At 31.7% G+C, this 72,089-nt stretch overlaps 3 protein-coding genes and 1 long non-coding RNA gene across 4 annotated transcripts in view; all 4 read left to right on the forward strand.

Moving 5' to 3' along the window:
• The first annotated feature begins 16,567 nt into the window (after positions 1 to 16,567).
• Positions 16,568 to 46,663, forward strand: LOC123541318 (perlucin-like protein). The gene is made up of 5 exons (XM_045326741.2): positions 16,568 to 16,979; positions 20,039 to 20,127; positions 20,861 to 20,951; positions 43,306 to 43,516; positions 46,029 to 46,663. Exons 1-5 carry the CDS (start codon positions 16,640 to 16,642, stop codon positions 46,054 to 46,056), a joined length of 759 nt encoding a protein of 252 aa, XP_045182676.2. The 5' UTR covers positions 16,568 to 16,639; the 3' UTR covers positions 46,057 to 46,663.
• A 3,936-nt stretch (positions 46,664 to 50,599) lies between these two features.
• Positions 50,600 to 67,071, forward strand: LOC128549705 (C-type lectin mannose-binding isoform-like). Its single transcript, XM_053527058.1, has 5 exons — positions 50,600 to 50,735; positions 63,227 to 63,327; positions 65,781 to 65,871; positions 66,200 to 66,410; positions 66,967 to 67,071. Exons 1-5 carry the CDS (start codon positions 50,681 to 50,683, stop codon positions 66,998 to 67,000), a joined length of 492 nt encoding a protein of 163 aa, XP_053383033.1. The 5' UTR covers positions 50,600 to 50,680; the 3' UTR covers positions 67,001 to 67,071.
• A 2,028-nt stretch (positions 67,072 to 69,099) lies between these two features.
• The window catches only part of LOC123541415 (asialoglycoprotein receptor 2-like), an 11,325-nt gene continuing 8,335 nt past the window's right edge, over positions 69,100 to 72,089 (forward strand). The window contains exon 1 of the mRNA XM_045326876.1: positions 69,100 to 69,240. Coding sequence (XP_045182811.1) covers positions 69,186 to 69,240 — 55 coding nt within the window. The 5' untranslated portion in view covers positions 69,100 to 69,185. The remainder of the gene's footprint in view (positions 69,241 to 72,089) is intronic.
• Positions 69,264 to 71,491, forward strand: LOC123541416 (uncharacterized). Its single transcript, XR_006684512.2, has 2 exons — positions 69,264 to 70,798; positions 71,142 to 71,491. It is a non-coding gene; the product is annotated as an uncharacterized LOC123541416 (long non-coding RNA).

Below are 72,089 nucleotides of genomic sequence, written 5' to 3' on the forward strand. Positions count from 1 at the left end.
TCAGTTTTGAATTGGGATTTTGTGCCAACAGCCATAATGATTGCAAGGGAGATGGTGGGGGGGGGGGGGGGGGGGGGGGGGACGGGTTACCCCCTGTGCCCGGGCCGGCATTTAACAACACTGAATCCGGTTAAGGGGAGAATTTTACGGCTGCCACACGGCACTTACATTTTTCTGTTTTGATAACTAATAAATCTAGAAGAATATCCTTAGGTACATAGAAGGTAACCTAGCAAAATGATAGCAGACTGGGTTTGGTTCAGTTTGTTCAGGAAAGGTATTGGAAGGTGCAACTCCTGTCATGACTGTAAGCACCGGCTTAAGCTGGATTCTTTTACAGAAGAACTGATTTGACTCCATCAGTCCAAAGGAACAGAGTTAAATACAGAAACACCACAAGATGTGACGACGGGCCGACGGGAGGGTATGAGAGAAAATGCTTATTTAATTTGCTCCAAATCCTGATGCTAATCATGCACAAACTGTCTCGCACATGATAGTATCAAATAAAATACAGACATTATCTCGGAAAGACTGCAGAGTGGCTAGGTTCTGCATACTCAATATATTTCTTACTCGAGTCGCCCAATGGGGAATTTTGATAGTATTGTACCAAGTTTCTTACCTGTCGGATGTCAAAACACCACGATTATTTGTCAGCACACGTTTTAGCTCTCATCAACATAATGTACTTAAGGTACTTTTAAATGTTTGTAATTTTCTGAAGCCTAATAATCTATAAAAGCTAAAATGTCTCAATCACTGCATAATAAAGCTTAATATGTGCCATCTCGAAAACATATTGTATACATGCTGGTGTGTTTATTCAAATATACGTATCTTTAAGGTAAATATCAATGAATAAAAACGTTTTTTGTCTGTACAGGCTTAAAAATAAGATTTCCTTATAAATGAGCGTTGGCAGTGAAATCATTCCTAGATTGAATCGGCAATAGAAACCATCCTACGTTCTTAACCAATACACAATGACCGTTTGTACATGTATAAAGCTTGATACTTAATTAAGGCACTTACCTTGATACCTTGTTAAAAGCTTTAAAAGTTGTCTCACAATCAGAAGTTCAATCTCTTTTAAGACCCCAGGATATTTTCATTTAAAATGTTACCTAGTAAGATAATCTTGTCAAATTAACGTTCAACAAAATATACACAAAATTTACATCAGTTAGCCTGATTCCCAGCATTTCTGAGAATAATGTATAAAATTGAAAAACAACAACGGTTTAACTTAACAGTAATCACTTTATCGGGTTTTGTTTGCCGTTATCAGATAAGGTATTCGTGGTCAATTTCGTTTGTTTTGGTTGTGTTGCAAATGTTCTGGTTCAAATGTTGCGCTAACCAGCACTTTCATGCTGTTTACAAAGAGGGGTGTTCATCCGTTCTTGATGGTTGATAAATTGCACCTACATATTAGATGAATTTGATAATATAAAGTAAAATATTGCTAAAATACAAGTTGGCAATGTATACAATATAATATATTACTAATTACTGCCTTCAGTGAGGTTGGTATCTGGTGAAAGTGATGTTGACCGAGTGCATAGCCACTGCAAAGACTGCAGACCCTCATTATTTTTTTTTGGTGGATTTAACGTCGCGCCGACACGTGATAGGTCATATGGCGACTTTCCACCTTTAATAGGGGAGGAAGACCCCAGGTGCCCCTCCGTGCATTATTTCATCACGACCGGGCACCTGGGTAGAACCACCGACCTTCCGTAAGCCAGCTGGATGGCTTTCTCACATGAAGAATTCAATGCCCCGAGTAAAGCTCGAACCCACATCGATGAGGGACAGTCCCTGATTATTAAGCTTGATATTTTTGCCACAAGTCTTGTTAATTACTACTTACAGCAACAGTTAGTTAATAACGATACTGTAATGTAATTCTAAACTATATAAAACAGAACTTAAGCATAGATCTTATTTTGATTATAATATTAGCAAAACTCGTCATGCATAAGACGATAAATATGTGAACTATGAATTGAAGATTCAAACAAATACGTTTCTTTAATTAAATGGTAATCTATAGCGAGAAATAAAACAACATGAAAAAATTATCATATTCTTACACTGGAAAAATTTTGATGCAGCTTATAAGTGTTATATACATGATAATCGAGACTAACATTTATACACCGTTTTCAAAAAAGGGGAATAAAATGTTACAAACTTCCGTCAAAATACCATAACTGTTTGCATACTAACAATATGAATATGTACTACGTAAAAACTGTTACATAATCTTAGGCGTAACTAAATTTTTGTTTTTGTACACTCAAAGTATTTACTTTTAAGCACAGTCTATATAGTTTTAGTCATAATCGATATGAAAAAAAGAATTATGTACCAACCTTTTACAGAACTGATGGTTAAATAAATTCAGACATTTCCCGATGTTTGGTTATCATAACAAGTCTAATTCCATTTTTATCTTTGCGGTTTGATACAAACATAGGGCTTCTAGTTATTAGTGAATTCATCTTGGATTTTTTTTTTTTTTTGCTTTTCTTTTGTTACTTTATTTTTCAGAACATACTCGAACACAAGTTTGTAATAGTTCTTGTAATGACATGTAATAAACAAATTTACAAAATCGAAAATAAATGTTGATGTAAATTGATTCAATTAACAAACATAAATGTAGACTCCAAGGAAGTTTTTCAGGGTCGCACATCTCAAAAAGGGGGGCACACGTTTACCAGACGGGTTGCTTAAAATATGAGCCGCGCCATGAGAAAACCAACATAGTGCGTTTGCAATCAGCATGGATCCAGACCAGCCTGCGCTGGTGCTATAGCCCGGAACGTAGTTCTGATACTGCACCTCTTCTTTAGTCTCAAACGTAATAAAACATTAAAAAGAAATAATACCATATCCGACATGAAATGTATTTACTTTTTATCATGCTCGTCCGGTAAGCACCATATTCATATTCAGGAGCTCGGATCCCGGGCGAAACGTATCACGGCTCCCCGAGGTGATCGGCTAAAGATCGGTGGAGTACTGTTAAGAAACACTGTATGTAACTTAAGAACGTATGCTAGAATTTGGTGCGAAAATTTTCCCAATAACAGAATTTCTTCAAACTTTGGATATTGAAGGACAATCATCTAAGAAACAAAAAAATGCAATAAAAATCATAGGTCACCGCATTCGAAAAAGAGTTATCTGCCCTTGAAAACGGCATTTCCCCCAAAAATGATGGCAGATAACTCTTTTTCAATACCGGTGACCTATGATTTTTATTGCATATTTTTGTTTCTTAGATGATTGTCCTTCAATATCCAAAGTTTAAAGAACTTCTGTTATTGGGAAAATTTTCGCCCATCTCATATACAGGGAATTCTAGCATACGCCTTTAAATGCTGGTGAAAAAAATATCGGTAAAACCCGTAAAAAAACATCAACATATTTTTATTACACCATATGTAACTAGATTGCCTCTGAAAAATAGTATTGCATAAAGTCATTAAGATAGTTTTATTTTAGTTATTATTATTATTATTATCATTATACCAGATTTATATAGGGCCCTTTTCATGATCAATTTCACGTTCAAAGGCGCTTTACATAGTTCAAATGCAGCCACACAGGGCGCATAATTCATCCTCTACTAGCACAGACACAGAGCGATCTGACCAGAGGGACAGAGTGAGACAAAGCCCCCACGACAGAGAGATCAGAAATCAGATACAGGCTTGTCCGGCTAACTTAGCCTAGCTCTTTGCGAATAGACAACCTGGTTCTTTAACGTGCCCAGTGTATAGCACTGATACATGCAAGGATTGCCTGGGTTTCTGACCAGCACACCTCTAGTTAGGTGGGAAACACTGAAAAGCGTTTCTGAAAATTCCCGAGTAGCTGCCGGGGATCGAAACCCCGACCTCAGGATTGGAAGGCCAGTGTGCAAACCACTGAGCTATCCGTCCACCTATAAAATTCTATGTATGTTGAAATTACTACTGTTGTTGATATTTTTTCATGTTATATATAATATTATGTTGACAATGATTGTAATATGGAGCCTTTGTTCCTCATAACAATAACAATAATTGTATATTCAGAGATCGGCGTGAAGTTGGCAGTACAGCAGTAGCAGCAGTAGCAGCAGTTAACTGCTATAACTGTTGGCAGTAGGAGCAGTAGCAGTTTATTGTCTGTCGCAGTTTATTGTCTGTCGCAGTTAACTATCTCCAGTTACAGTAACTGATCGTGTTTGCTAACACCTTGCTACTACTGCCGGCAATTATAAAAGTTAATCAGACTGTATTGATGTATAAATGATGAGTCTGCTTTTTTATCAATACCAACCAAAATATCCATCACAACAGCACAAAAGGGTTTATTTTGGTTACAGATTTTATTATATACGTATTTGATATCATAGTCATATTTATAATTCTATATCATTACAATCATGGGTACAAGTGGAAAAAAGTCTTGTTTCATATGAACTTTTGTGAACTTTTTTCAACGAAAAATACCCATAGTGAAGAATAAATTTTTTAATTTTGAAAAAAAAAACTGTCAGATATTTTCCAGTTTTTCTTGTGTATAAATAATTGTATTGTGACCATAAAAATGGCTAAAAATATATGGGTCACCAGGCTAAATTTTATGTTAAGACCGCTTGAATACAACACCAGTCGGACGAAAAATGGCGCGAACCTGACCAAACTGATAACATGTATATCTGCTAGAAGGTAAACTGAAAAGTTTAAAGAAAAAACTTAATTATTTCTATAATTTAATACCAAAATAATATGAAAGGAGATACTGTCTTATCAATATAAAGTTAATTGTCTAACATTATATGAACAACACTGTCTTTAATTTGAACTGAAATGCCCTGTCAAAACACAGCCACAAAAATGGCAAGACACATGTCAGGCATGATTCATGTCAGTTCAACATAAACCAGTATCAGCATTTGATTACTGATAAAACTTATTAAAAAGGGTTATTTTATTCAAGATTCCTCATATTTAAGATTGTCTGTCACATGTTTCAACAAATGTTGACTTCACTTCAATTTTCCATAGATAGTGTCGGCTGCGCAGAAAGATGCACATAAAAAAACTATAGGAATTCCTTTTAAGACACAAATCAATCGGTTAAAAAATTTTGAAGCAGAACATTCAAACAAATTTAAGCATATCAAAAGTTCCTTCTAGGGCATATCTATATAAATATAAAATGATCATCTTGTAAATTTTGGTTTCAATGTCTGTTTTATACTGCCAGAAAATTTCAAGTAAGTATTTACGCTAGTTATTTAACATAAATTGTTAAATCCAACAACAAATTAAATCTGTTACCACTTTCAGTAGAGTAAGTACGGCAATAAGACATTGACCCGGTTAATCATTTACGATTCGATGCGTGAATTTGTTGCGCATAATTAGAGGGTCGCAATGGAGTTTGTTTTCATATATTAACTATGCATTTCAAGGTAACGATAATATTTAGTTGTTCACATTTAAATTTGCTGATATATATCTATCTGGTCGACTGAATGTATGTTATGTTCCTCAAGAATGGAGGAAATAACATCCTCGGGTTAAGTAATATGTAATCCGCAGAAAGCGTTCAGTCAGAGTCGCCTCAATTAGGAAAGAATAGTCTAACGTCAGAGGTTATTTCTAAGGTCACGGAGTTTTATTGGCCAGCTTGAAAAAGAGTTATCTGCCCTTGAAAACGTCATTTTTTGGGGAAATGCCATTTTCAAGGGCAGATAACTCTTTTTCGAATCTGGTGACCTATGATTTTTATTGCATTTTTTTGTTTCTTAGATGATTGTCCTTCAATATCCAAAGTTTGAAGAAATTCTGTTATTGGGAAAATGTTCGCACCAAATTCTTGCATACGTCCTTACTTATGGGTTATTAAATCCTAATACTACATCTCGTATTTAGGACTTAGTAACCCCTAATCATTAGATAAAAATATTTCAGACGTGGCACTAGGACGCTTCCATACTTTAACATAAAGAGATATCTTTATATCGTAAAAATGCATCTCACTGTGTTAAAGAGATATCACTATAATTTACAGAGATGTCCCTTATAAATGTCTTGATATTTTCTTTGTGGAAGTCTCGATGTGCCCGTCGAAGTCTGACCGAACCACACCCGATTGTCGAAAGCAATTGTGGAAAACAGTTCCCTGTCCAACACTTAGATCTTTAAATTTCTTGCCGGCGTTTTTCTGTCATCCAAAAAGGAATTTTAAATAGTTTGGGGCTAAATATTTTAACCAATGAACGCCCTTTAAAAGGAAACCCCAAACCCCCCTTTTCTAAAAGGGTCAAGGTCCCCTTTTAAAGTCAAACATTTTTTTTGTGTCCGATCGAAACTTTGCCTACACAAGAGGTTTTAAAAGTACTTAGCATAAAGTTTTCAAAAAAAACCCTACTCCAATTAAAGTGTTAACCCGGGTTTTTTTTTTCCGACCAATTTCCTATCCATAGGATTTTAAAATATTTTGGGCAAAAATGGAACTAAAAGGGGAATTCCAAAAAATTGAAATTAAAAATTCAGGGAAAAATCAATCCTCGAAACGCTTTTCAAAAGCGGGGACCAAAAAATATTTTAAAAAATTTAAAAAGATATACTTGGGTAAACTTGCGAGCATAAACCACCTGAACCTATCTCCACAGTGCTTTGGGAAAAAAATATGAAGATTTTTGTAAAAATTTTGGGTACTATTTAACCAAATTTGCTATAAAATATTTATTTTTCAACAAAGAAATCCAAAATAGTCATACACGTTACTTTTCAAAAAAATTCGAAAACACTAACCAAAAAACACTGCACATTTTTCAAAAAAATTTTTTCCGCCGCCTGTTTTTTTAAAAGGTTTTAAATATATGATGTTTTTTCCCCCTCAATTCCTTACTGAATAAATCCTCCTTATTAACTTTAAGATATCCATTTAGTAAGTTTAAACCCCTGCCCGTCTCCAAATCTGTTACCACCCTTTTACTTTTAAAAAATAAACGAAATGTGTAATGATGTTTTTCGCTTACACCCCCCTTTTGACAAAAAAGGGCTTTCACTTAAATTTTAACATCCCGGCAAAATAATTAAAGATCGGAATTTTTTCAAAAAATAAAGTTCAATTTCAATTTTTTTCAAAACGGGAAATATTGCCATTGGTTTATATAAAATAAATAAAAACCCCCAAAAAAAAAACCTTTAAATTTTTTTCCCGGGAAACTAAAAGTTTCACCGAAAAAACGCTTTCGGGATGACACAAAACTGGTTTCCTTTGTAAAAAATGTCAAAGTTCACCTGGGGGACTTCTGAAAAAGTAAAATCTTACGTTTCTTTTTACACCCTTTAGAAAAATCAATTTTTCACTTTAAAGCATTAGTTCAAAAATTTTTCCCAAATAAAAAAACCGTCCGATTTTTTCCTGAGAAAAAAAAACGAAGCAAATTTAACTATTTTTTTCACTTTAACCAGTAAATTAAAGCTGTACTACACGGACCCCGTGCATTTTGAACTTCGGGGGAAAAACTAATTATTTTAAAGTATGGTGTCCAGTTAGCCATTATTTTTTAAATTTCAGAAAAAAATACATGTAAAAAAAAACGACAAAAAAACAATGTGCACCGCAAATAGCAATCTATTATTTTCAGTGTTACGAACACTGACTTATTTTTTGTACTCGTTACCCTTGGGTTTCGTAGACAGTCAATACGACCGCTGCCCCGCTCAACACCGCAGTAATTAAAGTCATGCCCATTTCTATCCGAATTTTCAATACACATTTAATCATTTATATCTATGAAAGGTGAAAAAAGTATTTTTGTTTAACGAAGAACAGTCTTTTAACTTTCTGTTTTTAATCATCTTTTTTCGCCTAAAATTTTCAACTGATTCATTTTTTTTGTTTTGTTTTATCTACAATTTATAAAACTAAAATTTACCCCTAACATATTTGCTGTACATTTTGTCTGCGTTTTATTCACACTGCGTTTTAAAAAAAACCTGCATAAAATCCATAGTGTATAGAAAGTAATAGATCAAAACGGGTTATTTACGACCAAAAAAACTAAAAAGGGAATCTCTATGGGCCTAAAAAATCAACTTGTCCCCCATATGGGAAACTGGGCCCAATGTTTCAAGATTGTCTAAAATTTTTGCATAACGTGATAAAGCAAATTTTTGGGTTTGTTTTAAAATTAATAAATAAAAATCACAAATGGGGAAAATTACGTAAGTAATTTGGGTATTTACCGCAAAATTTCGAAAATTCCAGTGCCTCCAAATTTTCCTTAGATAACACGTTAAGCGGAAATTCCCAAAATAAAAAAAACCTTTTTTTAACTTGCACCCTTTTAAACAATTTTTTATCTTCCCAAATTTTGGCCTTTAAAGTCGGAACTTTTTTTCAATTTTACATTTGGACACCATACAAAAAAAAAACATGTGTGAACATTGCACTCTTTAAATTTTTTGAAAATAGAAATTTTACAAAGTATTTTCGTTTTAATACTGAAAGGGTCAGTTTTGAAAACAATTTGTACTAATTAAATTCTATCAAAAGAAAATTTCTCCTGGCACTAATTGAAATTTAAACTAACTTTTTGCCATCATGAATTTTAATAAAGTATTTAAAAATTTTAAAAATCTAACCAAAAATTTGGAAAAAACGGGTAAATATCCTTTTTTTTTTCCAAATTTTAGTATCTTTTTTTTTTGTACAGCATTTTTAGTTCGGGTCTTGCAAACTGACTGTTTTTGTGTGCAAAACACTGCATTTGAAACGGTCACGTATTTTAAACCTCAAAGAATTCATTAAAAATCAAAGGGGGAAGACCAAATCGACAATGGTCACGCGCAAACCCCAATCCCTTGCCCCAAAGGGTCAGTTCATTTTTAAATCATATCAAAAATCAAAGGCCTATATAACCGTTACCCATGGGGTTTTTTTGAAACAACTTCCATAAATTTTCCCAAAAAAAGGGGGCTATGTGTTACTTTTAAAAACCCAGACCCCACTCCAAGTAAATTTTACACTTAGAATCAAGTAAAATTAAAACTTTTTCATATCCGATTCTTAACATGTCAAAATCAGTTACAATCTAAATTTTTAATTTTTTTGTACCAATTGCAATTCTCAGTGTAAAGCTACAGCCATGTTAAACAGATCTTTTACCTGGGGGTTCAAAACTCACCATCACTTATATTTTTCTCTAAATTAGATTCCTTCATGAAGATGGGGCAACACAACAAAAAGTATCATAACCCGATAGAATCAACAATTACCATTATATAAAAAATGATATTGACTAAATGCATGTTTTTTAAGCCAAGAAAATATTAAACATAATTGTTTTATAAAGGCTACTCAAATAAAAACCATAAAAAAGAAACAAAATAGGGGAAAAAAATAAACGAAAAAAAAAAAAAAACCCAAACACACAAAAAAACGAAAAAAAAAACTCACGTAATTGGGGCCCCCCACAAAATGATTACGCGCAAGACCCGACCCCTACTCCAAATCAATTTACACTTAGAAGTCAATAAAGGGGTTAAATCTTTTTTCAACCCTTTTCGTCCTGTCATTAATCAAGAAATTTCAATTAATTACAAAAATTTTCCCCAAACGAGAAACGGTTTTCATAACAACCAACCACAGCTCCACGATCGTTTCACTTAAGGGGTTAACTTTTTGCATGTGTGTTTGTCATTTTCCATAACATTCCTCGAAAAGACTTTAAAAATTACAGGGCAAAACGTTCCCTATTTTAAAATGACGTGTCAAACCAAGTCCAAAATCCTATTTCAAAGTCAAATCAAATTTAGATTAAAAACTAAAACTATTTTTTTTCCTCTTAACCTCCACACAAACTTTTTTGTCCCAATTTTCCCTATGATGATTAGTTGTCAGTTCAAGCCCCAACCCTAAGCCAAGGTCAAGGTCCCTTCGGAAAATTTTTTTTTATTTTGTCAAAAAATTAGTCACCCTTAACTTTTCGGCTTTTTTGCTCATCGAACTGTACTTTTTTGAAAAAACCTGGGGGGGTTGTCACTAATATCCATCTCTTTTTTCTTAAATTCAACTTTGAGAGTTAAAAATTTTGACTTATCCTTTAAAATGTAAAGGGGCATATGCTAATGTAAATTACCTTAAAACCACCACTAACAAACTTAACCTTTTGTATTTCCATAAACTCTGCAAAGTACATCTCCTTTACGCTAACTTAGATCTTAAGACGGGGCCCGGGATTCGAGCCCCGACAGCCTACAATTGTTACTTACTTACAACTTTTGTAAGAAAAAAATTCTATATTTAGACGGGTTTTTATATTAATTTTTAGACTTTAAAGTGTCACCCGTTACTCGGGGTAAAGTTTTTCTTGTCGTAACACTTCTCTTAAGGACGGGTCCCAAAAATTTCATCCCGACACCAACACATTTTTCTTAATTTTTGATTCGAACAAGTCGTCTGATTGTTAAAAAAAAAAAAAAAATTGCGAAAATAAAAATAGCAATTTAAATCAAAAATTAAAAAAACGTTAGAAGGGCCTTCTGGGACTTCGTTTAAAATCAAGAAACTTCAAAAGTTCCATAATTTAAATAATTTTTGTAAAGAAAGGGAAAATAACAATGTCAATTACTTTTTACAAATAGCTAAGAATTATTCTAAATATATTTTTAAATTTAATTTATATATGACGGCCTTCATTTTTAAAGGGGATTTTAATCACATTTTGTTTCTATATACATTTAAAATATATTATTATTCTATTATTTAAAAACTAACTGAGAAAAAAAAATGATAATTTTTGCAATGAAGTTATAAAACCGACTGACTTATCCATTTCATTTTGTAAAAAATTGTAAATCCCATATTACTAAATTATTTGCACAAAGTTCATGTGGGGGAAAAAGTAACCACTATATTATTTCTTTAAATCTTCAACTTGTTTTAAAAACCGATACAAAAATAAATGCTTAGCCTATAATTTAACGCAAACGAATACTTTTTTTACACACCGAAAACCCCCAAAACTACACAGAAATGACTTTTTTCCCCTTTCTTAAGCGAAAAACTAAAGGTAATTTTGACTGGGAATTTACGGCTTTTTTATTCGCCTACAGCCCCAAACTACAAACAAAAAAAACACTTTCTACGCAAAAAAACATTTTTTTCAAAATTTATTACCAATTAAGGGTTTTTCGCGCATGTTTTTCTTGTAAATTTTTTATTGTTTATATCCCGCGCAATTTACTCTATATCCCGAAAGAAAAACCCTGCCTTATACCTAAATTTAAAGGATCGGAAAATGCATGTTTAAGCGATATTTTTATATTTAAAATTTTCCCAAAACACCCCCACCCCAGAAACAATACAGTTTAAAATTTCCCCCATATTCATTTTTATACCCCGAAGGGGCGTATTAAAAAGTTATACCTCTTTTCCCCTCTCCCTTCCTTTTTTAAAAAATTTTTTCCCCCTGGGAACTCTTGCCCCTTTTTAAAAATGTCAAAAAAACTTACACAAATGTTTACCCACCGAACAACAGAGAGCGCATTTTTAAGTCTCCTTTCAAGGGCAACACACTTTCATTTCAATTTGGTTTCGTTCCCTTTTGTAACCTTGAACGCTTGAAGGATTTTAAAGAAACTTGGCGCAAAAGTTCACACAAACCGGGCGACGTGCAGACGCATTTTTCGAAAGACTCCTCAATCAAGTCCACTTGGGGGCAAAAGTCATAATGACTTCTTTATTGTTTTTATTGCTCGCTTGCAGTGCCTTTTTTTTTACTTGGCAAATCCCTTTTTTTTCACTTTCAATATTTTTTTTTTTACTTCCTTTCCTTAAAGTTTCTAAAAAAGACATTTTTTTTAAAATTTTTTTTTTTATGGCTAGGGAAAAAACAACCATTTTCTTGTTACAAATGGATTACCTCCAATTTTAAAGGGGTTTTTTTTGACTACCAACCTTAAAAATTTTTTTGGGACTTAGAATTTTTTTTTTTTTGTTTTTTTTTAATTTTTCCCTTTTTTGTTCCTGTCCTTGGGGTTTAACAGTCAATTCTTTAATTTCTCCCCTCCTCGATGTAACCCTTCGCGAATTGCCCCCGCTTGGCGAACTCTTGTTCACTATTCATGACTCTAAACATTTTTAAATTTGCGCTTTTATTAAATTTTTATGTTTTTCCAAATAAAATAAATATATCTGTATTTCACATGAAAAAAAAAGAAACTGTAAATGGGGAAGTAAAACAAAAAATAAATAAAAAAAAATTTTTGTTTACAATAAACAAAATACTTTTCCCGATGGCAAACAAAAATTTTGGGAAAAAAACTAAAAAAAAACATTTTCAGGAAAAAACTTTTAAAAAAAAACAAATCCCCCTTAGGGAAAATTTTTGAAAAAATTTTTTTTACTAACAAAAAACCCAAATATATATACCCCAACAAAAACCCCAAATTATAACACCCAAATTTGCAAACTAACCCGAATTAGATTCTCCAAAGGGTTTTTAGTCATCAACGTCACTTTGGGATCTTTTGTATTTTCCATTCACGAAAAGATTAAAGACCTTAATGAGATAGTACTATTGCCCCCATTCCCCAAAATTTTTAGAATTTTATACTTGAAATCACAGCCCAAAAATTTTACATGTTACCATTACTCTGACCTTTTGGATCCTTTTTCTTGAAGCACGCCATGTGGGGTTTTAAATGCGCCGAACGGACTCAATCCCCACTTCCGTTAAAATATGGCTTCAGGGGAAAAGCATGGATTAAAGGTCCAATCGGGTAATTTTTTTCAAAACTAAAAATTCTAAGAAAACATTAATGTTTCATTTTACCTAACTATATGAACTAAAAAAATTTTTCCAAAATATTTCCAAATTTCTCAGCAAAAGAGAAAACTTTACTGAAATATCGTATGTATTTCGTTTATTTTCCTAACATATTTTTCTAAGAAAAACCTAGCATTTCTTTCCCTTAAATAAATATTTCCTTTTTTTCAGAAAAAAAAAAAGATATACACAAGTACAATTATTTAAATCCTTTAAAAGAAGTCGTATCCATTGGCACCATTTAAATGTTACAAACCTTTATTTTAACACAAGTATCGAAAAATTTAGCCCTTTAGCTCTTCCATTCAGTGCATAGAAGATACATTTTTTAATTAAAAACGAGCATTTGAAAGAAAATAAAACTTTAATCTAACTCATAATGTCATACTTTTATTTGCTTACAATTCGAAAACAAGGAACTATTTTTCTCGCCGGCTCTGCTCGCCCTCTGCTCACCCTTGGTTTAAGTTTTTTCTTGCAATTTCTACAAGGGCCCTAAAGAACCAATTGAGTATTTATTAAACTTTACACGACCTTTCCCGTGATCAAAACCCATTTTAAATAATCAACTTAACACCTGCGGAATATACTTTAATTTAATTATGCCCTTTTTCGACTTTTGTTAAGGTTTTTTCGTGCAAAAACCCTCAAGCCCTACCAGAAAAACTTATGTATTCGACTGAACCATCGCACAGTCTTCCCATGATCCAAACAATTAAAAAAATAAAATAAAAACTCTGCTTGAATATGAACAAATTTTGCCCTTTGCTTTTTTAATATTAATTTTCCTTTTGTAAAAGATTCGAAAAAGCGACCGCTGTCTTAGAGACCCTTTTTTTAAAACAAATTCAAAAATAGTAATGTAAAACAATACTTTTCCCGCAACTTTACTTTCCTCCCTTAAAAAGCAAGAATTTTTACCCTCCAAAACTATTTTATGCCAGGTTCTTTCAAACCATTAACATTCAATAACAATTTTAAAAATCAAAAACAATATTTAAAAATTTAAAACAAAAGAATTTGGACATGCAACTCCTGCCTATGAAACCATCTTGCAAATTTTACACGGAAGAGAAAATTTCAACAAAAAGCATTACAAAAACTGCTACCCAAAAAAAATTTTTAAAATGACAGTAACCCTTATTGAAACCAGGGATGGGGACCTTTTTAAAGTATGTAAAAAAGCATTTTTAAATTTCATAAAATTTCCAATATTAAACATTTTCAAAAATACAGGGAGGCCTCAAATTTGGGCAATTTTACATTATAAAACAGTTGACCTAAAGCATTAAAGTGTTTATAAAAACCATGATTTTTATGAAGACCTTCCCCCCCTTTTTTCCGGGAATTTTGGGCACAGTAAACTCTTTATTTTATCCAACCCCCTCTCTTTAGACCAAAAGCTAATGTGAACTTAAAACTTTTCACTTTGGCGTCGTTTTTGGGTTAAAAAACTCGCTTCTACCCTCGGGTCGACTCTCTATCTTATTGCGGGAAACTTTTGTGTGTTCAAACTTTACTTAGCTCAGCTAATAAACACAAATCAAGCCGCCGCTGTATTTCCAAAAGCCCAATTTTTTTACCCAAAAATAATTTGGCTTTACAAAAACTGATCACGTCCGTCCCTCATCAGGGGCCCCCATTTGCCCTCGAGTATAAATTTACCACTTTTGCCCTTCACATTTTTTTATGACAAACCGCTAAAAAATAAACCCATTACACAAAAACTTCGCTTTAAAATTTTGGGCGTCCTAGGGCCCTGATTTTAAAATTTATTAAGTCTCTCCCCATTTACAATTTATACACCCAAAAACCATTAACACAAGTTGTCTTCTAAACAAAAATAATGACGTATCAAAACCAAAACCCACATTCTAAAATCATTAAAAAGGAATTAACACATTCGAAAAAAACATATAATAATATTTAAAAAATTTGCTTCATTTACTTTGATATATACAAAAAATAAAACTATCAAAAGGGTTAACAAAGAATATTGTAATATTTTTTTTTCTCTTAATTTTGTTATTAATCCTAAACACCACCGATTAGACTTTGTAAATCTTAATCATTAATAAAAAAACAAACGGGGACAGGGGCTCCATACCTTAACATAAAGACATACTGAGTATCTTTATATCGTAAAAATGCATCTCATTGTGTTAAAGAGATATCACTATAACTTACAGAGATGTCCCTTTAAATATCTTGATATTTCCTTTGTGGAAGTCTCGATGTGCCCGTCGAAGTCTGACCGCACCACACCCAATTGTCGAAAGCAATTATGGAAAACAGTTCCCTGTCCAACATTATAGATAGTCTCGCCTACCTCGGGGAAGTTGTCATTTTAAGCCCAGGCTCGGCTTTGTGCAATTACTTTTAAAGAAGCTGTCCAGCAGCAGTTTATGGTTCTTTCCAGTGTGTTTCTCTTCTACAAACAGACAATATCCGCCGTTTAACTTAAATTTAACTAACCGTTAAAAATGACCCCATGACTGATCAAAATTTAACGACCGGTCAATTTTCAAGAACATTTTGATCAAAATTTATTGTTGAAATGTTGGTGGGGTCAGTTCTTAACGTTGAAAGCGGACCTATGGGGTCAATTTTCAACGGGGTCAATATTTAATGTTACACCGGCATAATGTGCGCTATCACTGTAGTTAATCCCAATCGTCCATAAATGACCCAAATCCTTTATTTACAATACAACTACATGTATAGTTATGGCAATGATAGAACAAAAACGAGTCGATCACTATCTGTGCTTATTTGTTACGTTATCAATATACCAAATCATTTTGACAATATGCGAATTTAAGATGGTCCTAAAGGCAATTGGAAAAGGAGATTTTTAACTAGTTCAAATTTGCTGATATTGTAGGCAATGCAGCATTGCATTGTAACTATATATTTGCTACCGAGCGCAATTTGGCGTTAAAAATCGTTTGTTTCCAGTTACATGCTCAAAATAAGGTAGGTAGGTCGGTATCTATTTATTTATTTATTTTTTTTTTTTGAATTTTCTTTATTAAGTGGGACTTTTCGGAAATTATTTTTGTGCCAAAAAAATGAATACAAATAAGGGGCTAATGCATTTAGAGCAGCACAAAGATGATTTCTTATATCTCTGACCATGTTTAAAGTATAAAAAGTGCAGTTTTGCAACTTTTTATCAAAAAGGTGGAAAAATATCCAAGACTATAAAACCATTTAGGGTCGGGCCAAAAATTTAGGGAAGGTCGGGATACCGGAAATAAACATTTTTTACGCCTTATGGTAGTCTATATGCACAGCAGAACGGTTTCTTTTATATGGGATAGCGTTCTTGGGACGTCGCTTGTCATTTTGTGATTTTGTATTTGGAAACAGTATAATAACGAGCATGTGTATGTTATACTGACAAAGCATGTCTTTGCTTCATTTCAATGCTGCAAGTCTCGCGGAAAATACTTATTAAACTGACTTGTACCACAAATGTTAAACAGGGTTTAGCCGAGACTTTTTTATCATATGGTATAAATCAATGATTCTGAAGTAAGTATTGGCCTTATTTAGAATTGAAAAATAAGGTGTGTAGTTCTTGTTTGTTTTTTACATATTATCCCGTTGTTTTACATGTAAACCAAACAATAGCCTTACCCTTTCAATGTTTAGTACTTCTACCTATGACGATAAACACCATATGCTAGGATAAATAGAACGTGATTCGGCGAGGTTTAGCAGACGCGTTTTCAATTTCAGAAAGGAAACATTAACTTTTTAAATTCCAAAATCGTCATGTTGCGATTAATATCTTTCATTTTCGTTTGTGCGTTGTTTAATTGCGGTTTTTCTAAGGAAGAATCGTGTTCAAGATTTGAATTTTTGGAAAGGTTACTTGAAAAGATGGCTAAAATGGAATTAAATTTTGATCAGTTGCAAAAGAATGTTAACACCGCTCAAAATGCCATGGATACTGCATTAAAATCGGCTGAAACTAAATTGGAAACACTGGAAATCAAGTCGGAAGCATTTGCTGAAGGTCTTGCGGCTCAAATTGAAAAGTTGGATGAGCAGGTCACTGCAAATTTCACATGTGCTTTGACCAAGAAGTTATCAGAAATGGGGATTTTGTCAAGTAAGATACAATATTTTCAGATACAGATACAAATTTTATTTAAAATCAGTAGTAAAAAGAATAGATAATATTAGCTATGTGTAGCTTTGGACCGATAACGAATAACAAAAGTACAATTACATCATAATAAAAGCGTAAATGATAAAAATATTATCAAATTACAGTCATACACACAAATTTGTTTAACCTTTAGCCTGCTAAATTTCTAAAATGGACTGGTTCATTATTCAATGTAGGTAGCAATACCATTTATCATTCGAAGGGGTATTCACTGAAAATTTACTTACTGAACAGCGAACTGTATACATGGATGTACAGGCTGATCATAGTCTGCACTGGGTGCAAAGGCAGAATCACTTGCCGCCAACAGACCAAAGGTTAAACATGCAATGCAAATGTTAATCGTGGTATTGGCCTAAAACTCTTTGAAAGCAAATATGAAAATATGAAAAAATAAACACTGATGAGTTTTTAGAAAATGATGTAGCCCATCTACATTTACTACATCAAATCTGATTTGTTATAATTAACAGCTGCTAATTAACAGCTGCATTTCAGAAGTAAATAAAGGAAAAGGGGATTAAAAAACACCAAAATTAACAGGCAATTCATAATAAAAAGGTGCTTGTAGCATACTTAAAAGTGAATATTAACCAGATTAATGACTAGCACATGCATAATATAAAGCAAAATGAACTTTACAAGACAGGTATTTAACATGTAAACACAAAGAAAACAATAGGCTTCTTGTAACATATAAGATAAGTATAAAGCATTTCAATGAACATTTAAGCACATGCTTAATCCTAAGCAAAATGGAAAAAAAAGATACATATTAAGACTGATAGAGGGTGGATACTTCATCGCAGGTATTTACAATGTAAGCACAAACAAAGGACAATATAAGGTTAGAAAGCAGGCATAAATAAATAAATAAATAAATAATTATGTTGAGTTTGGCAGTACTGAATCGGAAAGAGTTGATGCCATAACTTGAAGTCGTTAGCTGTATTTGAATGTCTGAAAGAGTAAGGGGATTGTTTAATAGTTAACAAATTATTTAGGTAAGAAGGTGTATCTTTATTAGATATTTTATAAATACTTGTAAAGCTGTGGCGCCTGACCGTCGGTAAGTTAAGATTTGTACAATAATTCACAATCTGTAGATGTATAATCTAATTATAAATGACACGGAGTGCAGATGATACAGAATTTTAGGGTTAACCCTTACCCTGCTAAATTGTCCTTCTTTCAATTTTGACAGTACTACCGTTAAAAGTAGTGCTCACCAAAAATACTGACTGAATTACGAACAGCGCAGATCATGATCAGACTGCACGAATGATCAGATTGATCATGATCTATCTGGTCGCAAAGGCAGATTCAATCGTTTTAGCATGATAAGAGTTATCTTCACCATAAAAATGCCATGTAAGCGGACAGCAGTTAAAGGTCCACTACTAAAACCCGAACGAGTATTATATGAAAACCAGAGTTTGTAGCTGAGACTTCCTATTTACTGAAAATATGGCCCACTGCATCGGTTCTGACCAAATAGTCATGAATATGTTCAAGAATAACTAACAAATAAACAAAAAATGTTGCCTATGTCAAACCGAAAGTATGCTTTCCGACTGCTTACGAACCCGTCGAGCATCTTCGGACTTTTTCGGAAGAATCCTCCGAAACGAGGCTATAATTTATAAATAGATGCAAAATATATCATATGCCCAAACGATAACGTGATTTTTACAAACTTAGCACATGGAATTCAACAATTTTGTAACTCACAAAAACTTCATGAAAATCATTCTTATAATACAGGTAATATACAGTTATCCTACAAGTTTTCATAAGGACAATTCAGGCCCTTCCCGAATAAAAGTGTTTTTACAACGTCGTCTGTAAACTTTTTCAGTTAATCTTTTTTCAGTATAATTTTAAGAATATAAATGAGTAACTGTCTTACACTGCAGAAACAAAGTATGATTGAAATTTACCTAAATACACTCATTTATGTACACATGGCTACATTAATTTAATAAGATTTTAGACATTAAACACATTGTCTTGGCCTAATATATGTCACTGTCAATTTTAAATTTAAATTTTGTACATCTCATATTTTTCGTGCAAGTCGTGCATAATTACCATCATGGAAATACAGTTATTTTGTTGCGCGTCTTAAATGGATATTCGTTTGAAACAATTTTAAAATCACGTGATCCCGAAGAATTTCCGACCGATTACGGAAAAGCGATAAGCACGAAAGTAGGACAAAATGACCACCCATGTCAGTGTAAGAAAATACAGAAACAATCATTTGTTTCTCTGTACATATGTTGATTTCAAGGAAATATTGCACGGCTATCGTAATGTTTAGTACTATATTTCAAAATGTGTAGTCTTTTTTTAAGATTTATGTCTATTCATTTGTCTTTATTTTGCACCTTTAAATATTGACGTTATAATGAGTAATATGTTTGTCCTACCTAACTTACATAGTTTATTTTCAAAACATTTTAACACAATTTAACTTTCAAAACTAAGTAAAATTTTAAGAAATGTATCTGGATTAGTTTTCATTTGATTGATCTGTCGTTAAATGGAATAAACCACACATTTTAGGTGAAAAAAAAAATCTTTTGAAAATCCATAGAAAGCGAGTAGTCTTAAAGTAACAAGTGGTAAAAACTTATACTGGCATAGGACTATTACAAGATATTCTTATAAATAACCAAAGATATTGTGCAGAAGAATGCAACCCATCGCAACGCTTTTGAAATAATGCAGAAAATTTACTTTTTCTTGTATTTTTACCAGTATCTAACTTAAATTTTCACCCAATATATAATTTTTCAGTGTCATATATACTATCTTTGCTAAACTTGGTGAAAATGAACATGTTGAAAATTTTCCACCCAATCGTGGCAAGTAGTTTTGAAAATGCAATAAAATTCAAAATCTCAAACTGGTATGCGAAATGATGTACAGATTTGTTTTGATTTGTTTTGTTTTGAGCGATATGGTTATATTCAGCTATCTGTTTATTTAACCAGCTCCGACGGCTTGTCCAGACGGATGGATCCCGTTCCAAAACTCTTGTTACCTGTTCGGAGACGATGACGTCATGTTTAACGATGCTCAAGTAAGTTACTTTTTTTTTACAGAGACTCCAGCATGCAGTGTACCCCGAACTGTAGCATTTCGTTTTACTTCTTGTGAATAAATGGTCCAGTTGCTAAAATCCCACTTTCATTCGCCAGACTGGAAGTGCATGATCGTGAAGATGTGCACTTTATTGTAAGAAGAAAGAAAATATGAATATTTAAGACATTTCAGCTCAGTATGCATTGGCTTTCTAATATAAGTTTATTATTGTCACGGGGTCCGTGTTACCTTGTGTCTTTTTCTCTCATTTTAACCCGTAATTCATGCTGGACACGACTGAGTTCGTCTTTGCGACCAGCGTAGATTATGATCAGTCTGTAAATTCGTGCAGTCTGATCATGATCTGCACTGTCCGCCATTCAGTCATTATCGTTTTGGTCATATTTTAACATTTAATGTTTTTGTCCAAATTGAAAGATGGACCAGTTCATTATAGAAATTTAGCAGGATAATTCATAACATAACAACCCGGTTCGGTTCGGTTCTACGACGCAACAAGTTGATTTACATTCACGTTCAGCGATGTAAACATTGAGGTACATTGTGTCATACATACAGTACATTAAGATATACAACCCATTACTATGTGTTTAACATAATACCTTGAACTCATTGATATAATTAAATATTAACGTAACTATTGATCATTTTAAGTGTACGTTTGAAATTCATCCCATCATTTTCAAAATCTATTTTATACTTCATTGCAGAAGTTCTGCCAGACATTTGATGCCAACCTGGTGAACATTGAAAGTCCAAAAGAAAACAGTTTTCTTAGGAGTCAGTTGAAGAAAAGGAAAGGTACATAAATGTTCTTACTTTTTATTAGCAAAGACAAATATTCTAAAACTCATTATTTACATAGACTTTCAAGTAAAATGTATCTACATGTATAACATTTGTCGAAGGCTTATTGAAAACAATACCTAACAGATTTTCAAATTACGTTTTCATGCTTCGAAACTACACGTGCATTTGCATGATCATGAATTGTCAATAATAAGACATCTTATAAAAGTAGTTCATAATTACTGCAGGGCACTCATTACTCCAGAAGTATCGTATTAACATGAATTAACATGGATGTTTATATTACCTGGCACATATGTTCTCCATGATAAGATAACGTGTCAAACCGCATACCCCTAGCTCAAAGGTCAAAGTCACAATTGGAGGTCAAAGGTCTTTGTTTTTTTTTCCTGTCCGGTCCAGGACTTTACAATCCTTAAAGGAATTTTTATATTACTTGGCACAAATGTTCACCAATATGAGACGGAGTGTCATGCGCAAGAACCAGGTCCCTAGGTCTAAGGTCAAGGTCAGACTTAGAGACCAAAGATCAGATAAAAGGATGACTTTGTTCAAAGCATTTCTTCTTAAGGCAATGAGGGATTTTGATGTAACTTGATAAACATAATAAATAACCTACATCTATACAAATATAGTGGCATATTTCTGCCATGAGATAGGTAGGCAACTATCGTGATAGATTAAGTAAGATTATCTAGAGAAAGCGAAGTTTTCTGTAAAGATTATCTCAATAGTCGAAAGTTTACTGGAAATAAAACTGCGATACTTTACAGCAGTATCTCGATATGTCCACAGATGCTACTTATTAACAAAATAGCTATCTTGATACTTTCAACAATTATCTTGATATTTTAAACTTTGAAAACTTTATCTAAATAGCCTAAAAGTAGTTTATAAAATACCGAAGCGAGCGTTCGACCCCACTTGACCTATAACCCCTTGGTCCGGACTGGCCAATGCCAGACAATTTAAAATCCACAGGTTTTAAACCCAATTAAAAGTTTTAAATACATATGATATAGATGAGTTTACAAAATAAAATATATTGTTTGAAAGAAAGAAAATTTACTGATAATATAAACCCCCATTATGTTATAACAAAAAATGGGAGAAAAATGATAAGGGCTACTTGTTCATCTTGTGGAAAAATGAAATCAAAGTTTGTTAAAAGTACAGGGGGTAATTTAGATATTCACAAAGCAATGTTACCTTTATTACCTAAGAAAGGTTTAACACTTCCAGGATATAATTATTGTGGGCCAGGAAATCCCCTAGATAATGGACCCCCTGTCAATGAACTGGATGCAGTATGTATGGACCATGATTTTTGCTATGACAGTGGTGTAAAAAAGGGTACATGTGATAAGCAAATGCTTTCCAATTTAAATAAAACTAAATCAAAAACATTTGGAGAAAAGATTGCAAAACATTTAATTGTGAAACCTATAATTAAAACAAAATACAAACTTGGGCTGGGACAAAAGTCAAAAAAAACGGGAAAAGGGGGTAGAGTATACCCCCGGAATCACTGCAGAGCCGGTAACTCTGAGCTACCGCTGGAGCGATGAATTAGCAGAAGAATTACACAAAAACCCAATTAAAAGAAAATTTAGGAAACGAAGAGTGATAGTTAATGATATTGATGATACTTGGTCAGCTGATTTGTTGACATGCAAGCTTTTTCAAAATATAATAAAGGAGTAAAATACTTGTTAACCGTTATTGATATATTTAGTAAATATGCTTGGGTTATTCCATTAAAGAATAAAACTGGAGAATCTGTTACTGAAGCATTTGAAAAAATAATTTTTAGAAGGACGATTACCAGTAAATTTATGGGTAGATGAAGGAAAAGAATTTTGTATAAAAAGTTTGAATCATTTTGAATAAAAATAAGATTAATATGTTCATACATTTAATGAAGGAAAGGCTGTAGTAATAGAAAGATTTAATAGAAGTTTAAAAAGAATAATGTGGAAAATTTTTTACAGCAAATAATACTTATACTTATTTAAACTTTTGCAGGATATGGTTGAAAAATTTATAACAAAACAAAACATTCTGGGTATAAAAATGACACCAACCGAACCCTAGCAAAAACTTAAATAAAGGTACTGTTTACTTTAATTTATATGGTGATTAAAAATACCAAAGAGTAAAAAAAAATTTTAAAATTGGTGATCGAGTTCGCTTAAGTAAACTTAAAAGACATTTGAAAAAGGATATACACCAAATTGGGGACAGAGGAAATATTATAATTTATAAAATTAATAATACAAATCCCAGAACATACACTATTAAAGATTTAAATGATGAAATAATTCAAGGTTCATTTTAGAACAAGAACTTTTACCTACTACACAAGAAGTTTTTAGAATAGAAAAAGTTATTAGACGAGACTATAAGAAAAAACAAGCTTAAGAAAAAAGGGAAAAGGGTTACAATAAAAAATTTAATAGTTGGGTTCCGTTAGCGATCTTGAACAAATTTAATTTAGAAATAAAAAAGTTTAATTATATAAATGAGCAATAAAAATCTAATTTCTAATAATGGAGTAGAAACAATAGATAAATTTTAATTATTCACTTAACTAAACTAGCGCTGCTTACAGAAAAAGTTATAAGTTTTGCGAAGAGTAAGTACTGGTTTATAAAATTACAGCGGGTATTTTTGGTTGCTCAGCGCATTAGCACTTGTTCCAGCTATTCCTGTTTTTGTAGCATTTTGCTGGTGCTGTTCCATCAGTAATTACCATATTTACTAACAACTAAAACTTGACGACAAGAAATTTATTTTAAAAACACATCATCACAAAATAAACAACTTATAACAAAAGCACGGATTGGAAAAGTAAATAAAGAAGATCCAAATAAAGTTATTCAGGATATTTTACAATACTATTAGAAATGCAAAAAGAAAAAAATTTATTCAACACCTCTTGAAAAGCATATGAAGGAATTTAAACTTAACGGATATAAAAGTAAAAAAGAAGAAGAGCTGTATTAACTTTAATTAAAGATTTTTTCATAAGTATTTTATATAAATGAAAAAAATTTATATCAGTTGAAGGTAATATTGCATCGGGAAAAAAGTACGTTTTTAGATATTATTAAAGAATATAATCCAAATTTTTTAATATAATTCCAGAACCAATTCACGAATGGCAAAATGTTATGGACTTTGATTATAATTCATATAACCTTTTTGAACTTGCTGCTCAAAAACCCTTTCCAAATATTTATTTCCTTTTCAGTTAACAACTTTAAACAGTCATATAAAAATGTTATCTTCTGCAAAACAGTTTGATGGTGTTTCTGTCCTTGAACGTTGTTATTTTAACTAACAGTAACGTTTTTACAAAACAACATCACGACAACGGTTTTTATAAATGACCCCGAGTGGGCAGTATACAATCTTTTCTTAACTGATCATATTATAAACCATACGGAAAAAATCCAATTGATGGATTTGTTTATGTTAAAACCGACCCAGAAATATGTTTTAAAAGACTTCAAAAAAGAAACAGAAGGGAAGAAAACAAAGTTGGTTTAGATTATTAGAAAAACTACAAAAATTTACACGAAAAATGGTTAAACAGAATGTCTCAAGAAGGTATTAAAATTTTAACAGTTGATAACAATTTAGAAAAAATGACTTTAAAATCTTATTCAAAAGATATAGATAATATAAACAAATTTCTCAAATCAATATAATTTCATTAGGTGCGTTTTTAAAGATTTTTTTCTATAAGTATATTATATATAGATGGTTAATAGAAAGGTAGATAGAATGATTTGCCAAATATCTAGCACTTTAGGAGAAATAATGAATCCAGATAAAAATTCATATAAAAGTTCTTAAAAGAAGAAATGTTATTAAATCAAAACTTGATCAATAGTTAGCGATGAATATAAAAACACGTTATTGATAAATTACAAAATGTTATAGATCCTTATCTTTTAAAAAATAATTATTTGAATGGAACTGTGGTTGTCTATTAATGAAGAAGAAAGTGCTGAAAGATTATGTGTTTGTCCCAGACCAAATAATTTCGAAACAATCCTAAAAAAGTTATTGTAACCGACTGTGATACTAATGAAGAAAAAAATAAAAAAAGAAATTTATGCAGCGTCTAAAGGCCTTGGTATTAATTCTGGGTTAATAACAATGTGCTGCAAAGGAGAAACCGAGTAAAATGTGGAATATCAAAAACTAATGGAAAAAGATATAAATTTAAATATTTTAAATTCTTCTTAAAGATAGTTTAAAACTTTATTTATTTTATTATTTTTTTAATTATTTTTTTAATCCTTTTTTGCTTAACGAATTTTATTTTCTAAATATAATATATAGAGGGAAATCGAGAGATCTACAAAACAATATTATAAGAAATTTGAAATTAAAATTACATATAGACAAGATCCAAAGAACAATTATTTTTAACTAAAAACCCACTCTTATGAAATACTTAAATCTGAACTTAAAACTTTAAAAGGTATAAAAATAAACGTTGTTTTAAAAATAACTTTTGCAAAAATAGATAAAACTGATACAATATATAAATCAGCTTATTTTCAATCAAAGGCTTTAGAAATTATTAACACAAACGAAATAAAAAAAACTTTACATCAAGCTTTTGATGAAATAATAAATAAAAATGGTAATTGGATTTCTGAAGGAAGTGGCTGGAGAATAGAGTCATTTGATGTTTCATTATATAAATAGATATAAGTATAGTCCATTGGCTGCTTCAAGTTATTTAGAATTACCAAACCATTACAAAATTCAATGAAAGGATTAATAAATATAAAGAATATGATAACGAATGTTTAGATGGTGTCATTTAGCTTACAAATTTCCTGTTGAAAAACCCCCCCAAAAAAATTTCAAAATATAAAAAAACATATAAACGATCTTGATTATACGGGAAAATTAAATTTCCTGTTACATTAAATCAAATACCTAAAATAGAAGTTTTAAATGATATTTCATTTAATATATTTGGAATATGAAGAAATAGTATTTATCCATTGTACATATCAAAAACAATACGAAGACACTGTGACATGTTGCTAATTACTAATGATAAAATAATGATAAAATAGCTGATGATGACTGTAAGCCTTCAAGAACTGTAGTCCAACATTATGTTTGGATAAAAGACTTTAATAGATTAATGAATAACAAAACCAAAGACCCAACATAGAAAATATTTTTGTAAAAGTTGCTTACAACATTTTACTAAAGAAAGAATATTAAATGAACATATTCCAAATTGTTTAGCTATTAATGGTACCCAAGTGTAAAAATGCCAAAAGAGGGAAGTAAAGTACAATTTAAAATTATCATAAAGGTTTAGCAGTACCTTTTGTAATTTATGCTGATTTTGAATCAATAACAAAAAAGTTTTAACTGCTTTAAACCATCAACTGAATCTTCATTACTGAACCATATCAAAATAAAATAGTTTTGTAGTTTACGGCTATAAAGTTGTTTGTTGTTTATGACGATAAATATACAAAACCCAACCCAGATTTATAGAGGTCCTAAATGCAGTTTATAAGTTTATTGAAAAAATGCTTGATGAAGAGGAATATTTTAAAGAAATATTTAGTGTTAATTTTAACAAAGAACTAAGAATGTCTAAAAAAGATGAAAGTGAATTTAAAAAAAAAAAGTTTTGTCATATCTGTGAAAAAGAATATAAGGAAAATGAAAATCCTGCCCGGGATCACTGTCATATAACAGGAAAATTCAGAGGAAGTGCCACTCAGAATGTAATATTAATTTTAAACTAAAAACATAAAATTCCTGTTATTTTTCATAATTTAAGAGGTTATGACGGCATTTTTTTATTGCAACAAATAGGAAAATTTAAAAAAGAAATTAATGTTATTCCTAACAATATGGAAAGATATATGGCATTTTTTGATTTCTGACTTGGTTTTTATTGATTCATTCCAATTTATGTCTCAATCTTTGGGATAACTTAGTAAAAAATATTCCAGAATTCAAATATTTATCTCAAGAATTTGATTCGAAAGCATTAATTTATTAAAAAAAAAAGGTGTTTATCCATATGATTACATGGTTTTCATTTAAAAAATTCAAAGAAACAGAATTCCCTTTCTAAAGAAGAGTTTTATTCAATTTTAATGAAACACAAAATATCTGACAACGAATAAGAACATGCTAAAATGTTTGGAATAAATTTAAAATTAAAAACAATGGGAGAATATCACGATCTATATTTAAAAACTGACGTATTACTTTAGCTGATGTATTCGAAAATTTTAGAAAACTATGTTTGGAGTACTACAAATTAGATCCTTGTCATTTTTTTAGTAGTCCTGGTTTAGCTTGGGATGCAATTTTTAAAAATGACTGGAATTAAGTTAGATTTAATAACTGATATTGATATGTATCTTTTTATTGAAAAGGGACTGAGAGGAGGAATAGTTATATTTCAAACAGATACAGTAAAGCAAACAATAAATATATGAAAGATTACAATCCAAAAGAAAAAAATAAATACATTATGTACCTCGACGCCAATAACCTTACGGTTGGGCTATGTGTCAACCTTTACCCTCGGGAAACTTTAAATTTATATCCGAAAAACAATTTAAGAAATTAATTGCAAAAGGTAAAACTAACTTTATAGTTGAATGTGATCTTGAATATCCAAAAGAATTACATAAAACCCACAACGATTATCCTTTAGCTCCTGAAAAAATTAAAATACCAGACAATGGCTTTCTGATTATAGTAAAAATATTAAAAACGAATTTGAAATAGGAAAAAGTAATGTAAAAAAATTAGTTCCAACTTTAATGAAAAAACAAAATGTATTTCATTTAAAAATCTTGAACTATAACACAATTAGGGTTAAAAGTAAAAAAAATACATAAAATATTAACTTTTGACGAAAGTCCTTGGTTAAAAAAGTATATTGATTTTAATACTCAAAAAAGATCTAAAGCAAAAAATTCATTTGAAAAGGACTTTTTTTAAGTTAATGAACAATTTTGTATTCGGTAAGACGATGGAGAATTTACGCAAGAGGGTTAATATTAAATTAACTCATGATGAAAATATTTTATTAAAATACATAGCCAAACCTTCATTTGTTAGTTCAACGATGTTTAACTCTAACCTTTTTGGTATTCATAGAATAAAAGAAATTTTTGTTATTAAACAGACCTTGTTATGTTGATGTGCATTCTAGATTTATCAAAATATTTAATGTATGATTTTTCATTATAATTACATTAAGGAAAAGTACGAGGGTAATTGTAAATTACTTTTCACTGACACTGATTCATTATGTTATGAAATAAAAACCAAAAAAGCATATGAGGATTTTTATAAGGACAAAGATTTATTTGATAATAGTGATTACGATAGTAGTCAAAATTTTATTTTGATAATAATAAAAAGTAATTGGAAAATTTAAAGATGAAGCTGCCGCATTCCCATTGTTGAATTTGTCGGATTAAGAAGTAAAAGTATTCATATTTTATTAGAAAACGAAATTAATGTTAAAAAATGTAAAGGAATTAAAAAACTTGTTTTTAAGAAAACAATAGTTCATAAAAATTATAAAGATACTTTGTTTAATTCAACCCAAAGTAATCACACCTTTAAAGTTATTCGTTCTGATAAACACAATCTTTTCCAGTTATGTTATAAATAAAACATCTTTATCATGTTATGACGATAAAGATATATTCTTGATAATGGTTTTGATACATTAGCTTACTCTTAAATTATAGAACCAAAAAATTGTTAACTGAATATTCGTAACTTTTTAAAGAATTAATTAAAAAGCATCATCCATTTTAAATTCATTTGCATATTTAATAGAAATAGATTCTTTTTTTCTTTTAAATTTTTTTACATGATAACTTTGAAAAAATTACACTTTCTTTTTTTTTATTTGTAATTTAGCTTCTCCTTTATCTAATTTAATTGCACAACAAGAATAATTAAGATGCAATTTTGTTTAATTGCCACAATATTACCGCCCTGAACCAAACCAGGACTAGCATTTACAGTTTGCCATTGAAATAATCCACCATCGGTATCTTGGGTATAACTTGTTAAAAACAATGGAGGTTTTCTTATTAATTGTCTTTCTATTTTATTTACTTTTTCATTTATATTATTGAATATTCCCATTATATTAATTATTCCAGTTAATTTACATGCCCCTTTTTTATTAAAAAAATTTTATAATATTTGTTCATTTACTCTTTGATTATGAATTTTTAGTATTTTAACAATAAACATACAACGGTATTTTAAATCTTGTAATTTTAATGAAAAAAAAAACAATAATCCGCAAAGCATACTTGTTTTGTCTTGATATTGAACATTGTTGTATTTTACATTTGGTATATACTGAATTACTTCTTTTGGTGGAGGAAGTCCAAATGGATCGAAGTACAAAGTATTCAAGTAACAAACCCAATGTGTTCCAGGACCAATAGAGTCATCTAAATTGATTATTCCACACTCGTCCTTTTCTTTTAATTTTAAAAAATTATTTCTACTAAATACACCCCTAAAGTTTTTAAATTTTTATTGTTTTACCCATTTTTTCAATTTCAAAGTTAGAAATAGGTTTGTTTATAAATTTTATTTTTTTTTTTTACTATAGGAATTCGTCTGTAAGGTCTCCTTTGTGAATCAATCTGTAGTCCTTTTCCACTCAACAAAGATGTAATCAAAGGGAAATTCCTAGACTAGCAGCCAACATACCTAAAACCCACCGTCTTTTTTTGTTTTTGTGTTAATTTAATCACTCCAGATCCTACTAGTTGCTTTCTTTTGATTAGGTGTAAGATATGGTGATATCTATTTCTCTTATCATTAGCTACCGAAATCATACCATTCCCAAGTAACTTCCTGACACCATACTGGCTAGTCCAGACAAAGCCCAATTTGCCTAGAGGGACTAATTTTTTTGGGGAGCTATTTTTGCTCCCATTGGAAGAATTGTTTTTCCTAACAAACCAGCCAAAGCTCCTAAAAATCCACCATTTGACCTTGACTGGACATTTGTTTCTTTGAATTGTAATTTCTAATCCTTCTTATTTGCAACAGCTTTTTTAATTGATTAATTTGTGTTTTTGTTAAAGTAAAGGAAAGTTTTCCATGTAATTGTTCTGTTTTAATCTAAAAGTATGTGGAATTTTATTATTATAAGCTTGTGCTAAATTTTTCTTTTGTCCATCTGTAAGGTTAATTTTATATTCAATATAATTTGATGTCATTATATATAATTTATATTTATTTTATTTAAACAATAACAAGTTCATTTCCAAATAGTTTTTTTTTCAACTGTTTCTTCATACAATACAATTGTGTAAACACGAATATTAGCTGCCGGTGGAATATTTAATTTAGCTGTTAATATAATATGCTTAGATCTTCGTAGTTACTTCCTTTTTATATTCTAAGTTAAAATGAACAAATCCAAAATAATTATAAAAATTTGATCTATTTAAAAGACTTCCAGTAGTCTTATTATTTTGTTTATAATAATAATTAATTACATATCATATATTCTTGATATACTTGTGTATTCTGTTTCTGGATAAAAAACACCATTACCACCTTCAAGACGACAGGAGCTCAAAGTGCAATTTTCATTTGCTGCATTAACTTTAAATATATCTAATAAATGCGGGTTATGTTGTTGTGAATTACTTTTGTCAGGTCGTTGTAAATAAAAAAAATACATGTTGTGGTTTTGTTACACCGCCGTTATTCAAAAGTTATATTAATTTTGTTGTGTATCAGTTGATTGCGTCATCATTTCCCTAAGGTTTTGACCATCTTGCTTTTTTAAATCTTTCAGTAGTAATTAGATCAAACCCAAATTCATTGAAAATTAAACGTGGAACCTATAGAATTAATTTTGTTACAATTACTCTACCACATCAGTAGCATTAGCTCTAAAAAAATTTTTCATCATCATCTGTCCCTGTAGTGTTATTTGAATTTGACTTGGAGGTAAAATATTAGTTTCTAAACCCTGAAAAAATGAATAATTATTTAATGGAATTTTAGTGTTTACCTCTTTACCACCTTGGATCAATAAATTCCTAGAAGCAAAACCACTATTATATCCAGCTTGGTCATTCCTACTTTCAGCAACAGCAGTAGTATCTAAATAAATAAACTCATTTGTTCCAGTTGATTTTGCATAATCTTCAGATAGTTCAACCAAACTCTTTACATTTGTTACTTTTTATAAATTATTACAATCATATACAATTTTCCATTTTGTTTAACCACTAATTGATCAATTAATGAAGCTGCATTATTAATTAGAGCAATTTTATCATCTCCACCAGCAACATAATTATGACCATTAGCAAGCTTTTACTTAAAACTTACTTCAAAATAAGCATTTAAAACCCAATCAAAATTGAAATTTTATCATTAATTGTAAAGGATATCCGTTTTTTTGTTGTTTAACATTATTTCCCCGGACAGATATTAAAGCTGTATCTAATTGAATAGGAGTTAATTCATATCTTTCGCAATATTGTTTTGTTCTAAACATGTATAATTATATATTATTTTATTTTTTATAAATTTAAACTGTTAATACGTTTTTTGTTGGGCTGGAGTTCCAGATCCTGAAATATTCTAAATTTATTCTCATATGAATATCCTACTCCTCCTTACTATTTTTACTATAATTCTTTTCTTTTTAATTCCTTGGCAATTAAATTTCCAACTGCTGGAGCAGGTTTCTTTTTAAGTTTTCAACAATTTTAGCTGCAGCTAAAAATTTCCAACTTTTTGTTCCAACCTTTTTGTTCCACTTTCAAGTGCTGCTTTTCCCGCTGTTTCCAAAGCTTTTTTTCCAGCTGTGCTAATTGAAGATGCAACTCCGCTTGAAAACAATTTCGTTAAAGTGTCAAAGATACCTGTTCCGTGTTTTGATTTCTTTTCCCGTGTGAGCATCAACATAAATAAATATTTCCCTTTTTTTTTGTCATAAACTTTTTGTACATTATATAAAACTAAAATTTTAAAAAAAGTTTTAATTAAAGTTTTAAAACTTTTTGTTTTAATTAATTTCTTTTAAAATTATGTAAACTTGTTTCAACCTCATTAAAATTAATTATTCTACCAAATACATTTTGTAATATAAAAATTCTAATTGAATTATAATATATTTATTAATTTCAGAATAACCAACTCTTTTTGGGTTCTTTGTAAATGGATAGCTCTTGTTAAATCGCAGTACTTAAAGCATAGATAATATCACTGAAATTACCATCACAAGTGAATTATCAATAAGATCACAATGAATGTAAATTGTATCCACAGAGTTAGTTATATTTGGTGTTTTTAGTTCCCCATTCAGTATTGTCTAATTTTTTTTCTCAAATCCAAGCAATGTATGAAAATTTTATGTTTCCAAATCCCAACTTAAAATTACCTGTAATTTAAAATCAAATCTTAAAACTACTTAAATCAAATTCCAAAAATTATTGGAGCAATTTCTGTTTATTAAATTCAAAATCATCATTACTTATTAATGTTTCCCTAATATAATTATTAATATCTGTGTAACTGTAAGAAACCCTTTGTAAATATAATATCTTTCCACTCTGTACCATTATTGTAACGAATTCTTTTATTGTCATATTCATCACTAATATTATGCCCAAGAGTAGGTCATAGTGTTAATACTATCCAAACCAACAACATAAGTTTTATTTTTATCTAAAATTAAAGAACGACTAAATCTGATTGTAAAAACACTCGGAGTATTTTTATTAAACTTTAACTGTTTCAGAACTTAATACATTTTTTGTTCCATTTATATATTCAAGAAATAATTTTTATATAACTTTTCATGTTGTTCTGGTAACAATTTTTTCATTTTTAATAGTTTCATCAATTATTCTAATACCTTCATTTTTTTAGTTCTTCATTATTATTTCCAGCATTAATTGAAACCCCAAATTAACTCCAAGTCATTAACCAATTCTTTTGGATTACATGGACAAACGTCATAACCGTGTCCCCTAATTACTTTTTTAAAATTTTATAGATCTTTTATTGATAGGTAATCCCTGATTTTTCTGTTAATTCTTTGAATATTTTTCTTGAAAATTGAATGTTTTTTATTATTGTTATATCTTTTATTAATCAAATCAAATTAAAACATCATCTACTTTAGTGTTAATTTTCTTCTTTTCCAGTTTCATCCTTAGCAATTAATTTGTTTTGACCATAAAGTTTATTTAAGTTAATAATTAAATTACCATATTGTCCATTTGGTAAAACTTTATATGGGTTATGATATCTTATTCCTTTTCCAAATACCTCTGAGTCATTAATCATTTTTGATAAGCGTTCACCATATCTTTTAAGATTTTTTTTGTCTGATTTTAATTCCGAAACATACTCACCTGCAGCCATAGGTTCTGCATCTTTAAATTCAACTATTTCATCTGGATTTTTTTTCCTGTGTTCATTTATTCTACGAGTACATTTCTTTAATTTTTCGGTAACCTCTTTTCTTGTTTTTATCCAATCATCTTTATCTTTGTTTATTGCTAACTCTGATAATACAGGTAAGTCCCAATCTGATAATACATCTTTATCAATATTTACATCTAAATTTGCCTCAAATTCTTCTAATTCTTCTGATTCTTCAGGAAATTCTCTAGTGTCTTCAAACTCATCATCTTCATCATCCAAACCCATATGATCTAATTCTTTTGGATTACATGGACAAACGTCATAACCGTGTCCCCTAATTACTTTTTTAAATTTCATAGATCTTTTATTGATAGGTAATCCTGATTTTTCTGTTAATTCTTTGAATATTTTTCTTGAATGAATTGAATGTTTTTTATTATTGTTATATCTTTTATTAATCAAATCAATTAAATCATCATCTACTTTAGTGTTAATTACGTCTTTTCCAGTTATTCTATCCTTAGCAATTAATTTGTTATGACCATAAAGTTTATTTAAGTTAATAATTAAATTACCATATTGTCCATTTGGTAAAACTTTATATGGGTTATGATATCTTAAATTCCTTTTCCAAATACCTCTGAGTCAATTTAAACATTTGATAAGCGTCACCATACTTTTAAGATTTTTTTTGTCTGATTTAACTCCGAAACATACTCACCTGCAGCCATAGGTTCTGCATCTTTAAATTCAACTATTTCATCTGGATTTTTTTTCCTGTGTTCATTTATTTTTACGAGTACATTTCTTTTAAATTTTTTGGTAACCTCTTTTTTTGTTTTTATCCAATCATCTTTATCTTTTTTTATTGCTAACTCTGATAATACAGGTAAGTCCCCAAACTGATAAACATCTTTATCAATTTTACATCTAAATTTGCCTCAAATTATTCTAATTCTTCTGATTCTTCAGAAATTCTCTAGTGTCTCAAACTCATCATCTTCATCATCCAAACCCATATGATCTTTCGGCGGTAATAATCGTATTGGTTCTTGGAATATTTTTGGTAACCCTGATATGTTTGTATGTCTTTCATTTCATCACCTAGTAATGCTAATTTGTTTTATTCCAGGTAATGCTTTTAAATTTACTTGATAATTGTTCTTTTTGACTTTCTATTTTTTCAGTAATTGGCTTATAAATTTTAGTATACATATCCCGATTTGTAGCTTTTCTTATTTTTTCTCTCATTATTTCTTCTCTAAGATCTCTCATCTTTTGCCCGACTAATTTTTTTTTTCTTATTTCATTAAGTTTTGATTGCATTTAAAATAATAATGTAAGATAATGTAAAAATAATGTAAAAAATGTAAGATAATGTAAAATAATGTAAAATAATGTAATATTATATAAATGGAAATTCCAAATTATGATACAAAAAGTGATAAATCCAATAACTTTACACAATTTTATCCTTTTATGCCCGAAATTTATGTTTTAGAATGTTAATATGTGGATCGTCTGGATCTGGGAAAAAAAAATACATTAATGCATATACTTCGAAAACCTCTTATATATTATGATAAATTTTTACTTATATGCTAAAAACCTAGAACAATCTAAATATCAAGATTTAATTAACAACTTAAACCAATTGCAAAAAAAATTAAAGTAGATCCAAATGAAATACTTGAATATTCAGCTGATCCCAACCAAATTGAACCTTGTGAAATCTTGAAAACAGAAAAACAAAAATAGTAAAAATTTGATGATTTTTTTATGTGAAGATAAAAAGTCAAAATGAAATAACAAAATACTTTATTCAAGGACGACACAAAAACTGTTGTGTTAAATTTTTTTAAGTCAGTCTTTCTATAAAACACCCCAAAAAATATTCGAATTAACTGTTCACATTATATTTTATTTGAAAAATCCAGGTAAAAAGGAAAATGAAAGGATTTGTAATGAACAAAAATATTAACCCTAACTCTTTTGCTAATGCAACAAATCAAAAATACGATTTCTTATATATTTACAAACCAAGGAAGTTTTTAAGAAAAAACTTTACTGGTAATATATAATGGGAGTTTTTAATGATGTAAAACAAATAAGTGAACCTGACAGTATAAAGTAAAGTTAAATTTGATAATTTATTTAAGTGATTATGCTACTAAAAAACAATACAAAAGCTTAGAAAGGACATGGAATCATATCTCACAGAAATAAGGAACTTGATAAAACAATGAACAGAGCAAATTTGATATGGGAGGTAATAAAATAATCAACCTAGGAAAACCAGATAAATCCACCGATGTAGTTTCAAGACGATTTATGTTTAAAAAAGTTCAAAGTGTAATAGATGACTATAATCTTGAAGATATCAAATCTATAAAACAGACATAGAAGAAGAAGTAAAAAAAATATTGAAGAATTAACAAAAGATTTAAAAAGGAAATTCATTATAATAGTTGAATTACAGGTAAAATTGAAAAAGAAATGAAAGCTATGGTTGATTCTATTAAAGAACTCGAAGAGAAATCTGATTTGACAGATGACAACATAAAAGAAGTATTTTGAGTTAATTTAAACATTTTTTCACCCAAATCAAGAATTAAAAGATAGTATGATTAAAAATGAAGAAACTAAAAGACAAGATTATTGAAGCTGAGAAAAAGTTACAAAATATGTTCAGTTAGAAATCAGAACAAAATAAATAAACTAAATACTGAAACTGAAAATAAGCAATAAAGATTTATTTGAATAATTTTCAAAAAAACTTGCAGAATATAAATCTGAACTGGAAAAGGCAGCTTCACAAAGAGGTGATGATCATGACACAGCATTAGATAACCTTAAAAAAGAGCTCAATTCTAAAATAGATGACTTTAAAAAACAAATTCGAAATTGGATTAGTATTGTTGATAACCGTCATAATTTAAAGTAGCAGACTTTAAATAATATTACAAAAAATTACAAGATGATATTAATGAATTTAATGCTAAAGTTGAAGAACATAAAATGAACTGGACTTTGTAGTTGAAAAATCAGTCAAACAAGGAGAGTTAACTACTGCTAATACTGAAAGCAATTAACATAATTAATATCAGCTAGAAAATTTGAGAAAACAACTTATAAACATGATTAATAATGTTGATGCAAGTCACAATAATAAAGTAAAGAAAGTTAAGTAAACTTAAAGGTTTATTACAAAAAGATATTAATGAATTTAATGATAAATTTAATGATAAAATTAAAATAATAATAAATGATTTGGACTCTGTAATTGAAATATCAGCTAAACAAGGAAATCAATTACTGCAAAAACTAAAAAGCAATAACCACTAATGTCGGAGAAATTACCCCTAATGCTGAAGAAATTACAAAGTAAAAAATTTTTCTTAAAACAAGAAAAAACAATTAGCTAAAAACAAAGAATTCTGTTGACAATATCTGCTTCTGAAGTTGCCACAACAAAACGACTTGAGATTTAGCTGAAATAATTCTTCAAACTTAAAAAAAAGACAGGAAAATAGAAGAAAGGCTAGAGGAAGTGGGACATGAAGTGTTTCTCTTTGAATACTATTATAATCATACTTGATTACATACAAATGAAAAAGTATTTGACCGTCGTGGTGCCCGGATATATTCAACATATAAAAATATGGCCGATCTGAACTAATTTTTAAAAATATTTGAAATAAGACCTGGAATTATCGTAGATTATAAAGATTTTATACTCATAGACCAAAAATATAAAATAGATGTACTAGATAAAGCTTTTTAGGTGGATTATAGTCAGAAAAACCGGAACTTATATAATAGATATTAAGATTTTATTAAAGGGTGCGAGCCCTATAGGTGAACCGTATAAACCGATTTAAAAATCCAATATCACATTTTATATTTAGGTGGCGGAATTATAGGCCTCAGGATGATGTTTATTTTTTGATATATTTGGTAAGTAAATAAAAACAGCTGAGACAGCTGAGGACTTTTACACTGATAGGTTAATATCTATGTAAAGAAAAAATTTAAAAATTTTTCTAAAACAAGGAACAATGTTTGATATTCATCCTTATGATGATTCAGCATCTACAGAAGTAACATTTATGCTTTTTATGGGGAGTTTTCATCAAATTCTACATTTTCGGATGAACCAAAGGACAGTGATTGATATATATACCTGTGGTTAAGTATAATAACATACAATATTAAGACAAAAAAAACACCCTTTGTGGGTTTTTTGTTTTATTTTCAAAAATGTTACAAAATGATATAAACATTTATGATTATGTATAAAACACTGAGAGTAAACAATATAAAACATAATAAATAATTCAAACATGCATATGTCTAAAGGCATACTCAAACGGTTGAGTGATTTCAGTTGTTTGGTACTTAAACTTGTAATACTTGTTTAATAGTTTGTTAAAAAATGCAAAAGCCGGGGTTCTGTACATTTATTTTAAACCCCGACGCCAGGTAGAATTTATTACGTGCACACCCGACGCCGGGGGGAACCATTAGTCTTTCCTAAGAGACCTCATATGTAAAGGGTCACCATACAGCTGGTTTTTTCCTAAATCACAAACCTGCCCGGTTTTGCAGCCAGAATCACCTTCAACCCCATTGTTCTTGCCTCCCGAAACCTTCGAAACTAGAGACAAGAACGAAGTAAGGCAATTCAGTGCTATTTGTAAAATAATCAGTTAGGTTAGACAGTACATCAGCTACACACCTGTCAAATTGATATATGGTGCATGTTTGTAATTGTTTATTATATCAAACCCACACGTTTTATACGTCAAATTGTCAGATAGTACATATATATGATGTTAGAGAATGCTATATATTTGGCTGTTTTTAGATATCTGGGGGAGAAGTGGTCAGAAGGGCTTAGAAGTCCGGCTGGACTTAGACCTAGTAATGGGTCTCGTAGATATTAAGTTAGGTTTTAAATATGACACTTGTTAAGACTTAAGAAGTTACGAAATAAATTATGAAAGTATGTACGAAATATTCTACTGTGCAAATAAATATCAAAAACGTTCAGACTCGTGTTTGTGTCGTGTGTTTGTGTACGCTACACAACATCTTTCAATTTTTGGAGCCGCAGACAGGATGACGAATATCAAAATGGGTTGTGCGACATTGCCAAGCGAAGTACTACTGCCAACGACGACACGCTGCCAAGCCGAAAGAAGAGAAACTGTGAGTTGCCATTTTACCTATCTTCTAGTGCAATTTTGCAAGCTAATCTTTTCTTTTATTAAATTTTTGTTTCAATTTTTGAACAACATTTCAAGGTAAATTCATTTTTGATTAATTGTTAGACACCAAAAGAAATGTAAATTTATAAAATGATAAAACCTAACTCATAATATACAAAATTCTTAAAAAAAAGAGTAAAATAAATAGAAAAAAAAACGTAAAACAATAAGAAACAATGTATTGAGGAAAATACTCAAGAGACTGAATTAGGAAATGCAAATGTGAAAATATTTGTTTTTCGAAAATTTTACTTGTCATTTTATGTTTATTTTACTTGTTCCATATGATATTCGTTTCCCTTATGGCCACATTTAAACAGTTTTGAGCATTCCTGCATTGACAAATTGTTTAAATGAAGGAAGATGGATTGTCCTATGAAACTTGTGTTGTATTCATAGATATGCGCAAAATGAATTGTAAATAGTTTCTGTTGAGGTTATGGGTAATATTTCATCACGAATATATGTGAAAATACAAGGAACGGCTGAAAACTAGTTAGATATGCGAAATTCGTGTTTAAGATGTTTTATGCATGAAAATGCGTTGTTGGGTTAATTTGTCATTGCTGAATAAATGTGTACATGGTTATTGTACTAAAATATGGTTACTTCGGGGCTCAGTAAATAATAGGTTGGTCTGGTCTGTTGTGCTGGAAATATTTTGAAGCCTGATATGGCACAAGAATATGTTTATTATGCAAAAATGACTTGATATTGTCGCTGGAACATGTGGATTCCAGTAAGGTCGAATTTATATATATTGTGAGATACTTAGAGTTACTTGATATTGTGTTTTTTGAGGCTGGAAGTTGAGATCCCAGTTGTTTTGTAAGATGTATACTATTATACAGACACAGATACTGTCTTCCGAAATGGTTAATCGGAGTCTTACTATCATAGCGTGAAATCGATGCATATATTGCATTATGAGGTACATGTGTGTACCGGATATTTTAAGCGCAATAGCTTTTTGTTTTATGAGACCTGATGTAGTATTTTCGTCAAAGAGTTGCAAAAACAGTCGAACGTGCTGTTACTTTTAGGTTACCTTTCATGGGTTTTGAGCAGGGTATTCTGTCGGAAAATTTATATTTTCTCGCGGACGACATAATATATCTGTCGAATCATCAAGAAAGGTTACATTGTGTAAAAGATCATGGAAGAAATCATTATCAGTTATTCTGTTATATATTGGTGTTGGTTTTATATGTATTTCTGTTTGTTTTTAGGTGTTACTAGGCGCTTTATTTTGTAGATTTTTTTTATAGCTTTCTTATGCATTCTTAAATATAATATATTAGTAATTTTCATATTAGAACATATTTTGCTTTTTGTAAGGAACATATTTTGGCTGATATCTTTATTTTTCGAATAATGAAAAACGTAGGACATAGCTTGCAAAACAAAGTACAAAGAAGTAAGGTTTTCGGTAACATAACGGTTTATTCGAAGTACAGATACCACTTATGAAAAGAAAGTACGAACGAACTGCCTTGGATAAAATACGAACTGTCCGAAATAAAATACCAACAAACTGTCAAATTAACATGGGAAAAAGTGTATTCCAAGTCAACATTATAAGTCTTGTCGTATTGTGGACTGTCATTATATAATAGCCAAAGGGAGACTCATTACATGTAACGGTTACATATCGAGAAGTACCTGTCAAAACAAAATGATGACATTTACATTTGTGTATTATGACAATTTGTAAACATGCAGACTTGATTTTATCTGTCATAAACTGTCATTTATGACAAATGGGAACAATGAATAACAAAGTATTTTCGGAGGTCATCGGAATATTGGACATGACTTTAATACAACAATAATATTATAACTTGGAGAACTCTAGATAATTTCAGAAGTTAGCAAGTGAAATTAGATGGATGAACATCATAACCTGGAAAGTGCGGTACAACATTATAACAAAACATGGCCGATGACGGGAAATCCTTAGTACCAGAGATCGATGGTGATGTGGATGTCGGAACCAAGGGACATTGGTGAAGTGGACTGACAAGCTGGGAAGCCTGTGAAGTTTGGCGAAGAAAATGGTCCAGCTGGAAAATCACAGAGCTCTAAAAAAACTAATTATCTTCTCTCTCTTTCTACTTATCAATACATAATTCAGTACATTATTAATATATTTTGGTCATTACATATCGATTTTACAATTTATTCAGATCTATAGTCAAATATCAAAATATTCAAAAGTAAGATTAATGTGCCGATTAAAATCTTTGTATAAATAAGTGAAATTTAAATACATGTATCATGATAAATTTTTATACACGCAACAATAATAACAAGCAATTTAGCAATGTTACTAAACGACTTTTTATCTTTTTCCTAACTCTTATATAGCATATATTCTAAAAGATACTCACCTGTGTTTTGCTTTATTTTACAGATATTGGTTTTGTGAAATATGGATGTAACACGGGTTAAAGAAAAAGTCTTGGAGGAAGAAAGGAGAAGTGCCACTACAAAGGCCGATATAAATTAAAAAAAAAGACTTTCTATGTATTGTAAAAATTGTTTAGTTTAAAATTCTATTCTCCTTTGTTCTTGTTTATCATTAATTGTATAAATGACTTAAGATTTTTTCTTTAACACTGTTCTTTAGTATCATTCCTTCAGATAGTATTCTAATGTTCTTGATCATATTAAATATCATTCTACATGTCATATGGTAAGCCGAGAGATAGTAGTTCAAGTCTAAAAAAATTTAAATTTGTAATTCAAATTTTTTCTTCCGGTGGGTAACGAGTGTAAAATAATCAGTTAGGTTAGACAGTACATCAGCTACACACCTGTCAAATTGATATATGGTGCATGTTTGTAATTGTTTATTATATCAAACCCACACGTTTTATACGTCAAATTGTCAGATAGTACATATATATGATGTTAGAGAATGCTATATATTGATGTCTAGTTATCTGGGGGAGAAGTGGTCAGAAGGGCTTAGAAGTCCGGCTGGACTTAGACCTAGGAATGGGTCTCGTAGATATTAAGTTAGGTTTTAAATATGACACTTGTTAAGACTTAAGAAGTTACGAAATAAATTATGAAAGTATGTACGAAATATTCTACTGTGCAGATAAATATCAAAAACGTTCAGACTCGTGTTTGTGTTGTGTTACGCTACATATTACAACATTGACGGAAGAATTCTTTATGTGCACAACCAGTCAATGTCATAACAGCAGGCTGTAACCGTTAACAGACAAGGCGATCCAGTACACAAACCATACTGCAAGCTACCTTTAAACAGACAAGGAAACGTCAGATTGACTTCCGGAATAAAGCATAACAGAACTCGACTCAATGATATAAAAGTTGAAACCGGTTATATATAGTGTATATTCTTTATTATAATAGTGTTATGGTTTTGAAATTATCATAATTTTATTTTTATGTGTTATAATTTATTCAATTACTTTTTGTTTCTAAATAATAACAACTCCTAAAGTAATTTTATTCTTCCAATATTAATTAAAATAATTTGTATGAATTTCAATTATCAAAGGGAGATATTACTTGTTTTTTAATAAAAAGAGGGATAGATTTGTAAATAACCTGACTTTATTATATTTGTTATATTTAGCATTTGGTTTCCCGGTCTGTGTTATTTTTAGTTGTTATATTTAGCATTTGGTTTCCCGGTCTGTGTTATTTTTAGTTTGAATTTTCTTGTTTCATGGATAATTATTAATGTATTTATTGGTATTGTGTACATTTTGTGTCATTTCTAATGTCTTTAACAGTTGTTTTATCTATGTAGAAGGATTACAAAACAAGGAAGTAAAAGAGTTATTTAAACAGAAAATAAATGTGGTCTAAATTCAACCACATTATATTTTACTTCCTGTATGTTATATTAGGCCAAAGTTATTCTACATTTTGTCTCTCGGTGTAGAGTTTAAAGTTTTTAAGTGGAAACTATTTTTAAATAAAGACATATGTTTTCTTCATTTTAAATCATCTTTAATTAAATCATCTTTAGTTAAATCAGAGGTTTTTATTGGGTTTAAAACCTGTGGATTTTAAATTGTCCGGCATTGGTCGGTTTTTTAGAAGTGGTCAAAAGGTTAAGTGGGGTCGAACGCTCGCTTCGGTATTTTATAAACTACTCCTAAAGTTTCCTGGAAACATGCCACCATAGTTTTGCTAAAATGTTTTGAGAAAAAAATGCGCAAATTTCCTAGAAAGTTCATAATATTATCGTGTTAGCTACCTAACGGTATGCCACCATAGTATAACATTTACATTTTCATGCTTCCAAAATGATTTTATATCGTTAGATTTTTAAAAATTATTTGTTACATTTTGTCGTGGTATCATTTATTTCTTATTTCACTACTTCTTTTAGAATATAACAGTTAGACTGTATTATATATTATATTATTCCAGATTTGTATAGCACTATTTTCATGATAATCACGATCACAGGCGCCTTACACAACCACCGAAGAAATGTAAGAGACAGTAGCGATCGCTTAAGTGCACTTAGTTGGAACTGACTGATTCTACAATAATTTTCTATATGTACACAAGTCCATTCAATACTTTAAAATATTTATCTCATAAAAAAATGCATTTATATTGACAAGCACCACGCCACTGGATTGGGATGACAGATATGGAAAGAGAGGGGGAATGGAAACACTATCCTTCACACAGTGACGTTACATTTTTTGATTGGGGAAAGCACCAGCCCAATAACGGAAGAGTGTCAAACTGCGGTGCATTCTGGGAGAGCTTTCAGTATCTCTGGGTGGATGAACCATGCACGAACAAATTTAAACCATTGTGCGAAAAGAAGTAAGTGTTGTGTATTGTGTGGAAAACATATATATTAATCGTCACCCTATTTGTTACCGGCCTCGTTTGTCTGTCTGTCCATATCTAACTTATCTGCGCTTCAAGTGAAAACAAAAACGTCATAGGAATTGTCAGTACCAGTCGTACTTGCGACTTTTTTACTGGTTTGAATGGTTTTCTTTACTGAGATATTGTCCTCCAATTGTAAGTCCCCTACTTGTTGAAAACCAGTTTCGGAGACAATAGAAATGAGCTTTTCCGTCCGTCATTCCGTCCGTCCGTCCGCAATTTTGTGTCTGGTCCATAACTCTGTCATCCATGAAAGGATTTTTGTAGAGCCCGCTTGCGGAAGCGAAGACATAGTTGTCGAAATGGCTGTTCGATGTATGTGCGTGCGTGCGTGCGTCCGTCCCTCTGTATTTGATTCTCCGGACCATAACTTTGGCATGCCTAGAGCAATCTCGTTTAAATTTGGCATGGATGTTTACCCCAGAGAGACGGAGTGTCATGCGCAAACTGCAGGTTCCTATCTCAAAGGTCAAGGTCACACGGAAGTCAAATATTAAATTCAATAATGACTTTGTCCGGATCATTTCTTCTTCATGCATGGAAGGATTTTGATGTAACTTGGCACAAATGTTCATAACTATGTGACGGAGTGTCGTGCGCAAGAACCATGACCCTAGGTCCAAGGTCAATGTCACACTTAGAGCTCAAAGGTCAGATACAAAAATGACTTTGTCCGGGAGCATTTCTTTCCCATGCATGGAGGGATTTTGATGTAACTTGGCACAATTGTTCACAATAATGAGATGGAGTGTCTTGTGCAAGAAACTTGAATTACTTCCCTTTGTTGTTACTATAAATAGCTAATATTGTAACTTATATTATTACTGGTCGTAGGGAAAAATCAAGACCACTTTTCTGTAGTACAATATGCATGTTACATCCAATTTTGAGGTGTATTTTGACCTATCTCTGCTAAGGAGTTTTGTGTGGACTTTTTTTAAAGATTTACTTCCCTTTGTTGTTACTATAAATAACTTCTATTGTTACTTTTTGCAATCAGTTTTTATTTGGCATAAATGTTTGCCTCAATGAGACAGGGTGTCATGTGCAACTCCTAGTCCTTTTGACAGCTGGCGGGCTCGACATGTTGCCCCTGGGCGTCTACTTTATATTACTTGGCACAAATGCTCCCCATGTTGAGACGACATGCCATGCGCAGAACTCGGACCTCTAGCTCACAAGTCACAAGTCAAGATCACAATTGGAGGTCAAATGTCAACAGGGCTTTTTTCCTGTCCGGTCCACAACTCTGTCATCCATAAAGCGTTTTTAATATTACTTGGCACAAACGTACCTCATAATAAGACGATGTGCCAGATATAACTTTCAGACCGCTAGCTTAAAGGTCTAGGTCATACTTAGCAGTCAGATGTTATCATAGCAGGAACATGGTCTGTTTCGTGTCTGTTCCATAACTCTGTCATTCATTAAGGGATTTTAATATCACTTGGCACAAATGTTTAGCATGATGTGACGACGTGTCATGCACAAATCCCAGACGCTTGACTCAAAGGTCAATGTCAAAATGGGGGTCAAAGGTCAACAGGGCGTTTTCCCGTTCGGTCCATAACTCTGCCATCCATGAAGGGATTTTAATATTACTTGGCACAAATGTTCTCTGTCATGCGCAGAACCAGGACCCCTAGCTCAAAGGTCAAGGTCACAATTGGAGGTCAAAGGTCAATAGTTTATTTTCCTGTCCGGTCCAGAACTTTACAATCCGTGAAGGGATTCTAATATTACTTGATACAAATGTTCACCACCTTGTGGCGGAGTGTCATGCGCAAGAACCAGGTCCCTAGGTATAAGGTCAAGGTCATACTTGGATGCAAAAGATCAGATACAAGGATGACTTTGTTCAGAGCATTTCTTCTTCATGAATGGAGGAATTTTGATGTAACTTGGCACAAATATTCACCACCACGAGGCAGCCTTGTTTATAGAATTACCTCCTTTTTTGCTATAAATACAATGTAGATTCTATTGTAACATTTTTGTTACTGGCCATAGAAAAAAAATGAGACCACTTTTCAATGTATACATATGTGGCATGATGTCAGTTGAATTATTTTTATATTGTATCTATATTGTATTTGTTTATCAACAATTTACATTAAGTTACGAAAATAAACGGAATATTCTCGAGTGTCGGTCTTCGTTAAATTGACTCGGTGCGTGAGAGGCTTCCCTTCACGCCTTTTTCTTTCTTAAGTGGAACTATGTCGTATGGACTTTTGTCACGTAACAGTCTTTTTATTTCCTATATTCTAAAATTCTCATTCCCTAAAAACTGAATTATTGTTTCACTTACTGTTTCCTAACTTTCTGCATCTGCATTTGATTCCTCTGTTTAGTTTCTAGTTTCATTACACTCGACTTGAAATCGTTAAGTAAGAAAAAAACTTTCATTTTTTAATATCTTTTTTCTGATGTATATTTTCAGATCAGATCCTGGTGTTAGCATACAATAGTTGCTGCATTTACCGAAGCGTACAGGAATGAACGGACCTGTCACTAACGTTGGAGTTAGACATATATATATATATATTGTACCGGTACCAGCATCATAGTCCATCTTCTTATGATTGACCACTTATGAATAACTATACAGCTGAACCCGTCGCGGCGACCAGCTATATTAAGCAAACACTTTACTTAAGCAGCGAGTCAGTTAAATTTCTACATTGAGTATTATAAAAAAAATCACCTTTTCTTATGCAGGGACCTGATTTAAGTAGTCAGATTGTGTCGCTGTCCTGGCGTACTGCAGAATACTGGTTGACCGTAAATAGTTTGTTCTTTTTGAAATAGCATCAAAAATGGACATACATGTACCTATATAAGTTACAGTAAAATTGGCATATAACTTTGACAAGGAAAGTTAAAGTAGTAACATTTGTCTTCTATACTGGTGTCAAACCAAGTACATGTACATGTATTGTAATAAACTTAATTTCCTGGTATATCACAGGCGCATGTTCTTATCAAATTAGTTTCAAAGCTGCAGTTATTTGTACATTTGTATATTCTGTAGATGAGGGAATTACACCAATGCACGAATAAATACATTTATCCAAATTGATTTGTTATGTATCAGTTATGAAAAATGTTACGTTGTGTAGCTTCGGATGTGCTGCCTTTTTTCTCTTGTTTCTTTTTTTCTTTTTCTTTCCATGACATTGAAGCTTCAACCATGATTTTATAAGAAATCTGGACACCCTATTCCAATGCAGTTGAGATTAAAAGGAAGTTCTACAAGTTAGATGCAGTGATTGGTACTTGGGGTTCTTTCAGCAGATCTTCATTACGTTTCCTATTAAAAATGGTCATAAATGATGCAATATTTAGTTAATTAGGAACTTCCCTTACCTACGAAGCCCTCAATTTCCATAAGTGTATAGAGTCACACCGACCATGTTTAGGTCACATGGCGGCATTTGCAGCTTTTGATAGAATATCCCAGGTGCACCCGGGACATCTGCATTGATTAGAATTACTGACCTTCCGTAAGCCTGTTGAATGACATCCTCGCATGTAGAATTCTACACCCATAACGAAACATCGGTAATGGCAAGTTTGAAAATAAATATAGGATCATCACTCTTCACCGACGGGAAGAAAGGAAGTGATGTGATGTCGCAAAGTTTGACGCAAAGTATTCAGAATTCGAGTCACCATATTACTGTTCATTTGAAGTCGAACCATATCAGTTATGTATACGCAATTATGTGAAATCTTAACTTGGAAATTGAAAAAGTAGTAGTACTCGGTTAAGATGCCTTGTCTGTCTACCGACTAGAACTTATATTCGTTTTTCTAAAATACACCGATCTTTCTTGGCCCTGGATTTTTTTAGAAGAAAGGGGACATAATCATACAAAATTTGAATAGCCCCCGGAGATACCTCCCGTGGACAAAACATGGGGTCTGAATAAAGTTTAGCACAGACCATGAATTCATTATGATAAAACATCAATTGAAACATGCATCTAATCTTTGATACATCCTGTGGTCGATGATTTATTTCGACTTCGAAATCAATGGAGAAAGAAAACAGGACCCAAGTCCAAATATTTCCATTACTCAGAAAGTCATATTCTTTGTTTCGAAACTGCTTTTACATTTGATACTTATAATTACATAATAAGGTTATATAAAAGCATACTTTTTTATGTACTTATTTCTATCAAAATTTGAATATTGGACACTGCTGAAGAAGTCTGGTTGATGATTTCAGTATCTTAACAGTAATCTATATTGTATACATAAGCGTAAGAGCAGAGAAACAAAACGAATAAGTTGTGAAATATAGACACCGTAAGATGTTGCTCGAGGGACATCTCCATCAAGATGAAGGAAGTTGACAATTTCAAAAAAAAACTTAAACCTAAAGTAATCGGCAACCTTAATCAGTGTTGAAATCCCTTTAGAATTAAGAATTTAGAATCCAGAAATTGCAAAATTTTACGGGGAGTATCCCCTCATACTGAAATAATACAACACATTCTCAAAATATGATTAGCATTTTATTAGCTCGACTTTTCCAAGAATAGTCTAGCTATTCTTCTAACGGCGTCACACCTTGGTTGGAGTCTTGCATGGACGAACATATTTTTTTTTGGTTGGGCTTGACGTCGCGCTGTCACAATTATAGGTCATATGGCGACTTTCCAACTTTGATGGTGGAGGAAGACCCCAGGTGCCCCTCCGTGCATTATTTCATCACGAACATATAGCTATTATTTAAAGGCAAATAGCTTTGAAACTTATGCTTTCGTTTTTTTTTCTAGGTAAAAAAAACAACCTCACCAGATCAAGTCCCATAAATATGACATGTATTTTAGCAAAATTATGCCCTCTTTTAGACTTACGAAACCCTGGTTAAAGTTTTGCGTGCAAGTTACTATCTCAAAACTAATAGGCTATAATGCAGATATTGATTTGAAACTTCACTTGAGTATTTCAGGGTTATAAAACTAGGTTATAAAACTAGATGATAGCATCAAGTCCCATAACTCTGACACGAATTTTGGCCAAATTATGCCCCCTTTTGAACTTTGAAAATCAGGGTTGAAGTTTTGCATGTACGTTACTATCTCTAAAACTAATCATAGAGGTATGAAAATTAAATTGTATAGCTCTTTGAACTGATGCAGATATTTTATCATTTAGGGCAATATTCCTGCTTCTGGTACAATTCGAATTGTCAAGTGTATTGACTGTCTTACGGACATCTCTTGTTAAGAATAGCTCCCAAACACATAGACCAAAAATGTGATTAACAATATTTATAATATTAATTTTTTTTATAATACACACAGTTCATCCCAGACTGTGATGGACTGATTAAAAACTTTGTGAAATATTTCATTAAATTTTAGAACTGTAAATTATGAACTACAACATCTGTCATTTGTTGTCGGTGGAAATAAAATTGAAAATATTGTTATATACACCATCTGAGTCAAGGGTGCACCCAACGCACCACGGTTCCTAAAAGCTGCTAGCATTATACATATTTTAAAGCCTAAAATTCAGATCCCAGAGCATTTCTTGAAACATTCTGCTTGCTACGCTTGCTAATCCGGTATTAGAAGTATTATATTAAGATTAAGTCCAGGAGATGAAAGAAAATACATCCAATGTATTCTAGTTAAACCGGATTTTTTGCTTCTTCATCTTTTTAATACCAATCAGATTGCTTGACTCTAACTTGTATTAGGTCTAGACAGTCATCATCTTTGTTTTACTTAAAAACAATTATTATTCAAATATACTGGTGAATTTTAGACATGTGTGCTTGCATTACTATTACACAGCCAGGGTATACTCATGATGATGACAGGAATAATTAAGATATAATAAAAATCCAAAAGTGAGGAGAGTATACTTCTAAATATACATTGAAATGCACCAGAGCTGGCCCGCAATTCATTTTTTTTCCGTTGTAGCATGCACCGCAGTCTCCAATAATGATGTCCCAGTCAACATCAAGTTTTGGCTGGCTTTGCCCCTTGGGACTCATCTATCGTTCAAGCATCAGTTATATGATTAATGTATATGAAAATTTAAAGTCAAGTTTTGCTTAGAGACGTTTATTACTGTCCTCAAAATCGAAGAGACATTACTATATACAGAGTGTACGTCTTTATTGCGCTTGAAATAAAAATATTCTGGCTGTCAAGTTAAGAAAAAAAAATCTGACTTCCATACCAAATTTTTTTCTAAGCTCCAAGTAAAATCCCAGCCCCCTCCCCCCTCCCCCCCCCCCCCCCTCCCCTCCCACCACGAAGTCGGCCCCTTGCTCATTTTAAACTAAATTGATTGGTAATGTATAAAATGACTAAATGTACCACAGCTGAACCTATAGCCTACATTAAATTCAACTGGAGATAAGCACATTTATGCATATAGTCTAGTATCTGGCTGAAAGAACCGATTCCATCACGATAGTAATCAATGTCTAACAGTTTTAAAGTTGCAAAGGGCATGCTATACAAGGATGCTATCAGTTTTAATTTTATCTATCCCGTTTATACGTTTTGCAAAACTCATTAATAAATTTGACCTCAATATATTTACTTTATCAAAAAATAAATACAAACAATTCGACTGAAATAATTATAAACTTTTCAAGCCGTATAATAAAGGGCATTAATACAATCAGATAACTTACAACGTGGATCATTTATTTACTTACTCGTCTGATTTCCAATCAAGATTAAATGCCGTTCTTTCACTAAATAACATTTTGTGTCTGAGGCAAATGCAACAGTGATGAAATGAATAATACAATGGGTTAAACGTTGTTCGCCCCGAAATTATTGTTTTACATAACTGTTCAAAATTATTTTTTTATAATGGAGACATGTTTCTTATAAACAAATGTATCTAAAATATAACACGGACAATATTTGGCAAATGCGAATTTTGAGAACATGAAATTTCTATTTATGTTCACGTCCTTTCGAAATATATGCAACTGTCAGCTTATCATTCAGTTTCTATATGACGATAAGCAAGTTCAAAATATGAGACATCGTATGTTCTTATCATTGGCATTGTCTGGTTTTATAAAAGAGTTCAGACACCAACATGTCTTCTTCTGCAAGAGCAATTGTTTGTATCGTCGTTTTCTGTTATAATCTTGGTAAGTTATTGTTACTTTTTTGTTTACATCACGATATTGTAAACTACTGATAATGACATTGAATTCTTAATTATTTTAAACATTGTCGCTTTAAAGGTGTACTAAATGGAAAAAAAAGAAAGAACAACGTTTTAGTACATTTAGGTATATCATTAAATGTTCATTACAACAGTAACTTGATCTGCGAAATGTGTTCGGCTCTTGTGGTAGCAGGGTACACTTAGAAGCGAAAATTTTGGGCACGGACGGTCTTACATGTAGCGAGTCGCAATATTGCACTTACTTTATGAGCAGAATCAGGATGGCAATTTTATAAATTGCGTGCATGTTTTGTGCTTTTAATAAATGGCAAGATCATACAAGAATAAAGAAAGTTATCAAAACGAAAGGTTTACACCATCCATGAAAAATAGCATGCCAAAATCATCAATTTTGCACTTTTTGAGAAGCCTGCAATGATCCCGCTGCAAGAAAATGCCCAATTTTATTGCATTTCTCAATTTAATAGTCCTTACTTAACGTCAGGATATAAACGGAATGGGGGCCCATCCAGCTTGTTTTTTCCCCCACAAAATAGCGAAAATGTTCCTGAGTATCAATCAACAAGCACAGAACCCTTCCGTGATTTGAATTTTTCCGCGAAAAGGTGTCTCATTGATCATACAAAGCTACCAGCAGTTAGTTTTCCAACTGACATCAAAATTTTACATGTATCGGCTGTATAAATTTTCTAAAGAATTAATAATCATTATCTCTCACCTTAATTTACAGACATCCAAAATCACGAAGTTCTACTTATAACAAATATTGACGGGGGCCAAAATTCGAAGTGTACCCTACTACCTTGTAGATACTTTTACTAGAGCAGAAGTGTTCGTTGAAATTATACCAACGAACGCGTTCCCGACAGTAACGACCATATTTGTTCTTTTGCGAATTTGTTATTTTTATGATTAGAAGTGTTTGTTTCAACATCGTTAGTTGAAATTCTTAACGAATGCGTTGCATGATCATAATGCTTCGGAATAATTCGGAATAATTGTTTTATATGTAACAAATAAGACTGATCTGCTAACGTAAAATATGCGACAGAAGTATAGGGACTAATGTATATTCTCGGAGTACCTATAAAAGGTATATGGTTATGTAGCATCCGAGCTTTTCGATTTTTCCATATTTGATGCAGGTTTTCTATATCTTACTCTGTCTGTGTGTGTGTGTGGGGGGGGGGGGGGGGGGGGGGGGGGGGGGGGGCGGCTGAGTGGATCAATTTGCTATTGTATACAACAATAATAACCATATTGTTTCCGTAAAATCTTTTTGTCAACCACCAAATCGTGTTAACTCGCAAACCACAGATTCCGATCCCGCCTACATCTTTAGCTCCGCCCCTAGAATGAATCGGAAGTAGATGTAGGCAGCCCGTAGAAGTAGAGAAGTACGATATCTCACCAACGTGGTGGTTACAGCAATCAGAAAGTAATTGTGTTTACATTTTCTGATTTTTTAAATGTTTTACTTCAAATGCGTTTTTTCCCCAAAAGATATGTTCGTAAAACCTTTTGAACTAGAGCTAATTTATGCATACTGCAGTACAACATATTAATATATTTAGTCAAAATAATTCGACGTTCAGATTTTGTTTTAACTTTTATATTTGCAAAGAACTATAAAACACATTTATTTTTATAGCTCTTTTATGACTGGCAATCTAAACTAGTGGGGCCTATTGTACTATTGTTTTCCAATTAAAAAATAACAACATTAGGCCTAAAAAAATATTCGTTATTTCCGGTATCATGGTCTAAAATAATAGGGTAAGTAGATTGGAAAAAATGTGGGGGGGGGGGGGGGGGGTACATTTTTTTTTTGCATTAAGTGAGACTTTTTGGAAATTATTTTTATGTTGAAAAATTAATACAAATAAGGGGTTATGCGTTTTAAAACATAAAAAGGCAACATTCGGCTCGGCGACGTTCGGCGGGGCGGCCCGTTCTGTCGGTGTGACAGAATGAAGTATCGAAATGGCAAATCAGCCACCATATAGGAAACAACTGTATTGTCTATGTTTTACCTTTTAATTAGGAATAAAGTTTGATTTTGGAATCCGTGGTTGACGAATGTTGAAAATGTTACACTGTCACACCAGGGAGAATTCATTACGTGAATGTATAAGTATCCTAATGATCTATTTACGGTTGGGTGTTTGGAAAGGACGGTTAGGCAACAACCGTAATATCATAATTTTACCCTGTTTTGACAATGATTTAATTCCAGAATCCATTGCTGACTCTAATGGAATTCGAAGTAACTCTTAAGTAACGTAAAATTTTACACTATCCAGGTATATTAAGTTGTAACATTAGTGTAAAGTATTCTGTCGGCCTATTTACGGTGGGGTTTCAGCAGAAAAAATGTTCTTTTTTTCATGTATCAGCCTTTAATTTGGACTATAGTTTTATTTCAGAATCCGTGGTTGACCATACGGAAGTAGCTTTATAGCAAAGTAAAGGTTTTAAGTGTCCAAGAAAAAGTTTATAGGGTCAGTGTAAAAATATTCTGTTGAACTTTTTTCGGGGGTTAAGAAACAACGTATTTTCAAATGTTTTACACTGTATTTGGACTATAGTGTTTTTTGTTTTTTTTATTCGGAACGTGTTGACATTTGCGAAACTGCTTTACAGAAAGGTTTAAAGTGTTACATTGCCCAGAAAATTTTAAACTTTAGTTTAAAAATATTTTTACACCTTTGGTTTTGCACACTATTGATGTTGTTTTTTTTCTTTTTTTTTTTTTTGTTTTGTTTTTTTTAGTTTTTCATATGTTTTACACTATATTTTAATTTTGTCTATAGCTTTTTTCGGATCCGTGGTTGACATTTCAGAAAATGTTTCACAGAAAGTAAAATGTAAGTTCCATAAAATAAGTTAGAACATACGTGTTAAATATTTTGTTCACCTTGGGTTTACACATTACTGGTTTTAGTCCTGGTCATTCTTCAATTTGGACTTGGTTTGTTTTCGGAATCGTTTGACACTGATGGAACTAGTTTGTAAAGCCATATTGTAACTTTCTGAAAATAAGCTTTTAAATTGTGTAAAGTATCTGTGACCTATTTACTGGCGTGTTTGCAAACAATTTTTTCATGTATCGGTTTTTAATTTGGATTAAATTTTGATTTTAGTTTTAATTTCGGAATCCGTGTTGGACATTTTCGGAAAATGCTTTATAATAGAGTAAAAGTGTACTGTGTCCAGAGATAATCTTTAACATTAAATAAACATTTTTTCATCTATGGAAAGTTTGCAAGCTTTTTTTTTCATGCGTCATTCTTTTAACTTTGACTAGTGTTTGTTTCGGAATTCATGGTTGCGCTGACGGAATGGCTTCAGCAAAAGATATTTTTACTCTTTCCAATAAAAGTTATAATTTAGTCAAAGTATTCTGTTTACATTTTTACGATGAGGACATAGGAAACAACTGTATTTTCATATATTGTACTCTCTCTCTCTCTCTCTCTCTCTCTCTCTCTCTCTCTCTCTCCCCTCTCCTTCTCTTTTTAAAATTAGTTTTTACATAGTAATACGTGGTGATGCTGACGGAAAATGCTTTATGTAAAGTCAGATTAACATTTTTCTTGGAAAGTTATAACGTGAGTTTCAAGTTTTTTAATCGCGTAATTGCGTTGACGTTGGGCATCTTATTTTCATAGTTAAATCCCAAACGCTTTTGGTTTATTTTTTGGGTTTCGGTCCGGGGTTTGACATGAGTGATCAGCTTTACATTGAACCAAAACTGTACACTTTCCAGAATAAGCTTTAAATTGTGAAATTTTTTATAGACTAGCTACGGAGGCGCTTTGCAAAATTTTTCTTTGCATGTTTACTCTTTAATTACGACCAGAAGTTGATTTCGGATTCCGTGGCTACGAGAGGGAAAGTATCAATACAGCAAAGGAAAAAAAAAACGTCAAGAATAAGTTACATCGTCAGTTGAAAATATTCTGTTTAACTTTTACAGTGGATGTCAAACAACTGTATTTTCAAATGTTTTTACACTGAAATTTTGGACTATAGTTTGTTTTATTTCGGAATCCGTGGTTGATTTGGGAACTGTTTTACAATAAAGTAAAAGTGTACATGTCAGAATAAGTTTTTAAACATTATTAAAAAATATTTTATCACGCCTTGTGTTTTTTTGCACATTTTTGATGTTGGTTTTTTCCCACTTTTTTCGTATTTTTACATTTTAATTTTACTATAGCTTTATTTGGAATTGTGGTTGACATTTTCAAAAATGTTCACAGTAAAGAAAAGTGTAAAGTGTCCAGAGAAAAGCTTTAATATTGGGTTAAATATATTTGGGTTCACGCACCTTGGGAATTTTGCACTCTATTGATTTTTTTTCTCGTTTTCAGGGGTTAACACTTTTTTGTACTATAGTTTTATTTCGGAACGGGTTGAATTTTCAGGAAATGCTTCACAGTAAGTAAAAGTTACATTGGTCCAGGGATAAGTTTTTACTTAGTTTAAAATATTTTTTTTCACGACACTTTGGGATTTTTGCACCTTTAATGTTGCTTTTGTCGTTTTTCATTGTTTTACACTTAAATTTGTACTATAGCTTTTTTTTCGGAATTCCGGGTTTGGGCTTTTATCAAAATGGCTTCCAGAAATTCTATATGCTTTTTTCTTTTAAAACCTCTAGCTAGAATGACGTCACGTACGTGCGGTGATGTCAATGTTTTGTTGCGACCAAGGAAAGGCACTATTTATTTTTCTATTGTTTAGATTTAGGACGTTTTGAATCGAAAAAATTGTTTAGCAAAGAGTGTTTAACACTATTTATATACTCGGGCGGTAATACGTCGTCAGAATAATTTCACTCGGGCTACGCCCTCATGAAATTATTACGCCCGTCGTATAACCGCCATCGGGCATGATGGGTTTTAAAAGGGCCTCTTTGCATCAATTATTTTTAAGTTAAAAGTTTAGTGTTCAGAGATAAGTTAAAACATATAGTGTGAACATATTTTGTTGACCTTTTGGATGTTTACACATTATTGGTTTATTTCCATTTGGCGTTCTTTAATTTGGACTGTGGTTTGTTTTCGGAATCCGTGGTTGACACTGATATGGAACTAACTTTAGTAAAGCCATATTGTACACTTGCCAGAAATAAGCTTTACCATTTGTGTAAAAGAATTTTGTTGACCTATTTACGGTGGTGTGTTTGCAAACAATTGTTGTTGTTGTTTGTTTTTTTTTTTTGTCGCGTTTTTCATGTATCGGTCTTTAATTTTGATTAAAATTTGATTTTAGTTTTTCACTTCGGAATCCGTGGTTGACATTTTCGGAAAATGCTTTATAGTAGAGTAAAAGTGTACAGTGTCCAGAGATAATTTTTAAGATTAGGGTAAAACTATTTTGTTCACCTATGGGATGTTTGCACACCTTTTTTTTCATGCATCATTCTTTAATTTTGACTAGTGTTTGTTTTCGGAATTCATGGTTGACGCTGACGGAAGTAGCTGTACAGCAAAGTGAAATTTTACTCTATCCGGATAAAAGTTATAATGTTAGTGTCAAAGTATTCTGTTTACATTTTTACGATGAGGTGATAGGAAAAGATTGTATTTCCATATATTTTACTCTTTTTAAAAAAAACAAAAAAAAAACATTAGATTTACATAGGAATGCGTGGTTGATGCTGACGGAAAATACTTTACAGTAAATTCAGATTGAACATTTTCATGGGAAAATTAATACGTGAGTGTCAGAAGTGTTTTATTGCCAAATTGCGGTTGAGCGTTAGCAGCATCTGTATTTTCATATGTTAAAATACCAATGCATTTAGGCTATACTTTGGTTTCGGAATCCGTGGTTGACACTGAGTGATCTAGCTTTACATTGAAGCCAAACTGTACACTTTCCAGAAATAAGCTTTAACATTTGTGTAAAAGTTTTCTATAGACCTAGTTACGGTGGCGCTTTTGCGAACAATTTTCTTTGCATGTTTTACTCTTTAATTACGACTAGAAGTTGATTTCGGATTCCGTGGCTGACGATGACGGAAGTATCAATACAGCAAAGGAAAAAAAAATAAGTAACCAAGAATAAGTTACATCGTCAGTGTGAAAAAAATATTCTGTTTAACTATTTACGGTGGGTTTAAGCAAACAACTGTATTTTCAAATGTTTTACACTGTAATTTGGATTCTAGTTTTTTGTTGTTTTTTTTATCGGAATCCGTGGTTGACATTTTGTGAAAATCTGTACAATAAAGTAAAAGTGTACAGTGTTGAGAGATAAGCTTTAACATTTGTGCAAAAATATTTTGTTCACCTATAGGATGTTTGCACACTATGTTTTTTTTTTTCTGATGCCATCTTTTAATTCGGACTATGGTTTGTTTTCGGAATTCGTGGATGACACTGACGGATGTAGCTGTACAGCACAGTTAAAATTTTGCACTGTCCAGATAAATGTTATAACGCTAGTGTATTGTATTCTGTTTACCTATCAATGATCATGGGTCATAGAAAACAACTGTATTTTCATATGTTTTACACTGTACTTTGGACTATAGTTTTTCGCTTCGGAATTTCCCTGGTTGGACATTTATGAAAATGCTTTACGTAAGGAAAGGTGTACAGTGTCAAAAGTTTAAGCTTTTACATTATTGCCAAAATTTCTGTTTAACTATGGGGGATTTGCACCCCTATTTATTTTTTCTCATGCGTCATTCTTTAATTTGGGCCCAAAGTTTGTTTCGGAATTCGTGGTTGACACTGACGAAAGGGTTGAAGCTGACGGAAGTAGCTATACAGCAAAGTGAAATTTTACACTGTCCAGATAAATGTTACAACGTTGGTGTAAATGCATTTTGTTTACTTATTAACGATTGGCTCAAAGGAAACAACTGTATTTTCATACATTTTACTCTTAAAATTTTTGTAATAGTTGTGCATCGGAATACGTGGTTGATGCTGACGGAAATGCTTTACATAACCTCCTAAACGACTATTTCCAGTCGCAAGCAAACACTGATGATGACAAGAGAGGAGTACCTGATCTGGGTCTATCCAACTCTACCAGTTTCAGTATATATTAGAGGTACTCCAACATAAACATCTCGGCATCTTCCTGTCAAATGACTGCTGTTGGCACTGTCATATGGGTGTCAATGTAGAAAAAGCGTGGAAGTGGGTTAATATTGTGGGAAAACTAACATTTTCATTAGACCGTCGATCTCTGGAAACAATACATACTTCCTTTATAAGACCTATCCTGGAATACGGTAACGTACGTCGTATGGGGTTACTGTACACAATATGAATTTGATCAACTAGACAAAATTTTAAAAAATGAATGAGACTTGTTTCCTTGGAAAATTTATATCGAGAAGTAGCTTAGGAAATCCTCTCAGACAGATGATACAATCAAAGACTTATTATGTTCTTTAAAATGAAGTATAATCTTACACCAGCTTACCTATCTTCTCTTGTCCCTGAGCATGGTGATTCACGTTACAGTTTAAAAAATTATGAAGATATTCATATCGTTCATACTAGAACAACTTTATACTATAATTCTTTTCTACCCACCGCTGTTCCAGAGTGGAACCTACTGACACCTGCAACACGCAAGTCCAAAACGTTATCATCGCAAATTCTCTCTCTGTGTGTGTGTGTGTGTGTGTGTGTGTGTGTGTTCGGGTTTAACGTCTTTTTCAACAGTTTTTCAGTCATATGAACGACGGTCGCAAATTCTATATCATCCTAATGTTCAAACAACCTAAAAAAAATAAACAAACACACTCCGTCATTTATAATTACTTTGGCGACAAGTGCTCCATTCAAGACTTGCACTAAATTGGGAAAATTTAGTTTGAACATCACCTCTTCCTAAAAAAACAACATTTCTCCTATTCCATTATGCCGATGTGGAAGTTTCGAATTTAATATCCACTACTTCTTTCAGTTCCCACTTCTTTCCGCCTGCCGTAACGATGTAATAGTCTGAAGGGATTTGACATTGACTTGAACACGATTTTATATGGTAACCGTAACATTTCTGATCAGAAAAATACTACCATATTTTCACATGTTACCATCATATTCGCCTTAACATTTATATCCAGATAGAATGTTTCTTATTCATTATCCCGGTACAACTAAAAGCAAATCATGTTGTCCGCAAAGAAGAAAAATTCTATAGACTATGTGTCTTTCATTCTTATCCTTTTCTTCTTATCTTGTTCAAACTATGATGTATGCATTTAATTTGTACATGTATAACTGGGAATAAAATATGTTTAAACTACTTAGGACTAGAATTTGATTTTTGATTCCTTGGGTGACTATGACAGAAGTAGCAATACAGCTACTGACGGAAAGTAAAATTTTAACATGTAAAAGTAAAAATTTATATCATCAATGTTAAAAAAAAAAAATTCTGTTTAAATGTTTACGGTGGTTGTAAGCACACAACTGCATTTTCATATCTTATACACTGTAATTTGGACTGTAGTTTTTTTATTTCGGAATCCGTGGTTGACATTTTCGAAAAATCTGTACAATAAAGTAAAAGTGTACAGTGTCCAGAGACTTTAGTGCAAAATTATTTTGTTCACCTAAGGGATGTTTGCACTCTATTTTCTTATGCGCTATCCTTTAATTTTGGACTGTTGTTTGTTTTCGGATTTCGTGGTTGACACTCAGACGGAACTAGCTTATTGCATACCAGATGGGGATTTCCGGTATTTTTACCGGTGCTGGAAAATCCATCTTACACCATGGGGTGTAAGATGACTCGTGCTTTAAATGGCGTATTTCGAACTACATATATGTAGAAGATTTATGTAGTTATTTATATTTTATTTAAAAAAAAAACCGGAATAAAAATCCAATACCTTGACTTCCTGATAGAATATTTCTCGATTCAAAACACGTTATTTGATCAAAAATTCAAAACGTTTTGCTGCAACTGATAAAACAAAACTGGATCTAAACATTGTTATTTGTCTTTGAAACTCGCTTTCCCGCGCTTCGTTTAAATACGCTGCTATAAGAAATAGCTCTAGAAAGCCGTTCGATTGATTTTATTTTTCTTATTATTTTGATTTCGGATTCCGTGGCGGACGATGAAGGAAGTAGGAATAGTAAAATCTAAAAGTTACTTCGTCAGTTAAAACTATTCTGTTTAACTATTTACTGTGGGTGTAAGCAAACAATTGCATTTTCATATGTTATACACTGTAATTTAGACAAAAGTTGTGTTTTCTTTTTATTTCGGAATCCGTGGTTGACATATTTGGAAAATCTGTAGAGTAAAGTAAAAGTGCACAGTGTCCAGAGATAAGCTTTAACATTTGTATAAAAATATTTTGTCCACCTATGGGTGTTTGAACACTATTTGTTTCTTCTTCTTCTTGCTGTTGTTGTTATTGTTGTTTTCAGGTGTCATTCTTTAATTTAGACTAGTATTTGTTTCGGAATCCGTGGTTGACTCTGACGGAAATGGCTTTACAGTAAAGCCCCAAATTTTGTACTTTCCAAAAATTTAGCAATACGTGTTAATGTTGACGGAATTAGCCATAAAATGTTACATGTCCATGGATAAGTCAAAAATATTCTATTCTTTGTTGATTACGAACAACTTAATCAAAATTTGGGCTGGGCTTAAGTTGAATTCGGAATCAGTAGTTGTAGCAGTGTGAATGATGTTTCAACGAATTTTCAGTTTTTTTACCATCTTCCGAAATGGCTTTTAAACACAAACGGACCTATCTAATATAGTAATAGCGATACTTGTAAAAAAGGAAAGAGATGCATTTGAAAATTGAGTAATACAAATAAATCAGAATCTGTGGTTGACTGTGACTGTTGTAACGATATTTTAAGCGAATATTGAAACTTTTCAAACAACGTGTTAGTGTGCAAAGTGCATATATGTATTGTTTTTCTTATCTTATCCTATTATGTTTACAATTCTGTGGAAAGCAGAACCCGTCTTAATATTAAACGATATCACAACAAAGTTGAAAATACGTTTCTATAAATTTGAACAATTTCAGCATGTTTTTAGTTTATTTTATTTCATATGTGTATATATTGTTATACTCTCTCGTATACACGCATGCTTGTACAGTTTATGTGACGATGAACGTCTATGTTCAAGTCAAGTTGTTAATAAAAATTCTGTTCTGTTCTGTTCTGTTCTATAAAAGTGTTTTGCAGATGAAGGTTATTACATAATTACAGCGGCCTACCCAGAAAAAAAATTAAAGTCGTCGTAAACTAATTCATTGTTTTCCAAAACAAAATGTGTAAAGACTTTTATTAACACATAATACCACTTACGATATATAGTTACATAATATAATTTTGGATAGTGTCAAATCATATCTAAACAATAAACAATAACTTTTCGAATGCATAGAATACAGAAATAAACAGAACATTTTATATTCAAAACTACAGACCATATCTGGTACAGTAAGGCGTAAAAATGTTTGTTTCCATTATCCCGACCAACCCTAAATTTTTGGCCTGACCCTAAATGTTTTTATGGCCTAGAAGATATTTTTTCAACATTTTTTTTTAATTTGCAAAACTGCACTTTCTATGATTTAAACATGATCAGTGATGCTAGAAATCAACTTACTGTTGCTCTCAAGGCATAATTCCCTTACTTTCATTAATATTTTGACACAAAAAAAATCCGAAAAGTCTCAATTAATAAAAAAAAGATCTTTAAGAAAAATAATTCGACCTATCTACGCTTTTTAGCATGTTACTAGAAATAAAGATTTTTTAGACCTAATTAAAGAAAAATATAGCTCTTCGACCTAATCATACCAAGAGTACAGGTCAACGTAAAACTAGACATATATAAAACACAATATTATTATTTTATAAACAAACAATAAATATTTATCTAAGTTATAATTTAAGAAAAACAATACATATTTGCAAACACAATGTTATTATTATTATATTATTAGCATTCATACTTATACAAGTGGCATTATATCATTTCAAAATCCGCATAATATATTTTGTTCGTGATGTGTCGTATAATAAAGCGTAAAAGGCGGGGCAAATGCAGTAGGCGGGATAAGAACGCGTGGTTGACGTAAGTGCAAGATTTCGTGGTTGACAAAAAGCGATAACCTATTGTTTCTCGGAAATCAGAATACAGATGTTACTTCTTCTATCATGAAATTGTTAACCTAATTACTTCTACAACGATGATAATGTCAGTTTACATTTCACGTAATCACCCATTGAAAGTGTACTGTAAATAACATCTCAGGCTAGTCCTAATAATTTGACATCAGAACTGATTCTGAGATATACTCGTGATAGAGAAGGAGGAGAGATATTAACCTGTGTAAAATTATCACAATATGGCTACTCTCAGGCATACAGCACATACAGTACCTCTTTTGATATGAAGAGATAACTCTATCCGGATTAACTTGAAACTGACCTATTTAATGATATTCATATAGGGATAAGTTATTTATACAATTTAACATTTTAAAGTTCTTTATACGTTTTTTCTATTTTCCGTAAACGCTATCTTTTGAAATAATTAAGATCTTTTACAATTTTCAGCTCCTAATTCCTTTATGTAAGCCCCTTATTCCTTTATGTAAGCTTTCATTAACAGCCTTATTTTTCTTTATTTACATTTATATCTTTTTTTTTCGTTGTAACATTTTAATAATTTCTCCTATCAGCTGATTAATCCTATAGCGTATCAAATATGAACCGCGCCATGAGTAAACCAACATAGTGGCTTTGCGACCAACATGGATCCAGACCATTCTGTGCATCCGCACAGTCTGGTCAGGATCCATGCTGTTCGCTAACAGTTTCTCTAATTCCAATACGCTTTGAAAGCGAACAGCATTGATCCTGACCAGACCGCGCGGATGCGCAGGCTGGTCTGGATCCATGCTGGCCCCAAAGCCACTATGTTGGTTTTTCCATGGCGCGGCTCATATAGTGGCGACTAATAATGCTTAAATAATTTCCCTTAAGATGTTGGCTAATATTTCTTTCCTTACAAAACATCATTATGACTAATAAGTTTGCTAATTAATTGTATATCAATTCCATGGAATGTTTTCGGGACGAAAATAACATCATCAAAGTTAAAGAAGCTGCGGGTATTTAATTTTTAAGTTATGTTGATTAATTAAGTCAAATGTTTCGCTTTAGAATGTAGTTTTCTTCACTCTCGTATGTTTCTCCAGTTCTACAATGTATGACCATTTACTTGTTTTATTGTTTATACATGCCTACATGTCTGTGTATTTTATATGTTTGTAACGATACTTTAAATATAAATAAATGAAATCAAGTTATTCCGGTTTCACGACAAAAACATGGAATGACCTACGGCAAATTTCGTATGATATTTCCTTTTAAATAGTTCTACTAAAATGTTGCAATAAGAGTTATAGACATTCTTTTCCAGGGCTGGTGCACAGTTCTCTGTGTTGTCTTGACGGATGGACCAGTTTTAATGGATCTTGCTATTTCTTCGGACATCACGATCTGGATTTCCAGGAAGCTGAAGTAAGTTATAGGTCTAACCATAAGCAACAAGAAAGCTAGTGTTCGTTATATAATTGCGGACATTTTATACAACACCACTGATTTTTTTTAAGTAGTCAAACACAGTGAAAAGTAATTTTTTTGTTTAGATATTATTATGGAGATGTACAGTTGATCTATTGGAAGGGAAAAAAGACGTAATGTTTCCAAATAGAACTCATTTTCAATATGTAACCTTCTACTAGTCTTACACAGGAAAAATCTCTCCAAGAGAATATGGAACTTGACCTCTACTTTTCTATTATTTTAATGCCAGTTTATTTTAAGATAATTGTTCAAAACTAGTCTATCAGTAGTAAAAAAAAATGGCCGTGGTTATATGTCACAACACTGTGAATTCGGAACATTTCAATGTAGAATATGGTTAAAAGTATGTAATTATTATATTCTTTAAGATCCCTCGGGACCGACGGGTCTAAGAACGAGATACTTTTTGTAGACGCTAAATTGTACCTATTTTCTGATAGCTAACAAAATATTTAGTCAAGCAAGCGAATCGATTTAATTTAGACAGTCTTTTTGAATGGTATGCAATGTACAAATCAACTAACGTTACCTAAAATTGCACTTAAGCGAAACTTCTTGATCGAACTAGGACCTCTTTTAAAACCTTAAAGTATGTTTTGGTCTACAGCTATTTCAAGAGCATCCTTAGCCAAAAAATCATTCTTGAAACGGTTCTATTCTTCAAACACAAGAAATAAGAAGTTTTAAAATATTAATATGTTTGTGCTTGACATCCAGATAACCAAGAACATGTTTCGTTAAGTAAAGGTCAGTATGCTGTATTGTTTGTCAAATCATATTAGGCTAGCCTATTTATGCTTTTGCTACCGGTCATTCCGGTGTGATGCCTTATAGCCTGTTTTGTGCTCACTGTCTATTTATTTCACATTTGCTGTGTAAGTATCTGTTACACACATACACATAGATCTAAAACAAGAGATATCTTTAAAAAAGATGGTCGGCGAATTGTATTAAGACAAGAAGTTTATGAGTTTTTCATATCATTTGTGTTACTCTATCATCTATCTGACATTTTGAAAATAGCAAATTTAAACTGAACACAACACTTAAACAATTTAAATGGTTCTCTTTTAATTTTTCACAATGGTCTCGTAACGGTGCAATATTGTTTCGTTTTTATTTCTATGTCGAATAATTACAGCAGTGGTCTTGAAGTCTCTTCTCTACCTAGAAAACATTAAATGATCGGCTAATCACACCAGTCATTCATGTGATACGCAGAGCGAATTCAGCACTCCCTGTAAATTGATACATATTGGTATTTGAACAGGTTTCTATTACATTTATTAAACTTACTTATCAGTTTAGATATATCAATATTCTTGCTAATTATACTGAGCGAAGCCTAGCTTTAAAACTGTAAACAGAGTCATTAAACACCCCTTGTCTGACATTTCACTTAGCGTTGCACAATCAGGAGAGTGAAAAACAAGAACAATTTTTAAAAAAGATTATCGGCTAATTGTAGTAAGACAAAATGTATATGAGGTTTATAAATCGTGCCATTCTATCATCTATCTAACATTTTGCAAATAGCACAACTAAACACCACACTTAACAACAATTTATATGGTTCTCTTTAAAATGTTCAAAAAGGTTTCCTAGATGTGCAATTTTGTTTTGTTTATTCTATGACAAATAATTACAGCAGCGGTCTGGCAGGCACCCCTCTACATAGAAGACTCTAAGCACACCCTTGTCCATGTGATACGCAGACCGTATTCAACTCTAGCTCTTTCTGTAAATTGATATACGTTGGTATTTGAACACTGTCAGGTTTTTATCATATTTATTAAATTTACTCATCATTGTGTAGATACATCAATATTCTTGATAATATACTGAACAAAACTTAGCTTTAAAACTGTGAACAGCGTCATTTAGCAAAAATTCTTTGTCTACATTTCACTCAGCGTAGCAAATAGACACTCTCGTCCAATCAGCCAGTGTGTTGCATCAATCGTTCATTTTGATAAAGAATGTTTCTCATTGCAGAGTTGGTGCAGCCGTTCTGTGCATGCGCGGAATTATTATCAAATGGAACGCACGGCAAAAATACTCATTTTTTTGCATGTCCGCGCGCATTTAGTGTATAATGTGCATAATATACTGACTAAAGGTTAGGGTTAGAATCACCATGGTTACAAAATACATACATTTAAGGTATTTTTGTTCAAATTTAGTTAATTTGTCTATAACGCGTTATCGAGATTTGCAAACTGAAATCACGTGGCATGGTCACGAATCCGTTTTTAATACAGCATTCGCCGAAAAATTGAACTTACAGTTGTTATCAAGGATAAAGCAAATTATTAAACGTTACTTAAGTGCAACACTGTTATACATCTGTCTCATACATTAACATTTTGATCCGTTATTCACTGTAGAGATTCTGTGCGCACTACAAAGCTCATCTAACATCAATAGAGACACAGAACGAAAACACCTTCATAAAAAGTCACCTTCAAAACTATAAAGGTAATTCTTAGATTTATGTATACATTCTGAGAAAAAGTTGCTAGTTTTGTAAATGGAAATATAAAATGTGCAGCAAACTGATTTTTAGAGAGTGACTGTAATATTACTATAGTTTTTAGTGTAATTTTAATATATCAGTACATGGAAATACATGGAAATAATTTCTCTTTCAGTACTTTTCGGCCTTTGTGGCTTGGCGACATTATGATGGTACAAAATCCGTATAAGAATGATACATGTATAAATATTATTTATCTAGAACAACGAAACAGAATGTAGGTACAACTAAGGGTTAATTTATATGTTATATTGTATTCTCAAATTACAGACCCTAGACATTGGATAGGACTGACAGATGAAATTGTTGAAAATGCATGGGTATGGTATGAAAACGATAAGCCTGCGACTTTCACTGACTGGGGGAGTAGACAGCCCGACCAAGGAAGAACCGCTAACTGTGTAGCTATTTGGGCAAGTTACAAATACCAGTGGGTCGATGAACCATGTACACACTTGTTTAAACCCCTATGCGAAATGAAGTGAGTAGGCGATGTCGCGAATTTTGCTATTTCAAATAATTAAATAAGAAAACGTCAACTTTAAGGCGTAAAAGAATTGTTTGTTTCCGGTATCCCGACCTACCCTAAATTTTTGGCCTGACTCTAAATGTTTTTATGGCCTTAGAGAGTATTTTTTTCAATTGTTTAACAATAAGTTGCAAAACTGTGCTTTGTATGCTTTAAACATGTCCAGTGATGTTAGAAATCAACTTACTGATGCTTTGAATGCATTACCCACTTATTTAATTCATTTTTTTGACACAAAAAATAATTTCCGTCTCCCTTAATAAAACATAATAATATAAAAAATGTTCCGACCTACTTACCCTAATTTTTTAGCATGTTACCGGAAACAAATAATTTTATTAGACCTAAATGTTAAAACGTGCCATAGAGCACAACACGATCTTTATCATTTACAGTTATTTAAGTATGTTTACATGTTCGGACTATATTTTAACCCTAGTGGTTTAAGGAAATTCTAAAGAGAAACCAATTCCACCATCATAGAAATTGAATATTTCTTTCATTTCAGGGCTAACGTTGAAGTTGAAGTAGTTGGGAAGTAGACCGCAAGATTAAGTTGTTGGTATGTGTTGTGAGCCTTCTGATAAAAGCCAATTAAAATAATTTATCATTACATTTGATTTTCATTGTTTTTTGTTGTTTTTTTTTCACCATGGATAAACTGGTAAATATACGTTTATTCTTAATCTTCTTTAAAGATATCAAATGACCATCTTTCACTATTATTTATTTACTTCAAATGTATAAAATCCGCATTCATAAAGAATGGATCTAACTACTAAATATGGAAATTAAGTTTGTTTGCATGAAGAACTATATTCATTATAAAATTTCTTGAGTTAAAAACAGCCAGTGTTAGTCTATACATGTACACAGTGTGTGCTCTTTTCAACCTAATGCTTATAATAATTGTTAATACATCTAAACTTGTTACTTTTATGTTTACATAAATTGTATGAAGTAATTGTTCATATTTTGACTATGAAATTTTGGCTCTAATATACAGTCATGTATCTTTTATTTCAACAAAAATAAGTTATATACGAGGATGATTCAATAAACGATATAATTAATCTCCGTTTGCCTTAATAATCTATTAGATCAAGACAACTTTCATGTCATCCCTCCAAACTATTCTCAATGCAAAATGTTTTTTGGAGTCTTGTTATTGTAACGGCTTGGATTTAAATCCCGCTTTTTTGCCGGAAGTCCCTAGAAAAAGCGTAAGGATGTCACTTGCAAAAAGACCCACATGATTACAACAGTTTTTAATACCGAATATCGACAGAATAAAGAGATTATTACAACATTGTTTTTAATACCAAATATTTATAAGATTAAGAGAAAAAGATTTTAACCATAATAAAAACCTACAGATTCGTCCGATCTCCCCGCTCTGGAGATGTTTTCCCCGCCTTATCACCGTGACAGAAGTACAAATGTAATGTCATAACAAGTGTTCGGCAATGTCCGTAAATGAAGAGATCAATACATTTTTGTAACAAAAGAGATAATATTCGACGTAGCCCATGCGCGGTCTAATAAGATCAAGTTAATGAAAAAGACTTGAAACACACGAGACTTGACAAACTATTTTCTTAGAGAAAGACGAGTCAACGTCCAAATCATCAAAGACAAATGTCCAAAAGCAGAAAGGTAGGTTTGACGACCCTTTACATATCAGTGACCTAAACGCTGCAAAGTAGTCCGCCATTGGCATGCAAAACCAATGACACTTCTATTGGCACAGCGTTTAACTGCAATGATAATTTATCATGGCAAGTTGGACAAAGTCACAAATAATTGGGACATGCGAATAAGGTGATTACTCAACCTGAATGCTAGTCATCAATATAGTACTAGAGATCAATCAATGATACAAAAAATAATCCTATCTTGCGTTTACTATACATTTGTATTACATGAGCTAAAACAGTGTTTCAACAGTCAGGGAAAAGAAAGGGGGCTGGGATGGGGATTTGTTTTCAAGGTCAGAGAAAAGTCAGGGAATTTTGTTATTGGTCAAGGAAGTTTGGAAATTTGGCACATGTCAGGACAATTTGGAACCAGAGGTCAAGAGCAGAAGAATCAGATTGTGAAAAGCAAAAAGAATGAAAATAAAAGACAAGTCAGTTTCTTTATAAGTGTTTATGGAAACACTTGAAAAAAGTTTGAACAGTCATTGATGGTAGATATTTTTAAAAGTGAAAGACCATTTTTAAAATAGGATGTTTGTAGCATATTAATCTTACTTTAACTCTGTAATGTAACAGAGAAAGACTGAATGATTACGAGATGTAGAAAACATGCAAGCAAATTACTTAGCTAATAAGGGCGGATATTATGACATGTTTTGCATCATGGCAAAATATAATAAATAAGATTAACGAAATAAAGTTGTGATAAAATTGAGTAATAGAATGGGTAACACGTGGTACATCTCAAAGTTATTGTTTTACATAACTGTTCAACTTTTTTTTCTGATGGAGATATGTTTGTGATAAACAAATGTATCTAACATATAGCACTGACAATGTTTGGCAAATACAAATTTTGAGATCTTTTTAAAAACATGTATCCATCATGAAATTTCTATTTATGTTCATGTCCTTTTGAAATATTTGCAACGACGATAAGCAAGTTCAGAATAAGACACACATCCTTTAATCTTATCATTTACATTGTCTGGTTTTATAAAGCAAATAGGAGCAGAGTTTAGACACCGAAATGTCTTCTCCTGCAAGGACAATTGTTTGTATTTTTGTGTTCTGTTGTAATCTTGGTAAGTTGTCATTTTTTGTTTATCAATGAAGTAATCTTACACTGATACAGATACTTTCATTTTATTGAAAGTATATCTGTTTTAGGTCTGGGATTCTTTTGTGCAAATATTACTGGAAATACACTGAGAAGATGTTTTTGGATTCTAATCATAGGATTAACAGATGCCAATTTCAGGTGAAATTAAATGCGATTATTAAAGCGATCTGTCTCTGACCTGAAGTTCTACTGTTGAAAGTTATTTCTTTAGAAGCAAAATGTCTGTTTTTCTAAAGACTTTTATACATTCCTGTATAATACATCACATGTACCAGCCAGCATTTTGACTGGAAATATATAATCATTACAACATGCCGGGTCACATTTAATTTTCATTTAAACATGAATAAGAGAACGCCAGACAGTCTTGTTTCTCATCGGAGTTAGTGCATCAAAGGGTGAAAATCTGATAAGACATTCTTGTTGTATTTATTTGAAGAACAGTGTAATGTTTTGTTTTGAATTGCCTATAACTATGTTAAATAAAAAATGAGTGTTCTAAATGCAATACAGATAAGATTATGTAACAATACCAAGGCACTGTTGTACATGCACTTTTGGTTTCGATAACATATAATCATAATGTCAGATTAAGATGCAATTATGTGAATAAAAGGCGACTGCAAAATTTGCTTCATCCCTTTCTGATTAATGACTTTTTAATAGAATAACACTGAATTGTAATCCAAATTTATTCTCCCTCCTGACTTTCTATCTTTACCAAATTACTGAATGGTATAGTTTTCATTGATGTAGAGTATCAAGAGAACTGAATTTATTATGTATAACACGGAGTGTCTCGCGAGTTAACCCATTACGAAGTGGTACACAACAATAATTAACCATATCGTTCCTCGGAAATAAGAGCAAAAATGTTCCTTGTAAACATGAAGTCATTGGGCCAACGACGGAAAACCGTCAAAGGATAATGATTACTGAGTATTGTTAACACAGCTGTTGGGCCAACGTTGAATCAACTTTAAATTTCAGCCACTGCATTGGCCCAATATTGATTTTCCGGGAAAGACTTATACAGAGAAAACATAAAATAATATTTTTACAGGTCACTGTTTTATCACAAACCCCTTCAGGTATACACGTTGTGTAGCTGTAACATGCAATATTTAATTAATAATTAAATACTTTTCTGCACCAATTCGTAATTAGTTAAATTTGGGCTAATTTAACTTTAAACTTATTTGCAGCCGTAATGATATTTTGAATTATATCAAATCTACTACCTTGAAAGTTAAATTAAAATTATATTGAAAAAAAATGCTACATGTAATATAGCTTATATCTAATTCTATACAATCATAAAATGTTTACAATAAATCTGTTGAATACTCCAGAACATGAACTCTCGTTAACCCGAGTTATGTAAGAAATCCCAGAAAATGTGGTTAATTTCACTCTCTAGGCCAGATTTCCAGCTGCATAGACATGTGAAGTAAAGGAAACTATATTATACATGTGATAGATCTAGATTTAACAAAAACCCGGTCTACTAGCTATAAACTGTAAGTAGCAGTTTCTGAATATATTTTGATAAAGTTGTGGAATCCTTTTTGAGAATTTCTTTTTATATCCTGTATTCATGTAATATCCACATCACTTGAACATACGTTAAATACTTCTTTCTAAAGCTGGCGGATGGCACTTGTGTTGAGTATTAAATTCTGTGAATAAATATCTCATATCCCCGTTAATTCTATCATATTTTTCTAGGTTAAATACAGACAAAAGAAATTTTTATACATTTTACGTAAGTTATGTACAGAGGTTTATGTGCATTTCTTTAGTTATTGTTATCATTTTGACGTAGATGGTTTATTCAACATTATGATTTTTGTTTTTTTACAGGGTGCTGTCCAAGAGATAAATAATGGAGTGCCCAGCACTGTGCACACGGAGAAAAAAGAAAAATGTAGAAAGCTGCAACTTCAGTGAGAAAAGAAAATAATTAAACAAAGATATATATAAATGAGTTAAAATACAGACAGTAATTCACTTTAGTAGGATTTAATCAGTGACAAAGAAAAATAGGTAAATAGATTTATAAAAGACTGGAATATTTGACATGTTGAAGTGATGAAATATGCAGTTATATTCTTCTGAAAAATTGCAAACTTTAAATGAATGTTAGATTTCTTTTTGTTAAATGTTGATAAAATCACAACTATTTGAAAATAATATACGCACTAAAAGTGTTACTTTCAGTGTTTCAGTCTTTCTCCAATTTCGTAATTGTTGTGACAGGGTTGGCATCCATTTTTGGCCAACAAAAAGTAGAGTTGGCCCAACGATGGACCAACCATGGGAGATGATAAAACGCTGTTGGCCCAATGGAGAGCCAACGATAAATGTAGGATACCACTTGTTGACCCAATGGAGGGCCAACGGTAAGTGTAGAATACCAGTCGATGGGGCAACGGTGTGCCAACCGTTGGGCCAACGTTGGGCCAAGGAAGAGTCTGCTATCTGGGTTACTGTCACTTGATCTATAAACTGTTAACTAATTACTTCTACAACAAAGGTAATGTCAGTTTATTCAATATTCAAAACACACTTCACATATTCTTCCATTGAAAGTGTACTGTAAATAATTTCTCAGGCTAGTCCAGATAATTTGACGTCAGAACTGATTCTGAGATATTTTCGTAATTCGTAATAGGACAGGAGGAGAGACATTGACCTGTGCAAAAGTTATCTCAATATCGCGACTCGCTTACAATTAGTTGGATTACTCTCAGGCATGCAGCACTTTAAAGAAATACCTCTTACGAAGAGATACATCTTCCTGAATTAACT

Source organism: Mercenaria mercenaria, chromosome 16, assembly GCF_021730395.1.
Source record: "Mercenaria mercenaria strain notata chromosome 16, MADL_Memer_1, whole genome shotgun sequence".
Lineage (NCBI taxonomy): Eukaryota > Metazoa > Mollusca > Bivalvia > Venerida > Veneridae > Mercenaria > Mercenaria mercenaria.

Bases quoted from the DNA above. Each gene is read 5' to 3' on its own strand.
- LOC128549705 (XM_053527058.1), top strand. From the start codon at position 50,681: ATGTCTTCTTCTGCAAGAGCAATTGTTTGTATCGTCGTTTTCTGTTAT. The intron at 63,328-65,780 runs GTAAGTTATAGG...TATTCACTGTAG, and splicing joins TGGATTTCCAGGAAGCTGAA to AGATTCTGTGCGCACTACAA. The intron at 65,872-66,199 runs GTAATTCTTAGA...CTCAAATTACAG, and splicing joins TCACCTTCAAAACTATAAAG to ACCCTAGACATTGGATAGGA.
- LOC123541318 (XM_045326741.2), top strand. From the start codon at position 16,640: ATGTTGCGATTAATATCTTTCATTTTCGTTTGTGCGTTGTTTAATTGC. The intron at 16,980-20,038 runs GTAAGATACAAT...TTATTTAACCAG, and splicing joins AGAAATGGGGATTTTGTCAA to CTCCGACGGCTTGTCCAGAC. The intron at 20,128-20,860 runs GTAAGTTACTTT...ACTTCATTGCAG, and splicing joins TCATGTTTAACGATGCTCAA to AAGTTCTGCCAGACATTTGA.